The following is a 60,948-nucleotide window of genomic DNA, read 5'->3' on the forward strand; positions in this document are numbered from 1 at the left end:
AAGCTATTAGGAGGTTTGCAACAACTTGACATTTAATTGCACTAGGTTGGGTGTATTCTATATTGTACTCACTCAACTACATCATCCACTTCATTAATCTCCTAGAAAGGGGTGGGTGATCTATGAAGTACTTAATGGGGTTGTTTTGGTAATAAGAACCATCTTTTGTTCAAGGATGAATTACCTGAACTTCTGAACTATGAAAAGTTGTGCTAGACACAATTGCTGCATGTGGGTGCAATTCTTTTTGGCATGCTTGAGTGTTCTACTAGCATAGTAAATTGGGCACTCATGTCCTTCCTTATTTTCCTATGCGATAAGGCACCCTACTACTTCCTAGTTAGTCGCGATGTGCAGCTTAAACTCCTTGCCACTTTGGGGAGGGGACATAGTTGATGATTTGGCTAGAGCTTGTTTTATTTGTTCAAATGTTCTATTCTGTTCCTTAGTCCACTGAAATGTGTTGGCCTTTTTGGTTAAGTAGAGGTAAGGCTATCGGTGCGAGTCTCGAGCTGGGATTTGTTTTGTGGGGGTGGTAATTCTAGGACAACCTTGACTTTGGCATAATTTGGATGTATTCCACATTGGTCAAATTTGTAGCATAGGAATTTTCCTAACTCAACTCCAAAGGCACACTTCAAGGGGTTTAGGTGTAGGTTGTTTTGTCTACATCTCATAAATGTTTTTATCAGAACCTTTGTGTTGTCATCTTTCCTCTTAGCCTTGACTACAATGTTATCAACATAACTTTCTATCTCCTTGTGCATCAAATCATGGAATATGCATGTCATCGCTCTTTAATATGTGGCCCCAATATTTTTTAGCCCGAATGTTATCACCTAATAATAAAAATTGCCTATGGGTGTCATGAAGGCAGTGTGTGGGGCATGTGTAGGGTCCATGTAGATTTGAGCATCCAGGAAAGAGGAGTTCGTGGACTATCGTGGCATCAATAAGTATCTCCATATTAGGTAATAGGAACTCATCCTTTGAGTAGGTTTTGTTGAGGTCTTTGAAATAGACACAATACTTGAGACAATGATGGGTTTTGGAGGTTAGTTTTGCTATGTTATGGGATGATAGGGTGGGGGGATGCCTATATGATGAAGGATGATTTGACCCAGCCTATGAAACGGTGACACGTAGACGCCGACTTAGCATGAGCGACAGCCTAGCGTTGAAGCCCGGAGCGACCAAGTAACGGGCCCACGAAGCAATCCGCTACGTTACAGCTCACGAGGGGAGAAGTCTTCCGCGAGGCGAACTCCGGGTTCCCCGTGCTATCTTTGAAGAGATACTCTGAGGCAACTGTAGCTCGCGAGCTAAAGTTATTAGCTCGCCCGAGCTCCCTAGGGACAAGTCATTCCGATGACCAATTTCACTAAGGGTAATCCTGGAGTGTTCCAAGCTCACCATGAGATAGTTCGCAAACGAGCCGTACTAGCACCCTCCAAGAAGCTTCCGACTGACAGACCATACTGGTCAGACTGCGCCATATCCTCTATTGACGGCGCAATCCTAGTCCTTTCGACAGTCTGCGTCCACGTCTCTCGACAGGCAAAGGTGTGCCTGCCACTTTGGAAACGTGTCACTCACCCGGGCGAAGCGTGCACCACAACGGCCACCTGCGCAGCCCTGACAAGTAACGGCTGTGGCAGGAGCCCAGTGGCGGTTATGCCCGACCTAACGTGAGTGTCTCTATAAAAGCCCCCAAGGCAGAAGGGAAACAGTTTCTTCTTGAATCTCTGACCTCTCGAACATAGTGGTAACGCGCTATCCTCACTCTTAGCCTTCGTTTCCTTTTGCTTCTTGCACACAATACTAACTTAAGCATCGGAGCGTTCCCACTAGGAAACCCCTTGGGAGTTCTTCCTCTTTCCTCTCATCTCAGGTACCTCTCAGGAGCCATGTGAGCGCCAGCTAGGAGTGACCGGATTGCGCTACATCATTTGGCGTCGTTTGTGGGAAACGCTTCAAAAGGCCTTTCTCTCCAAACTCTCTCAGTTCTTATCTTCCTCAAAACAATCCAACGCTCATGGCTTCCTCTAGCAACGTCGGGCGAAGCACAGAAATGGATAACTCCAGGGAACAACCCCAGCTTCCTACTGTCTGTATTGGACAGTTCACTGTCCCCCTCTCAGCAGACGGAATCCTCAATTTGAATGTGCATCATACAATGGCACCTGTCATCGCCCCACTCCCTGCTACAGTCAGAGCGACGTTCACCGAACCTTCGGTCGTGCCCCCAACAGCCAGCTCAAACCAACTGGAGGATTTAATGCAGTGCATGCGGGCCATGCAGGCCCAAATGCAACAGTTCCAGCAACTTCAGCTTTATCAACAACACGTACTGCACCAGGTCTCCCAGTATCAGTATCAGCAGCAGTTCCCCCAGCTACTTCAACCTCAACTTCAGCAGCAGTCGCAGGTTGCACTTCAGCAGCAGCTCGGACTTCGGCTCGTGAAGCCACCCGGGAGGAGCAGAACCCCCCAAAGCGGTCAAGGACATAAGAGCCAATTTTCTTCACAGAAGATGATGCGCGAGGAGTCCACTACCCCCCCGACGACGCGCTCGTAATAAAGCTAAGAATCAACGACTTTGAGGTCAGGCGTGTACTCGTCGACTCAGGCAGCTCAGCCGACATCCTCTTCAAAGCTGCGTTTGACCAGCTCCAGTTGTAGAGAGGCGACCTGAAGCCCGTAGACACTCCTTTGGTAGGCTTCAGCGGAGAAAAAGTCCGGCCCCTTGGGAAAATAATAGTACCTGTGGAAGTCGGCACGTGGCCTTGTGTGGTCAGATTCAAGCACGACTTCTTGGTGGTCACGACCCCCTCCCCCTACAATGCCATAGTAGGTCGACCGATCACCCATGTCCTACGGGCGGTGGTCTCCACTTACCATTTGGCAATGAAGTTCCCAACTGACTTTGGTGTGGGAGTAGTGCGGGGCGACCAGCTTGAGTCCCGTAAGTGCTACGTCGCCGCCCTGAAGGAAAAAACCAAGGTTGCCGATGACCTCGAGCTGGAGCGGCCTATGGAGCAAGGCGAAGAACGAGCCATGCCAATAGAAGAAACAGTCGCAGTTCCGACCTCAGTAGTGGACCCAACTCGAATGCTTCAGATCGGCGCTTCCGTTCAGGAACCTTTACGATCAGAACTAGTAAGTTTCTTACTTCAAAATCTAGATATTTTTGCATGGTCTGCGGCAGAGATAACCGGTATAGACCCCAAACTCATAACTCACAAGCTGAACACTGATCCTGTAGTTAGGCCCGTTAGACAGAAGAAACACAACCTAGCCCCGGAGCGGTGGAAAACAGTCAATGAGGAGGTCGAAAAGCTCCTCGCAGCTGACTTCATAAGAGAAGTCCACTACCCGAGTTGGGTAGCCAACCCCGTCTTGGTAAAGAAGGCCAACGGCAAGTGGCGCATGTGCATCGACTACACCGACCTGAACCAGGCTTGCCCAAAAGACTGTTTCCTGCTCCCCATAATTGACCAATTAGTGGACGCGACCTTGGGGCACGAGTTGCTAAGTTTCTTGGACACCTATTCGGGCTATAACCAGATCAAGATGGACCCAGCGGACGAAGAAAAGACTGCCTTCATCACGGAATTCGGCCTATACTATTACAAGGTTATGCCCTTCGGGTTGAAAAACGTAGGGGCAACCTTTCAAAGGCTTGTAAATAAGTTGTTTGCGCCGTTAATCGGCAGAAAAGTAGAATGCTATGTAGACGACATGGTCGTCAAAACTCAATTCTCACATGAATTAATACAAGATTTGCATTCTGTTTTTGAAATTCTGCGTAAGTTTAATATGAGACTGAACCCAAACAAGTGTCGGTGTGACTTCGGGCAAGTTCCTAGGATACATCGTTAACCGACGCGGCATCGAAGCCAACCCGGATAAAATTAAGGCCATTTTAGATATGAGACCACCCCGGAAGTAGAAGGAGGTTCAGAGGTTGAATGGCCGCATAGCCGCCCTGAGCCGCTTCATGTCTAAATCGGCAGACTGCTGTCTACCGTTCTTTAAGGCAATTAAGAGCAAAGGGTTCGAGTGGACCCAAGACTACCAGCTCGCGTTCGACGAGCTCAAGAAATACCTCGCTAGTGTGCCGACCTTAACCCGGCCCGAGGAGGGCGATGTTTCAGAATTGTACCTCTCGATGAGCGACGAAGTGGTCAATTCGGTACTAATAAAGGAAGTAGATTGGGTTCAACGACCCATCTATTACGTTAGTAAAGTATTGCAGGGAGCAGAAACGAGATACCCGGAGATGGAAAAGCTAGCATACGCCCTGATAATCGCAGCTCGGAAACTCCTCCCGTACTTTCAAGCTCATACCGTTGTCGTCCTCACCGACAAACCTCTGAGGCAAGTATTGCTTAAGCCCGAGGTCTCTGGTCGGTTGATGAAGTGGGCCATTGAGCTCAACGAGTACGACCTCCAGTACAAGCCATGAACTGCCATTAAGGCCCAAGCCTTAGCAGATTTCATAGCCGAATGCACATTCAGCTCCGAAGTTCCCAAGCCGGTTGAGCACAAGGCTCCTAGCTCGGGTGAGCCCGAAGCTCCCGGGTCGGTGGAGTCCGAACCCCGTGAGGTAGCAGCCCGTGTGGCACCTCTCCTAGCTCGGCCAACCGCGAGCTGGGATGAGGAGCCCTGGATCCTTCACGTAGATGGCTCCTTGATCCAACAGGGTAACGGCGTTGGAATAGTTCTACACGGCCCAAGCGGTACGAAACTGGAATACGCGCTACGCTTCGAGTTCGCGGCATCTAACAATGAAGCAGAGTACGAAGCGTTGATAGCTGGACTAGCCATAGCCAGAGAAGTAAAAGCAAAGCACATTGTTATCTGCAGCGACTCCCAGCTCGTGGTAAACCAGGTCATCGGCAAGTACGAAGCCCGCGAGCCAACCATGATTGCCTACTTGACCAAGGTTAGGGAGGCCCTGCTCGACTTCCAATCACACTTCATCAGATAGATCCCTAGGTCGGAGAACGCTGAGGCCAACGCCCTGTCCAAGTTAGCCAACACTAGCGACATCACCATGAGAATCGTGCACATAGAGGACCTGTCTCGACCTAGCATTCTCAGGGGGGCAGAGGAGGTCGTTCTCGTCGTTCAAGCAGAGCCGAGCTGGATTGACCCGCTCGCGAGCTTCTTGCTACACAGGACCCTCCCTGCAGGTCGCAATGTAACCAGAAGGGTGCAGCGCCAGGCAGTCAAATACGTAATCATAGATGAGCGGTTGTACAGGAGATCCTACACGCTCCCCTATCTGCGTTGCTTGCGGCCTACCGAAGCCGAACTCGTACTCCGCGACACTCATGAGGGGTTGTGCGGCGGGCACTTGGGGGGCAGAGCCCTTGCCCAAAAAGCGTTTCGACAAGGGTATTATTGATCAACAATGAAGGCATATGCCATTGAACTCGTTAGAAAATGTGACAAATGCCAAAGACATGCCAATATTCACCACCAACCCGCTGCTGACCTCAAGTATCTCACCAGTCCGTGGCTCTTTGCACAATGGGGGATCAATCTACTCGGTCCATTCCCGCCAACAACGGGTGGAAGGAAGTTCTTAGTGGTAGCAGTGGACTATTTTACCAAGTGGGTAGAAATCGAACCCCTCGTAACAATCACGGCCCGAAATGTTAAAAACTTCTTTTGGAAAAACATTGTATGCCGCTTCGGATTACCTCAGGTATTGATTTCCGACAACGACAAATAGTTCGAAGACATCAAATTCTAAGACTGGTGCCAAGACATGGGAATCCGACAAAACTTTACTTCAGTCGCACACCCTCAGGCAAACGGTCAAGCAGAAGTAACGAACAGAGCCATCCTCCGTAGATTAAAGGCACGGTTGGACCGAGCTAAAGGATTGTGGACAGATGAACTACCCAGTGTTCTGTGAGCGTACCGGACCACAGAGAAGACCGCCACGGGAGAAACACCCTTCAATCTCACATACGGCACTGAAGTAGTAATCCCTGCAGAGATCGAAGTGCCCACGCTACGACTAGAAGCATACAGTGATCAGACGAACAAAGATGAGCTACGTACCAACCTCGATCTACTCGACGAAGTAAGGGACCTTGCGTACATCAGAACCGCAACCTACCAGCAGAGAGTAGCTCGGTACTATAACGCCAGGGTCAAGAGGCAGAACCTCCGCGTTGGCGACCTAATCCTTCGCAAAGTTATGGTACCTGAGCCCGGCGCTAGAAAGCTCGGGTCCAACTGGGAAGGTCCCTACCAAGTGAAGCGAGTGCTCGGGGAAGGAACGTACGAGCTCGAGACCCTTGAAGGGAAACAAGTACCTCGGGCATGGAATATCATCAACTTGAGACAATACTACCTGTAACAACCGAGTAGGCCACGGGCCGCTCCCAGAGCCTAAGGGCCAAAATCCCGAGCTAACACAACCTCGAGCTATAAGACCCAGTCGCCTCTATGGCATGGGCAAATTTCAAGGGCTGACTATAAGTCACCCCCTCAGCCTAAGGACCAAAACACCGAGCTAACAAAGACCTTGGCATCAAGAAAGACAGCCACTTTAGTGGCAAAGGCAAAGTATGAAATATCAAAGGCGTAAGCAGCTCGGGTTTAAACCTTATGAAGCATAGCTCATCTCAATACGTTGGTTGAACTAAGGAATAACCAACCAATGCATAGTTCGAACATACATGGTAATCACTTCACGGTATACCATAGAGATGCCTTAAACGTTAAAGGACAGATCGGGATAACGACTACCGAAAAGTCCTACTTCGGGCATTTAGCTCTAAAAGCTCAAACAATGAGATCGCCTTAGCAAAAACAAAGGGAGTTCATCATACTCAGAAGAAGGAAAGAAATTTCATTGTCACTTCAAAAAAAAAAGAAGAAAAATAACAAGTGCGGTAATCGAGCTTAATTACTCGGGAAAAGTTTGACTATCATATGGCACAACCGCCCAACCAAAGACTTGTGAAAGACCGGGTTTACGGCACTCGGAAGCCACCAGAAGCCCAGAGAAACAGCGCCTCAAGGATCCGCCTCCTCATCCTCTGGGGAGTCAGGCTCCTCTTCCTTCGCTTGGTCCGCCGTCTCAGGAGACAGACCCTTCATGGTAATGCCGTCGAGGTTGAGTTCGGAGAACTTCTTCCGAACTAGCCACCAGCAAAGCTTAAACCCCGAGCAGTACGAACCCGAACCATACTCCGCCTAGAGGTCTTGAAATTCCTGGGAGTCTTTAAAATCCCAGACCGCTTTCTCTCGCTCAATCTCCACCATCTGATCAAAGTTTCGAGTCCGATTTAGAAGAGTGGACTCCAAGTCCCGCACCTGCTGCCTGAGGAGCTCCCTCTCCGCCGCCATCCTCGACGATTCCTCCCTGTAATGTGTGCTCTCTTCAGAAAGCCGGGCGATTTGAGACTCTTGGTCATGGACGAGCAGCTCCTGAGACTCACTCCCCTTGCGGGTGTGATGGAGCTCGCCCCAGATCCGGTTGAGCTCGCCCTGAAGCTTCTGGTTGGCAGCCCGTTGGTCGAGAGCGTCGGCGCGATGGATGCACGTCTGGAGAACCATGGCATGGATGGCGGAACTCACCTGCCGACGGAAAAGAAGATCAGAGGATAGCGGAAAAGGGCAAAACAAGAGAGAAAAAGGGAAAAAGGTCACATACCACCATGCTATGGGTAGAGGCAAACGCGGAGAGGTCCCCGGGCTCCATGTTTCCCCACTGAGCGATCTCGTCATTAGTGATCACCTTCCGGCTCCTCCGGTGAGCCACCAGATAATCATTTACCCCTTCCCAGTTTCCCACTAAGAACCGAGGGTAAGGACGGGGCTGAAGGGGATTACAGGGAGCCTACCCCAACTTAGGGAGCTCGTTTCCCCCAGGGTTAATCCCACTAGCCCCCTCAGGTGGGGGCATCGGAACCTCGGGCGGAGGAGAGGGTAGAACCGGCTCGGCAGACCCGAACTCAGTACTTCCCAAAGGGGGGGTCCGGTCAGGGCGCATCCTTTTCGTATGGCGCCTCTGGCTGCTCGAGAGAAGGCGGCGCGAATCGGCATTGGACAAGATGGCTGCCAAAAGACCACAAGATATTAGTCCGACAAGAAACAAAACACATGTGTACACAATATTGTCACAAGGCACTTTGCGACCTAAAAGGCCGACCTACCCGGGCTCAAGCCTGCCTGCACGAGCTTCTCCTCAGTCAAGTAGTCCGAGCAAAGGAAGCCTACTGACGCCCAAGACAGCATCGTTTTCCGAATTTCAGGGCCCAGCTCGGCCCCGGGGTCCTGGATGGCGCCCCTCCAAGCAATGGGGAAGGGCCACCCCTCGGGGTTATGGACCACAAAGTAATCCCGCTTCCAGGCGGGAATCTTATTTGGCAACTCATACAAGAGCTTATAGCCGCGACGGGGAGAGAAGTAATAAAAGCGCCTCTCTGGAGGAACCCCAGGAGCAGCGTTCTTTATACAAAGGATAGAGACAAAAATATCAAGTTCCAAAGGAAGGCAGTACTCGTAACACAGGGATATAGTCCCAACCATGTTTCGAATGGCATTGGGATGAAGTTGGTCAATGGTGACATTGAAGTGATTTAACACCTCCACTATCAAGGGGTGCAGGGGGAGACGCAAGCTGGCCTCGAGTTGTTCCTAAAAGACTACTATGTCATTGGGACCATGCTCCCAAGGGAAGTTGCCAGTAGGGAGGCTGTAAACTAGGTCCCCAGGGAGGCGAAAGTAGCGGATCAGAGACCTAAGTCTCTCTGCTGTCATTAAGGAAGGGCCAAAGGTATCAGGCTCCCTCCCCCTAGAAGTAGACGCCATGTCGCTAGAGGCCTCCGGGATCTACTCCCAGGCTCCCCCCGAGCTCGAGGGAGCATCATCATCCTGGCTATCGACCTTGTGATAGGTATGGTATAGGTACCCAGACATGGCTGACAACGATTAGGACTCACCAGAGCAGACTGGGGAACTAGGGTAGACTAGGTGAAGCGCGCGACCTCAGAATCCAAAGACAGCAAGATGGCGTGGGAGAGAATAGGGCCCGAGGGGGGCCCCTACTTATAGTCTCCACCCTTTCAAATTGACGGCCCGGATCGAAGCAGATCTAACGGTCCGCGGGCGCCCTGGCCGCACGACTTCTGAAAACCGAAGGCGATTGGTGGCACATCTTCCGTAATTAAGGAAGTAGCAGCTGCACGACGTTCGGAGTTAAAGGCCACCTCAGCACGTCTTCGGAATCCGAAAAGTCAGGAAAATCAGAAAATCTCTCGATTCCCGCAAATGCATTTAAAGAGGGCAGTCAATCAAGTTTGAATTTCGGTCAAATCAGTCCATCGCACTTCATAAACTCCCTGCGTTAAGGTGGTACTCTTAGCTCGAGGAGTGGGGGGCAATTGATGAAGGATGATTTGACCCAACCTATGAAACGGTGACACGTAGACGCTAACTTAGCATGAGCGACAGCCTAGCGTTGAAGCCTGGAGCGACCAAGTGATGGGCCCACGAAGCAGCCTGCTACGTTACAGCTCACGAGGGGAGAAGTCTGTCGCGAGGCGAACTCCGGGTTCCCCATGCTATCTTTGAAGAGATACTCAGAGGCAACTGTAGCTCGCGAGCTAAAGTTATTAGCTCGCCCGAGCTCCCTAGCAGACAAGTCATTCCGAGGACCAATTTCACTAAGGGTAATCCTGGAGTGTTCCAAGCTCACCACGAGATAGTTCGCAAACGAGCCGTACTAGCGCCCTCCAGGAAGCTTCCGACTGACAGACCGTACCGGTCAGACTGCGCCATATCCTCTACTAACGGCGCAGTCCCATTCCTTTCGACAGTCTGTGTCCACGTCTCTCGATAGGCAAAGGCGTGCCTGCCACTTTGGAAACGTGTCACTCACTCGGGCGAAGCGTGCACCACAACGGCCACCTGCGCAGCCCTGGCAGGTAACGGCTGTGGCAGGAGCCCAGTGGCGGTTATGCCCGACCTAACGTGAGTGTCCCTATAAAAGCCCCCAGGGCAGAAGGGAAACGGTTTCTTCTTGAATCTCTGACCTCTCGAACATAGTGGTAACGCGCTATCCTCACTCTTAGCCTTCGTCTCCTTTTGCTTCTTGCACATAATACTAACTTAAGCATTAGAGCGTTCCCGCTGGGAAACCACTTGGGAGTTCTTCCTCTTTCCTCTCGTCTCAGGTACCTCTCAGGAGCCACGTGAGCGCCAGGTAGGAGTGACCGGATTGCACTACATCACAATAGTTTAAGAACTAACCTGATCTAGTCATTCTTTTTTCTTGATAGGAACGATGTTAGCCAACCACTTAGGGTGTGATATAGGCTTGATGAAAGCCACTTTGAAAATCCTCACTACTTTTTCTTTAATGTTTAAAATTATATCAGGCTTAAAGACACATTGGAGCTGCTTCACTGGTTTGTAGGTGGCAAGGTTTTAAAAACCAACTCAAAAACAAAACCGCTTTGACTGCCAGTTTCTGGGTCAGTGGTTCAACCATTTGGGTCAAACGGTTCAAAAGTTTTAATAGCATATTTCATCCTACCCTTTGGATTGGAATATTAGGGTAAGATGGTAGATGAATATAAATGATGTTATGAGAAGGAAGATGGGAATGAGAGTGAGGAGAGAGCTTTGTCGGTTTAGAGAAGAAGGTTGTGAGAAAGAAAAGAAGAAGAAGAAGAAGAAGAAGAAGAAGACATGTAGTGGCGTCGATGATGGTAACCTACAATGGCAACACCAATGGTGACTTGCACCCATAACGGATCTCTCTCTCTCACAGATCTATCATCTCGTCTCTGAGACCTCTCTCATAGATCTCATCTCTAAGGTCTCTCTCTCTCTCTCTCTCTAATGTCACATATGAGATCGATCTATTTCCCTCTAGTTTTTCTCTTTTTTGTTATTTTATTTTTTTTTAATTTTAAACAAGGTACATAGACTAAAACTGTTGTTTGAGTCAAATGGTTTTGCATTCAAACCATCTGAGTCAACGGTTCGTTGACTGTTAGAAAATAATTTTTAAAAAAATTAAAAAATAAAAGGATGAAAATCAATTAAATAAATTTAAAAAATTGAAAATAAAAAATAGATAAAAATGTAGAAAAAATAAAAACAAAAAATTAGGTAAATAAAAATATATTTTTTCTTTTGTATTGTTTTGTTCTTAGGTTTGCTTTCTTTGCTATCATTTTCCTTGATTTATCTTGTATTTGTGCTTATTTGGGATATCATATGGTCCCCACCTATTGGACCCGGGAGAGGGGTGCCTAATCCCTTCCCTCCCATTCGAGTCTTACCCAGATTAGTATAGTTAGTGCTTGGGCTTTGGAGTCACCATAAAGCAATAAATGATTTTGATGCCATTCTCGGAGGTCCCGTCAACTCCATTTCCATAACTAATGGCTGGTGACTCCAAATTTAGCCCAAGTGAGACATTTCCGAATGCTCGCATAGACCAATTCAACGTTTTTAATAAAACAGCAGTTCAACACTAAAATGGTGTAGTTAGTGCTTGACCATCTGGGTTAGCGGTGGTTTTAAAGCCATGGTAGGTGGAATGGATATAGAGGAAGTGCTTGATTAAGTTGTGATCTAGACTGAGCATCTGGTCCTATGACCATGCGGAGACATCCTAGAATTCTGTGATTTTTGGTAGAAGTAAGATTGTGGAAGAGGTATGAATCTTAAAGGGAGTCAAAGGTCATGTACCTTTTAGCAACAAAAGGAGACTTGTTTTGTGATTTTCCTGTAACTTAGCTAAGACAAATAGAGGTCTCTTTTGTGCTTGTCCTTGTGCGATATCAATTTCTTCTAAGGGTTCCATGACATCGCTATTAAAGTCTTGTAGGTGTTTAGGGGGAGGTTAAGTCTCATTGTAGTACTTTATCACATCGATTCTGTCAACCTAGTGTGTATTAACATCTTTTAGTTAGAGTTGTGAATTGTGATGTCCAAAATGTGTGTGAGTTTTTATTCAACTACTTGATTGATGCTAACAGGCACTCTGAATTGCGATGTTATTACTATCCATGCTTTGAAGAATGTTACTTGTGGTGAGAGGTGTGTTGGAAAAAGGAAAGATAGGAAAACTATAATTCAGTGTCATTACCATGTGAACACATAAAGTGATTTATTAAACTGTAGAGATTGTTGATTGGACTATGTAAACATTTTTATCATAAGCACATATTTGTAGAAGAAATAAAATATTCATTGGATGAAGCATGCTTTGTTGAATTACAGTATCATACCTCGCTGAGTCGCTGGTCATTTTTGTCTTTTTGGAAGCAGGTGGCATGGTATCATCATCCTCCTCCTCCTCTATTAGCATATAGTATATGCATATGTGGTCGTCTGGGTTTGTTGCCTTGATGTATCGATACCTTTTCTTTTGCTCCTATGGTGCGATGGTAACCTGTAGGTGTGCTTTTGATTTCTTGAACGGAACCTTTGTTGCTATGCTGTGGTTCTTATTACCCATCCATTAGGCCTCGCACGACTAGGGTGTCATGACTCACGATCCACGGTGTTGTAATTGACCTTACTTTCAGGGTTCACTATAGTAAGCATTGCAGCGCTATAAATTCCCTGTTGTCATTGCAATGTCTCCTCTTTTGGACATGCACTCAAGGTGGCATCACAAGTAGCATCAGAGAATTTCCGGGGTTTGGGAGACGTGGGTCTGCAATTCTGGTTCCTGGCTATGCATTCGCATTTGCTCTAGTGGTGGACATAACCTTCACTCTAGGTTCTACGATAGTTACCTTTATGTTATTGTGACCTTCATCGCAGGTTGTGCGATGGTTTCCTACATATACTTATAGGGTGCAAATTGGGCGAGCCCAACTAGCATTGTTGTAAAAAGCTTAAGCCTTGAGGCGTGAGGCATATATCTTGAGGCAAGGTGCATAGATTCTGCCTCAAGGCTTTTGTCAGAATGAGGTGCAAGGCTCAAGCTTCAAGGCATGAGGCATAGTCCGAGACGTAAAGAGGTGTAAGTCTCAAATATAAGTGATTACTTGGTGATTTAATGCAAAAAAATATACATACATTTTTATAATTTAAAACAAATAGAAAAACACTTAAATAATTATAGGCCAAATAAAAAGTAAAAACAGAAAAACCAATAAGGCAAATCAAATTATATTAGTTTTTCTTAGTGTTTTAAGAGAGTTCAATCCAAAAAGAACTAAATCAAGTTCTTAGTTTCTTTTGATTAAATCAAGTTAGATTTTTGTTATTATTTTAAATGTAATGTCACAAGTTTTAAAATGTCTAAAACTCACCATGTTAACGAGTTTTTATTTTCCAAAATCACCTTCCGTTAAAGCATAGTTAATATTCACTAACATAAGTTGTCCATGTCAATATAAATGCAATTCTCATAACCAAATTACCCTTGACTGACGAATTAGAGAAAAAAAGGTTCATTTAGGGCCTCTCTCTCTCTCTCTCTCTTTGCTTAGGTCTCTGAGATGCCGCACCACCCTTACTTAGATCCATAGTAGGTGAGTGCGCTGTCTCTCGCCCTCTCTTTGCTCAAATCTAGAGTAGGTGGGCACTGCACTACCCTCTCTCCGCTCAAATCTCCTAGACGTTGCACCACCCTCTATCGCTCAAATCTACAGTAGGTGGGACCGCTACACGGGCACCACACCACCACCACCACCACTCTCTCTCATATCTATTGTTTGAATGCCGCCTCGCACCACCACTCAGATTTCTAGTTTGAAGATGTAGAAGAACGAATACAATGATAAAAAATTTCAGAGATTTCTAGTGTTTTGAAATATTTGTATTGTATTGTAAATTTTTGCAACTTGAATTTAAAAAGTAAATCTCCATCGAGGGCTTCATAAATGTATGCAAAAATATTTTCGTACATTTTTATCTGTCTGAAATATTTTCATAAATTTTTGTCTTTCAATTTTCAATTTTCTTTTTTTTATTTTGTGTTTTGTTATAATTTACAATGTTTTTTTATATTTTTATATTTTCTATAATCTATAAATTTTCTTGTATTTTTTGTCATTTATTTGCAGTTTGTGTTTTTCTATAATTTTTGGTGTTTTTTCTACAATTTTTATTTTCTGATTTTGTTTTTTAATTTCTATAGTTTCTATTATTTAAAAATGTCTTGCTTTTTTTCATGTCATTTTAGTTAAAATATTAATATATATGTATATATTTTATATTTTTCTATGAAGGGTAAAATGATAATATATTAACCATTAGTCTGTTTAATGTCAAGTTAATGACATGGTGAGTTTAAGATATTTTGAAAAGTTATGGTGAATTTAAGAAATGCTGAAAAGTCATGATGAATTTTAGACAATTTCCCCTTTTTTTTCCTTAGCTGAGGACAACACTGGCACTATTATTAATGCCTTCGGTCACCGGTCAATGATATTCATTTTCTCATAAAATAAAGAAAAACCTTTGAATAAGTTAAAGATACATCTAATCTAACTTGAGGACAAACCACTGATTATGATTTAACTCACAGTCAATCCTAAATTTACAATGAAATCAAAATGGCGTTATATTAAACATTGATAAGCAGTAATTAAGGGTGATCTCTGGGTTCCAGGGCAGTGGGTTCCAGAGCAGCAATTTCTCTTACCACTTGAGCTTTGTCAGCTTCGAATTGTTCATCCTCTGTAATGGAGACAAATTTAGGAAAGAATTTTTAACAATCTAAGCTGCACTAAGAACTAGAAAAATGTTTTTTTTTTACCTTTATCTATCTTGAAGTCACCAAAGAACCGGAGAAGTTTGTTTCTATTTGCTAAAAGTATGCTAACGATTTCAGGAGGCTTATTTTGATTTGCAGCAAAAAGCTGCAAATAAACAAAAAATGAAAACCATAAATAAATAAACGAATGCATCAAGGATCTAAAAAGGGCTAAAAGGATGCTAGGAATACAATGTTTTTCTTGTACCCCTTACAAATGCACATACACCACATCTGAAATAACGTGTCATTTTAACTGGATCACCCATCTACCAAGATGGGTCTTATACCATTCCAATGAGAGTGGTATAAAAGATGCATTCGTATGGGGGTATCATAAAAAAGATTTGCATCCTCGGCATTTTTCTTAACATAAAAATGGCTTCCCTGTATGAAAAGATGATACCTTGAAAACATGAAATGCCTCTAACTGAATGTTCTTGCTTGATTCCTGAAAATTGGGGATGTAACAAAAATATAACTTATGGTTAAAAAAAAATTTATAGACATACAAAGCAAATTGTACACAAAGGAATCTGCAATTGATACATAATAAAATATTGGATGGGAGAGAGAGAGAGAGAGAGAGAGAGAGATTACCCTCAGAAGATTCATTAGGATCATCAAATTGTCCTTTGATCTCACATACCGCATCATAATGGCAGAATTTGCACGATCAAGTAAAATGTCTCCAAGCAGCTGAAACAAATCATAGAGGCTATCAGCTTGAGCAATAACAACCACAACCAAGATCATAGTATTTTATATAGAGCAATGGATTGGTTCGAGAAATGTGAAATTATGAACCTATTTGGAATCTTCATTGAAGGAAAAGAAATGTTCAAAAAAAAAAGTTTTTTGAGAAATCAAAATTCCTCCTAGTATTAGAGAGAGAATTCCCCTTGTTTTCTTGATATCACAGAGTGTAATATTGTTGTGTTTTTGGGGTTTCTTTGAGTTTTTAGAATACTATATGCATGGGGACGGTTTGTTTTAAGCCCTAGGAAAGTCCTATTTCTGTGTAATCTTTTGATGGGTCATTTCTTATCACTCTTACTAGCTGTGAGGCATGTGCAGTGGCTGTCCCTAGTCCATTGGGCATTGGGTATAAGTACAACCGCATTTTATTGACTTGTTAGCTTGCAATTAAGGTATAGAATCACTTTCTCCTTTTTGGGATATCTTAGATGCGTTCTTAAACATGAAGCGAGCTAGTTTCTGCAAACTTGTGAAGTCTATGCAGGGAGAGACATGCAAGAATACTCAAGAACAAAGAACAAAATATATACTCCTTGGTTTGCTGAATCCTTGGTTAACTTCAGCATGTTAAGAATTTAAGGGAGTCACAGATTCTCGATAAATTACCAATTGAGGGGTTGGCAAGATACAACAGGTTATTCCATTAGAAAATAGCATATAAATGTGGAATGGCAGGTGACAGAAACGGGTAGAAGTCAAACTTTGATGGTTGCAACCTAAGCAACCAATTGAATCAGGAATAAGAGGAGTTTTCTCAGGGCTAGTGGGTTGTGGCAACTCCTTAAAAGAAGAGCTGCTAACTCATTCAAGTTGAGAGTGGCAACTTTGTGCTATAAAGGCCAAAGATTAGGTCCATATCCACGACCCTCCCAATACCCCAGATTGTTGAGACCAATACAGGGTAATAGCCCAAAGGATAATTGAATAGGTTCACAAGTCACAACATGGGTTCATTGAGAAAAAAAAGGAAAAAAGAAACAGATAGTTTATTGCACCAACATTACATCAAATCCTAACTACCTTGACAGCTTGCCTTCGGGTAATGTAATTTGAAGATTCCAGAAGCTTGGAATTATATTCTGCAAAGAACTGCACCAAAAAGGAAAAAAAAAAAAGGTTAGAGAAATATCATAACTAAGAATAGCCAAGCAAAAAGATGAATAAATAAAAATAGCAATTAAAAATGAGTTAAAAGGATGCATATCTTTTAATCCTTTGGTACAAAAAGAGCATGAAAGGGCTAAGAATTAACATTTAACACTAGTTTGATTTGAAATCAAATTGTAAACAAAATCAGTTAAGTTCTAATAAACAATGAACAGATAGTTAGCTCAGAAAGCATAGAAAAGTCTTGTAAATGACCAAAGAAAAAATTAGCATCTACCCATTCATAATTTTTAGTAAGAAATTCAGCTACAGTAGATTTGTGCCTCGTCAAGAGTTCCTGCAATAATATTTCATTGTAACATCAGGATTTTTGCCATTGGGCTTAAAAATATAGCACAATAACATAAATGATCTGAAGTAATAACTGGTTTCCAGAAAGAGTCACAATCTGTTTAACATAATATACAAGCTCCTTTTGAACCCTGGTATAACTTTACTAGTAACATATATTGCACATTTGACAGTATAATGAGGAAACGCTAAAAAGCAATGCACAAGAACAGTGCACATCATAATCCAACAAAGAGACAAATTAGATCATGTAGTAACCATTTTTCTCCATTTTATTCAAGTGTTAAATGGTTACTATGAGCATTCATCATAATGTCAAGTATTTTTCCCCTTCAATTGCCTACTTTAATATTAGTTATGCCAAATATTCCAACCTTGAAAGTTGCTGAAGCATCTGATGCAATGTCAAAATTTGGGAGCTGTATATAATCAAAGAACTTCTTCATGTTCTCTGACTCCAAGACATATCTGTGAAACAAAACCAAACAAACAAATTTAAAGTTTGATATAATTTGAATGTATTGAATAAGAGGATAAACCCAATCCCAAGGGAATGAAACTTGTTTAGTCACAAAATTTAAGTCATGTTCATTTTGCCTACCTTGCAATGCTCTGATGGCGTATGCACTCTCTCAACATTGCACCATAGAGTAAAGCAATGTCTGAGTTTTCATACCTACACATAATAATTGCTATATTAATATGCATAATATATAAAGTTTAAACATACCATAGAAATAAAGCCTCAAGAGATTTACAACAAAAAAGAAGGTATTATAATGAAAAGGATCTAATATGAAATGCATGACACCCCAAACAAAGGACAAAAAATATTTCTTAGAAGAAATTTGAAGTGCTTTCCGTGTTCAAAAATGAAATAATTGAAGTTTTCAAATCTCTTCTACTATATGTCAAAAGTTTTTGAGAATCATGAGAGTTTTATACATTCTTTTCTTTTCTTTTCCTTTCTTTCTTTTTTATCTTTCTTTTATTGACTTCAAATAACTAAAGAAAGTTAGAGATTTCAAACAAAATAAAAATCAGAGTGGATAATTCATAACCAGAAGGTACACATGTGTACACACAACTAAAAAGATACATTTACAATAATATATGTCTTATGTATAACTAGAACAGAAAGACCTTTTTCAAATTTATTAGTTCAATTATTTCCAAATCTCTACAAATAGTAACTCACCCTGATATTAAAAGATCCAAAAGATCTTTGTTTGCTTCCAAGTAATCAGAGGCAATTAACCGTGACTGAACTTGTTGCCTTTGCAAATTTGCAACCACTTGAGTGGCATCTTTACGAGCCTGCAAAGGATGATCCTCATAAATGACAGATAACATTCAAACAGGATTCAAAATATAGTACATGAATTTTCAGCATTCATCCTAAACTATATATGATTGTGTCAAAATTGCTGAGGTACCAACTAATCATAAAATTAGAAGTTAAAAATTATGAACCAAAAGAAGAATTATGGACAAAGAGGAATGACCTAACAACAAATTTAAGCCTAGCATTTATTTATGCTTACTTCCAAGTTCAATTTTGAAAGACAAGTAATTATAAGGCGCAATGTGTTGTCTCTAAAGAACTCCTGAGTCAATTGTGCACAAGCTTCAGCAACTGGTTCTGATTCACTATTGCCATAAAGAATTGACTTCAGCTCCCGCATGAGTTTAGTTAATTCCAACATCTGAAGAAAAATCAAAATGTTACAAGAAATAATCTAGAAAAAAATACCAATACATTGACAGATATGTACAGAAAGTACAAATTTGGGAAAGAAGAAAGACTTGCAGCATGTAAAAGTGGCAATATCCACCAAAACTGCAAATTATGAACTTTAGATGAAAAGAGACAAAGAATTCATAGATATTGAAAAACAACAATTCATGCCAATGGTTTGTGCCTCCTCTATTCTCATGTAATTAGATATTGCTATGGGAGCAATCCAAGGCAAAACCATGTTACTTTCACCCAACCATTTAAATATATACTTTGCAAAGAATGCAAACTAATGATGGTATCTCTTTTACAACCAAGATTTCCTTGAATTTGGCTTCTAGCAAAAACATGAGGAAAACATGAAAATACAACTTCTCACCTTGATTACCCAATACAGATATCTTGATGTCCAATACAGATACATATATAGAGTATGAGTTACTAAGCATAGTGGCAAGTTCACCTCTAAATCCTTTTACAAAACTTCAGGTTCACCCTAAGTACCCTCACTTTCCACATGTTCATGGATTTCATTCGGGTTCCCAATTTTCCAAAAAAAAAAAATCAGAATTCAAACTCAAAAGATTCTTACAATGAAATGCCCCACTCTTTCACTCATCAAATGAGGGAATGTTCCCACATTACATCAAATGTGTCATTTGTAATTTGGACAATCCATTAGGCAGGGGGGGGGGGGGGGGGGGGGGGGGGGGGGGTGGCAAGATCATTACCCTTAATATACATTAAATTTGCAAAACTAGCTGAATGAATCCACAATTTATTACTTGATTATCCTTTTGTATCCCATTTTTGAGTAACTTTGTTGGTGCATTTATATGAACTACGTGCTATCATGTAATTACAACAGATATCACCCACATGACTTTTACTAATGATAACATTATCATCTGGCTCCGGCCCTCCACATGACTCACCTAAATAAAATTTTCTTGAGTGGAGCAGCCAACTCTCTACTCCCCAGTTGCCGGTCATATGCATATGGAGATATAGAAGAAACGACATTGGAACTTGGAATAACATATTTATTTACCAAAATTATATATCAATTCTCATCTTAGAAACATCTTATAAATATCCAATCACATGTAAAAGAAGAATTAAAAAAGGAAAAAAGAAGAAAGAAAAAGAAACAGAAGCAGGGTTCCCAATTGTCAAGCATCAATACTGGGGGAAAAATGATTTTCTACCAATCTCAAACATGCATTATTAGCAAGTTGGACTTTTCAAATGAAATCACAGTCATCACAGATTTATGTCTCTTTAATTAAGAAAGGAGGAAAACAACGATTTGGTCTTTTGTCATTTCTATGGCTTGATTTGTTTTGTTAGACTCCAAAATTCAGACAATTAAAGCTCGCGAAGTCCACTGATATCGGTATCGGTGATTTCAAATGGATGAGGCACCATAATCACATCCCATTTCCAACCCAACAAAAGGAAAAGAACAAGGAAGAACAGAACTAAGCGTGATATAAGACACCACTGATCCCGTTCCAGCAAGGGGGACGTAGGTGAAAAAATCTCAAATCAACGATTTATAATGTGATCAACGGCCCATCAATTTAATGAAACCATAAAAGGGAAGAAAGAAGAAAAAAGGAATACAAAAAGAAGGGAGAAAACTGGATGAACCTTCTCCTCGTCTCGCTTGTTGGTTTCGTGGATATTATAATGAAGGTCAGCAAAGATTAGAAGCTCGCGCGTCTGGCGGACGAGCTCCACCGGCGTTCGAGGCTTGGACTTGAAGAGACCCTTCATCCTCTCAGAAGTACCCGGAGGGAGAACCCCTTGCAGGAGCGAACAGTGTCTTGTACGAACCGGAAGTAGGGTTCCTCTTTGTGGTCAAGAGAGAAGAGATATACGTATCTCCCTCTAAATCTCTCCCCTTCTGCGTGTCAAATTCTCCCTTTTTACTTATAAGTTATCTCTGTTAATGAATAAAGAATCGTAGGTAGTATCAGGGTTTCAGGCGAAGAGAGAAACAGCGAGAGGTAGAAAGAATCCATGCATCCAGCGGAGAACGTTTAGATCTAATGGTTCCGTTTCGGTGGGTTTTCTTTCCGTTTTGTTTTTTCCACAGATATTGCGCAACCCCGGAAATTTTTTTTTTTCTTTCCTTTTTTTTATTTATACATTTTCCGTCCATAATAAAGGCAGAGCTAATCCTAATAATTATATTTTCTCAAAAAAAATTGCTTTTTTTCATGAAACATAAAACGGTTGGTTGTTAGAAGTTTTCGTTTTCAAGGGAACGAAAATACGAATGAGAATGAGCACCGGAACTGGAAGTTAGAAAACAACCGTTGGATTGGCACTTTTTGGATTAGACGATGAGATGGAAGAGTGCGGAGTGTGGAGGCAACCATAAATCCAGTCTGCAAGTGTCTAATCCCACAACACCCGATGATCGGTCGATAATCCGATCCTACTTCCTACTCCCGCCGCGAATATAACTATAACCGTAAAGACATGAAATAATCTCACCGTTACTTGTACACGTGTTCATAATCATATGAGGTGGAAAAATAATGGAACCATCTCATGCCAAAAGACGCAAGTATCCTTGACGTTACGTTGTGGGTGAAACGATGAACAGTTATCAACCGAATCGGCGGTGTGGTGTGGTTGAGGAACATGTTGACCACCCGCCTATAGACACTGCAACTCTATTCCTACTTGTAATTTACATTTCTACTGAAATTCATTGGAAATTGAGATTTTATGATGGCTCAGTTGGCACGTTAAAGTTAGTTGAATAGTTCCAGCACAAATGTGGATTCGAGTCATTGTCCATATTGTAATTTATCTGATACTTGTAGAAAAGCCCCTATCATCAAAAATCCAAGACGTCACGCCTTTTCCTTTAAATATAGCACTGATATTAGAAAATAACAAATAAAATGGCTCCAGAAAAATCCCATGCATCCCTTTGCCACTCATTTTACTTTCCCATTTCTTGTCTTTTAAAGTGTGAAAGACGTCATGGATTTGGAGGGAGTTGAATTAATATCAACCACATGTCTCACCTTTAATATTAAGGTCGTGGTTTGGTTCATTGGGAAAGGAATTGTTTACTGTTTGGATCCATATTATGCATGGTTTTTAAAACCGGACCGGAAAAACCACGAACCGGTCGGATGGAACGGTTGGATCCATATTAAGGTGATCAGTTCCGTTTTTTCCCAAATTTTGAATTTTGTCAAAAAACGTTGATTTGGTCAGCAAACTGCTGACCCAGGGTTGAATCGTTCAAATTATTCAAACCGTTTAACGATTTTGACTGTTTTTATTTTTAAAAAAAATTATTATTTTTTTGTCAGAACAGACCATCCATTTGATTTGAACGGTCGGACTGTTCGACTCGGGAACCGGACCCCTGACCAGTTCGTTGTCCGGTTCGGTTTTAAAAACCTTGATATTATGGGTCTCCCCTTGCTTCTTGCTATAGATGCAACCAAGGTTTTTAAAACCGGATCAGACAGGGAACCATTCTGGGTTCGGTTCCAGGTTGAATGGTCTGACTGTTCAGTCTGAATAGATGGCTCGCTCTGACAAAAAAAATAAAAAAATTAAAATTAAAAAAAAAAACAATACCCAAAAAATAGACAAAAACCATTCTTGAGTCAAATGGCTTGACTGCCCGAATCAACAGTTTATTGACCACATCAATGATTTTGGGGTAAAACGAAATCAATCAAATGACAAATTCCTTATTTTTCGGTCAAATCATTCAGTCCAGTCCGATTTTGAAAACATTGGATGAACCACCCCGCCTACCCTACACTAAGACCAAATTGATAAATTTTCCCATAACCCCCCAACCCTATATATTAAGTTGAGGGTGGAATTTGAGGTGGCCGCCTAGACATGAGTATGGTAATTGCTAAGTTTTAAATTAATGAATATAAATATATCTTCCTCTTTCCATCAATCCCATTCTTTAATCTTCTTCTCATCACACTCCCTTGCACACCACTATATTTCTAAATCTCTAAACACATGTGTCTATGTCTTTTCTTTCCCCTCCATGTGGTTATCAAACCACCCACACAATGTTTGAGATGATTGCCTACTAGCACAGTGGCTCTTTTACTTGTTTAGGGGTGTTTGCGTGTAACCCTGAAATAAAATGAGTGCTAGTTTAGCTTTTAACTTTTAATATACTAGTAATTAAGCACATGCGTTGCACGTGAAAATTTTTTCTTCGTATTAATTACTTGAATTTTAGATATATTATAGTTAAGATAGAAATTGAAAATTAACAAAAGTAACAATATGTTTAAAAATAAACTTAAATATTTATTCTTCAATTATGACATCATGAATTTCTTTGAAAAGTTTGATCATTAACCCACCATCTAGATAAGAAAATAGCTATGCTTTTGGATTAGTTTTAAATTAGGGAAAATTATAGTAAGAACCGGCTGTATATTTAAAATTAGGCGATAAGTTGGTCCAATTCTCTTTCTCTCTCTCTCTCTCTCTCTCAATTTCCCTCACACTCTCTCACTTACAGTCATCTTTTATAAGCTCAACGATTATGTGATTTGAAAATAAATGAAAATGGTTTTTTTTGTTTTTGTATTTACGTTCTCTATATCAATTTCTCTCATTCTCTCTCCATACAGATCGAAGTTGAGAGAGTGAGACAGAGGGAGGGGGGGAGAAATTGAAAACCTATTTTCGGTATAGGTTTTTTGATGTGTCCAACTAAGAGTCCCATGTTGGCAATAGCCACATAAGCCTCTAATGACATGGTGGGGGTCTTTATAATTTGAAATGTAGAGTCGGTTGTCAGAGTTTTGTTGGTTTATGTACCAACCTACAACCTAATTTTAAATGTACAACCGACTTTGACTATAATTTTTCCTTTAAATTATATACTTCATTTACATTATATAAAATACTTTTTTACTTATCACACTTAATTTTTGTTTGTTTATGGTACCATTTGACTCAAACCACTAACCCACCATCTAAAAATAAAAATGGTTTGATTTCTAGGTTGACATTAAATTTTGTATTATATTTCCATAATTGATAAAATTATTTCTTATGTATAAAACTTAATTTTGTTCAATATAATGAATGTACAATATTAGAAATGCACCCAATATTTTATTTTTTTATAAATATATAATATTAGATATGTGCCCAAAATTTTCTCTTTTTTTTATTTTTGTGATTCTTTGTATTTTCTATTATTAAAAATTTTATTATGTGACTATGAAATCATTTCATTTCTAGGTAGATTTTAAATTTGGAATTCCATTTTCATCATTAATAAAAATAATTCTTACATTTCATAATTATTTTTTTTATTTTTTTATTATTTAATTATGTCATTATTTACTAATCCATTTGACACCAAATGGTCGAATTGCTTACCCACCATCGTGAGGGAAGAAAATGGTTTTGTTTTCAAATTACTTTTCAAAATATTTATTTTTATACTAATAAAATTAATATTGTGGATTTAATTACAAGAATTTAATGATGAGAAAAATATATCTTAAATATAGGATTTAATGAGAGAGAATAGGAAAATATTTTTATTTCCAATTGGTTTTAAATTTTACATTCCATTTCCATAATTAATTAAAACATTTCTTATTTATCATACTTATTTTTATTTAATATGTATGTTAAAAATGTTCCCAATTTTTTAATTTTTATTTTTTCATTTTATCTATTTTTTAATTTATTATTTAATCATGACAACATGAATTAACCCATTTGACCCAAAATGATTTAATTTCTTACCACCACCTAGATGAAAATGCTATTTTTTCTAGGTAGATTTTAAAAGTATAAGCTTTTATGTTATTGGAATTATTAAATTATTACGTATAGATTTAATTAATAGAACTTAATGATGAGAAGAAACAAAAGTGACTTAAATATATGTTCAATGAACATGAATGCAAGTTAATAACTTAAATGTTGGATTTAATGAAAGAGAGTTGAGTGCATTAAATATCATTAAATTACCTTTTTTCAACTCGTTTAATATTAAGAATCGATTACCCTATTTGCCCTCATTTTTTATCAATAAATTTAAATATAGAGGGGTGAATTTTGTCACTAGAAAATTCCAAAAATATTCTTGAGACCATTCGTGCTTTTTAAAGTAGTATAGATTGGTACCAAAAGTGTAGCAACCTTTGTTCATTTTCGTTTCTTTGTTTCCTTTTTCAACATACTTTACCTACTTCCTTCTCCAAGTTAGCCCAATCCACACAGTGTAGTTTTGTTGAACATATATATCATCATATACATCAGCACTTGCCACTTGAATGATCGCCTAGCCATTTCCTTTGTATATCATCATATATCATCATATACATCAGCATTTGTTTTGCAGTGTAAATATTTGTCGATATAAAAACATATTGATGAACTTCAACACCGATTGGTTTAAATGTGAACCATTGTAAAGTGAAAAGACATGATAATTGATATAAATATTTACATCAATTTTATCATTATTATCTTTATATCGATCGTCAATATAAAACTCTATCATAAATGGGATTTATATCGATTTTCGATATAAAACTACATCCAAACAAAGAACCGATAAATACAAACTGAGAATGGAGTTTTATATTAAAACGTATTTACACAAAAACAAATGCAGTAGACAACTTGGCAGACCACCAAAATGAATAGACAAGTCTTCTTCTTCTTTTTCTCCTTGTATTAAAGTGCCTGTGTTATGCCACACTGTCAAAAGAACCAAACAAATAAAACAAAATAGATGAAATTACAGCATGGTGTGGCAACTTTATTTATTAATTCTAGGAATATGCATGTCATCTCTCCAAAAGGATGCTTCAGCATCCGTCCTACACTTGAATTTGAAGTTTGAAGAGCTAGGTTCTGATTCCCTCTCTCATTCTAAAAAAAAAAAAAAAATTCTCTTTCATTGGAACCCACTTTTTTCAAAGTCCTCATTAAAACGATGGCGAGTTTCAGAGACACTTCACTTTTGGCCTTCTTTTTAAACCCTTCTACTTTTTTACAATCTAAAAATATCCCTACCCTCAACTCCTCAACCCTTTCCACTCTCCAACTTAATATCATAGCAATTACATATTGAGTAACGCTTTTGTAACTGATAGAGATTTAAATTTAATATGCAAACAATGTAGGTGAATGCACCATATTTGGAATCCTCATCTTATCATCTCAACCCACTTAAATTAAAAGTTTTCAAGCTACTTTTTTCAATGTTATTTTTCGCATGTGTTAAATTGGCACCAAAAGGACAGGCAGGATGAGATTTGAGTCGGTCTCAGGCTAGAGCTTACTCATCATGACCTCATCCAAAGCCCAATGGCCCAATCAAATTTGCCAAGGCCCATGTTATCCTTTTTATTATTATTATTATTTTTTTTTTTTTTTGGCAAAAAGCATTTCATTCAACATGTTATCCTGAAGCTAGAAATCCATCCTTCCTTTTTCACGTTGGATGACGTTACTTCAACATGCACTATGAAAAAAGTGATTGTACATAGATTCAGCTAAAGAGCCAAACCATCGCAATGTTTTCAAAACCCGATTGGATCGGACGGTCAGACTGGAAAAATTGAGAGATTGGTTCTGTTTTACCCCATGACCTTCTTTTGGCCAAAAATCATTGATTTGGTGAGCAAACTCTTGATCTAAATGGTGGAATCATTCGAACCATTCAATAGTTTTTGGTCTTCTTTTTTTTTTTTTACAGAAGGGGTCGTTTGTTCAATTTGAATGGTCGGACCATTTGACCCGGGAACCGGACCCCTTAATAGTTCATGTCCGGTTTGATTTCAAAAACCTTGACTCTTCGTCGCACTCTCGTCATCACTTGTGGAATACATAGCCCATGACAGAACTTTATCTTCTTAATGGCTAATAGTCACTTACAAGTTATCCCGTAGATGAATTTTATTGAGTTGAAGGTTTTTATTTTTTATCCTTATTTTTTTACCGAGATGAATATTGATCACATTGTAAAATCCAATCTACTAACATCCAGATGTTGATATTTAAAGTTGATGATGTTCACGCTGGGATGGACGAGGAGTAGATAACTATCCTGCTAAGTGAGACAAATTGGATGTGCCATAGTGGATGAGTTGTGCTGAATGATATGAACAAGACAGATGATAAGAGCTTGACGACCTACGGGAGAACAAATCAATGGCCCCAAGGTGGTTTTCCGGGGAAAGGCACTCCGATGCTTGAGTTAGTAAAGGTAGTGAAGAGGTTGGTTAGGTAGAATTGTTTAGTATGAGTTGGTCTTTGTTGAACATGGCTGAAGAGCAAGAGGAAGTAAGGAAGCAAGAGAGTTGAGGAGCTGAAGAGTGTGTAAGAAGAGAGTCGTACCTCGAGGAGAGTGTCTTTAAATACAGGGGAGTTGTGGAGAACTCATTGTTCCATCACGTATCCCTCTTCGTTTAGGGTTCTCAATCCGTCCCCTACAATCAACATTAGGGTGATCCTCCCTTTTGGTGTTAGTGCATCACCAAAAAATCCAACCAAGGGGTGTCGATTGACTGTAGTCTAGTCACACCCAATCTTTATCTTTTGGAAGGCTTCCTCAAAGATGATATTGACCGAACTACCAATGTTGATAAGCACCTAGCGCACCACATAGTTAGCAATGTTCATTGATATCATGAGGGCATCGTCATGAGGCATCCTGACTCCCTTGAGATCGTCCTTGGCAAATGTAATTGGTGTATCCACCTTGGTCTTCTTCATAGCTTGGTCCTCCACTTCGTTCAACTGATCATTGACCTCAAGCTGAAGAGCTTTCCCCTCCTGGTGCCATTCCTCCGAAGATAACGACAATGACATGAACAAGAGGGGGGGTCTCAGTCGTCGGGTACATCAGCATGGCCTAGGTGGTTCTTTCAAGGAGCTCAGTGGTAAGCAACAAATCCATTGAGGTAGCCTCGTTAGATGGGGCTCTCTAGGTGGTTGTGGTGGTCCCTGCAATCTTCCATATCATGGTCATGGTCTTTGTGAAAGTTGTAGTATTTGTCTTGAGTCCTCTTGTTGCCCTCGAACTTCAGTCTCTCCAACTACTTGACGAAGTGGCAGTTGTGGATTTGCATCAGGACCTCGGTCTACGTCGTGTTGAGGGTAGTGAAGTTTCTAGAGGTTGGAGGTGGGCTCCTTGACCTATGGTCTTTGTAGCGACCTGACCTCTTTTTGTTGCAATCGAACCAGTAGTTGTCACGGTCCTTTCGCTTTAGGTTGTGGTCAAATCGGTAGTTTTCATGATCTTTTCATTTTAGATTGGGTTGTCCTTCGACCTCTTCAGTATTGATGTACTTCTACACCCAAGAGAGAAGCTCGATCTATCTCAAGGTGTCATCTTTTCCAAGGAAAAGCTAAAACAAGAGGCCCGTAGCCCATGTATCAAGGCGGCCACAACCACTGACTAATATAGGTTTTGGACATGGATAGACTCAGCGTTGCATCTCACCAAGAACTCTATGAGGGACTCATCATCCCATGATCTAAGTTGCATGAGGTTGGCAACTATTTTTCAATGTCATCGACTGTTGATGAACTATGCTGAAAAGAAGTCTCAAATCAGTCTTAGGTGGCAATTGATTGAGGTGACAATGCAGAGTACCATTGCCAAGTTGCCCCCTACAAGGGTGGAGACAAACGCTTTTAGGTGGTCCATAGCCCCATGTAGGAGCATGGTAGCCTTAAACCCTTTTAGGTGGTCCATAGGGTCGGTGGCGCCATTATACTTCTCAAACTATAGTGGCTTAAATCTATGAGGGGGGAGCTCGTCCATGATTTCTTGTGTGAAGACGAGCTCTTTGGTGGGTCGAGCTCCCAAAACGAGCACATGATGGTCAAGGCAACTTTTCTCAAGCTCATTTAAGTGCTCTCACATGTCATGTATCTTGCTACCGATGTCGACCCACTTTAATGGCTTCGGGGGGTGTGTTGGTCTTTCATCTAGCTTGACTCTATAAGCAATTTTGCTATGGGTATTGCTAGCATCCTTGGGGCCCTAAGCACTCCATGACTGGGACACGGGTTCTGAAGAACATTAAAGTCAGAGCTCCAAGGCGAAGGGCATCGCTCACTTTCTCCCTTTTGTCCCATAGGGTCTTTGTTGTACCATTTGGGGTCCTCAATAGGAGAATAGCCTAAGGGCACATGCCATCCTAGATGGGGAGATTGGTCGTGGAAGTGTTGTCCTAGTGCATGCATCATAGCAACAAGGCTCTCGACCTATTCCCGTAGGGAGTTGAACTCTTCTTGGGTTACTAGTTATAACTATTGAGCTTTGTGAGGCAAAGAAGGGCCTCTAGAGTAAGATCCCCTAGAAGGGGAGTGAGTGCCAGAATGGTCAGAGACGTTCTTCGGAGGCATGATCATCGATGCACGAAAGGGAGAGAAGAAGATGATGCCAATTTGCTACTCATCCACCTCAGCATGAACAACATTAATAGTCGTTCTATCACAACCTTAAAAATAATTCCTCCTTTTCAGAAGATGAACGCAGATAGATGTAGTGGATCATATTCATACTGTATAAAGAAGTGAATATCGTCATGGTTCAACTAATTTCATAAGATTCTTGTTTTACCACTGATTTGTTTGATTACTACTATTACTTATGTGACTTTGTAGACATGTATGATCGATAAGTCATAAATGTCACGGAATATCAATTAACTCTCCTGACTTAAATTTAGACTAAGGTGGCATTTGATAAATCTGAAATGCTAAAAAGATATTAAAAGTGTCTACAATCTGAAAAGAAACACAATTGCTTTTCGACTTTTTAGAGGCTCTAAATAAAGAAGGTTGTTTGTGTTGGATCAAACCTTCAACATCTGAAATTCATTGATTTTACTATTTTACTCCTAAAATAGACTATTTGGTAATTTTGAGTTCAATTTGCATTATTTCATAAAAGTAATTTATTAAATTCAAAATAATATTGAAAAATATGAGTAAATTATAAAACATACAAAAATAATTTATTAAAATAAGAATAAAATTGAAAAATACATATGAATTTATAAATTACAAATAACTTATTAAGAATTAAAATAATAATGAAAATAGTAATGAAGACCATGAAGATAGGAGAGAGAGAGAGAGAGAGAGAGATCAAAGAACCACCGTTGTTGTGAGTTTCAGTGGTGGTGGCGGGAAGATAGGAGAGAGAGAGATAGAGAGAAGAAGAAGAAGAAGAAGAGAGCAGAGCTTCCCAGCAGCAAATCTCATTTCTCAAACTAGGGGAGGAGTCAAATGACCTAGATTTGTGGCTTATATGAAGGGCATTATGGGTCATTTCAAATTTCTATGAGGGCTCTTTTGTCTTTCGCCCATGTCTGAAATGCCTCTTAGCATGTTAAGCACTTAGGGAGGCTTTTTTCTATTTAGATCTAAAATTGGGTTTCAAATCTAAAAGTCAAACCCAACCCAAACGTAGGTAGCATCTGAAAAGCAACATTTCCAAACTTCAGAGGTCTGAAAAGTGCCATCAAATGCCACCTAAATTTAGGAGTACTTATTTGAAAAATAAGTGCTTGTTGAATAAGTGTTTAAAAATAAGTTTTTATTCTAATAAGTGCTTATGAGCATTGGGTGAAAAAAAAAACATTTATTTTAAACAGTAGTATATGTGTTTCCAAAATGAGGTGGTCGGATAAGATAGGCCAAAAAGAAATAAGCACTTAAAAATAACCTCAAATTTTGGTCTTCTCAAATAAGTACTTATATTGAGACTAATCACTTAATTGGAGCTTATTTTTCAAATGCAAATAAATACTTATTAGTGTAATTTGGGCCTAAAATAAGTTTTTATTCGATTAAAAACTTATTTTTAAGCACTCCCAAACTTGGCCTTGGTCTATATATGTTACATACCCATCAAATACACAATTAGACGACATTTACGCCCATCCAATATACAATCTGACAACCCTATTAAAGTTATTTCACATTTTAGAACCCATCAAATACACAATTTGATGACATTTATGCCCATCCAATATACAATCAGACAACCCTATTAAAGTTATTTCACACTTTAGAATTTAGATCCATCCAAATTCTGAAACAATTCTTCAACAATTTATAGGAAGCAGCAATGGCCAGATTGTTGATGCAAAAGTGCAAGTGTTTCAAAAACCTATAGGCTGCGTTTGGAAACGATGCAAATGGAGTGTAAATCCCAGTTCATGGTAAATTTGCTCTCTGATTCACTTTTGCCTATGTTTGGAAACATTACATTTTTGCATTTACAACTGGCAAACCAATGCATATTTACATTGATAATAAGATGTAAAAGTACATCAATAAAAAAGAAGTAAATTTGCATTCCAGTGGGCTTTTAAAAAAAAAAAACATATGCTTTATTGGAATTCGTGCTTGCATCCATTACAGCTAAAAGTCTATTTGGTAAGAAGGTAAATTTGTCAATGCAAAACTAACCAACTTTGCAATTTATATGAACCGTTTTACACTATACATATTTGCATCATTTCCAATGGAGGGTAAAAACCCTATCAATTGGGTGGATGATTACATTGTTAAAATGGGTTATAAGAAGTATGACTCAATATCAAATGAGTAATGTTCCAATTCCCAAAAACGTCCATCAAAGAAATTTATAGACTCCAAAAAATATACGAAGAAGTATGGATTTGCCCAATGCAAATTTCTGATTTCCACTGCAGAGCTATAAACATTCAAAAGGTCAACAACCCACACTCTATGCAGTACGCACCAATGCTTGTCCGTGAATTGGCATCAATTCCAAGTTGGCACCTACCCCGACAATACTTTGAGCCCACAAGTTCTGACCCTAGGCTGAACCGTCATTCTGCCAAAAAAATATGGGGAAATAAGAAAGACAAAAAAAAAAAAACCTTTTTGCCTAAAGAAGTGGGATAATGTATATGTTTGGTACCGTTTATGTTTATTGAATAAACGTTTGTACTTTATTTATTGGTAAAACCGAGAAATGCAATAATTGCAACCATTTATGACAATTGGGTGCCACTAAGCGCCACTTCAGCGTAATAGTGAATAAATGATTGGCCTTTGTGGAAGCTTCAAAAAATAACTTCTACAAATGGCTGGTATGCACATAAACCAAAGTTTACTTTTTAGATTTTCAATGTATGAAAAAGAACAAGAGAGAGAAAATGCTGAAATGACACCTATGTAGCACCATCAATAAATATTTACTGAATAAACATAAACGGTATCAAACATCACCAATGTCTATATGAAAAAAGCAAATTGTGAGCTAGGAATAAGAAAAATGGAATTAAGCCAATATTCTAACACTAGATAGGATGGAAAATCCTAAAGGTGAAAGATAACTTGTGGACTAAAACAGTAAAAAGCTAAATATGTAAGAGGAAGAGATTTCCTTGGAATAAAGAAAGAAAAATACCTCGTGAAAAGGAATGCGACCAGAGAAATAACTTGAAAAAATGCATAAGATGGAAAATAGGTAATGGTAAATCCTGTAATTTGTGGGTGGATAATTGGGTCACTAAAACCCCACTAAAAATTTGCACCCAAATCAAAATTAAGGACACTGACACCAGAAAAGTTGAGAAAATTATCAATACCCAATTCAAACAAATGGATGATAAAAAAGTTGCAAGTCTGTTCGGGCATGAAATAGAACAGAAAATTAAGGCAATAATTCTCCCTGATGGGATTGTTTCAGTTAAATCCCACCTACGATGCTCTTAAAAATGAAAGGGAGCAACAGCATTAGGCTGCATTTGGATGCGGTGTAAAAGCTGGTTCGGTGGGTGTATTTTTACACTCCAATTCAATTTTGTGGCCATTCAGGATGGAGTGTAAAAGTACATCGAATATTGGTGTAAAATTTCATATTAGAAATTTTTTTATTTTGATAATCGGTGTAATACATCAACTTTTTTAATGTAAAACTCGATCAAAGCAATAGCTCTGTCTTCCCCTCTCTCTCTCCTGACTCCGTTGTCATTTCCGATGCCGTCGTCATTTACGACTCCATGCGACCCCTCTCCCTATCTCTCTCCATTCTCTCTTTCAGCTCTACCGTCCTTTCTGACTTCGAGAGACCCCATTCTATTCTCTCATGATTCACACTGATCTTTCAAACAAACAACTCTTTTCAGTTGATATGTCTGGTCGTTTTCCCTTTAATAGGGTGAAATGAAACCCCTAGACCCAAGAGGAATCAAAATCAATTTTGGTGCCTCGAGAAAAGATAATAAAGATTGTGCATATGGATGTATTGCAAAGAATTCCACTGGAGAAACTCTTAAAATTGTGGCAGGACCGAAAGGTAAGAGTTTGATATTAGTGATAGACATGAGGATCTGTATAGAAGTCCATCGCATGACAAAAGAACTAGGCTATTTAGACATCACAATTGAAGGACACTACAAGCTAACGGTTTAATTGAATGCCTATAAATGTATTTAGGCACAATCCCTCCCCCTAAATACAATAGTTGGAAAAAAATTCAAAATTTCAATAATCTCTTCTCCCTCCCTTATTTTCTTTTTGGGAAAGAAATTGAATTAGAGTATATCTATAGATTTGCAGACACTATTGAGATTCACATGTATGTGAGGGGATTGGGGTGCTTTTCACACGCATGAATCGGGCTAGGTGCGGGAAAGGACACTTCTTTGTGTTTATTCGAACAAGTGCACAAATTAGAATCTTTGCCCTTAAATTAGAAATTCTGACTTCTGGGGAAAATTGAACTCAAATTACCTAAAGAAAAAAAAAATGCCTGGAGTTGGGGCGCTCAACAAGTCATCATCAAGACGGATGCAAAGGAAACGATTTAAGTCTCTGCACATTGGAAACTGGGAAGGACCTCCCTTCGCCTTCCTTTCTCTACCTTTTTTCACAGGGCAGGCAGCGGGCAGCGAAACCAATGATCATTTCTATACCAGTCAGTCATACCCACAGTAAATGGTTGTAGGCCCATTGTATTCAATGACCGATGTGGGCCTTATCATTGGTTCTACAGCATGCTGAACAATTATGAGTTCAGCTAACCTTATCTTGCTAATTCATTGGTAAACAATCTGGTCTACGATGCCATAGCCCCTCCCTCGTAATGCTTCGATGGCTGAGGCCCATTTCTCGCTGCGGATTGGGCCGTTTGCATAATCATTTACGCAAAATTTGGATTCCACTATGATGCCATCGTTTTCTCCTTAAATCTTCCTTCCCCTTCTCCTTTCCAAAAACAATTAACGTATATCTTTCCCATTCAAAATTTAGATTAAGGGGTGCTACTGAGTTATCACAGGGGCTTTAGGTCGAACAACAGATCGGCGATTTGGCGCTATTACAAAGCTACAGAAGACCCGTTTGGCATTACCAAGTAGCAAAAAAACATATTAAGACAATATAAATATCTAATAACAAAATATCATAAAACCCAAACTAGATCTGAGAAATCGTCCAATTTCTGCAATGCGGATATTGTACAACAACACAACATAGACACTTAGCCGCTTATTAAGTCTACCCTACTCACCAAGAACATGGTAGGATCTCAGACACGTTTGAAAGATGTGAGGTTCCTAAAACTCTCCCAAGGCTTCTCCCACACGACGGCTTCGTACTTGCTGCTAGCACGCCCATCCTTTGCCGCCAGTATAAGGCGATAATTGGTGCCGGCCACAACTTGGGACTCCCCCCGGATCACCTTCTGGAACTTGAGATTAGTCTTCGCCTCCTTGTTGTGCTCGGTGACGGCGAACTGGGCGATCTCTTTCACATGTGCGTCCCGCACATCTTTTATAGGTTGCCAACCCCCCGGGATAAGCGACCTCCTACCAACAGCGTTGCCAGACGTTCCATTGAAGAAGAAAAGGAAGGCAACCATGAGAAGAAGAGGAAGAAGAAGCGAGTCGGTTTTCATCTTTGCTACTCGTCTCTCTCTCTATCTCTGCCTATACAGAAAACTGAAAACCGAGGGAGGTCAGAGACCGCATTTATAGGAAGAAAGCACACGCTACGCTACGCCACGCCACACGGATTTAGATCGAGCCAACCGTAAAAGAAGGAGCCTAGCATGAAATATCTAAATTACCCCTATTCTGTTTCCTACCCTTTTTTTTTCCTTTCAAACCAAACACAGCCTATCGTAAATGCCCTCGCCAGTCGCCAGCAGTTACGCAAATTTACCATACCACACTTTTGAATTTTGAGTAATTAGACAAGCGGGAGCGGTCTCGCCGAGTGAACGGCGTGGACCCCAACGTGTTCCTCGTTCTGTCGTTCATAGGCCAAAAGTAGGGGAATGGAATTTTTGGACCAATTGAGTAATGGATCAAAATCATCACCCTTATAGTTGGGCTGGGCCTACATGATAAAAATCTTGAAGACTCGCGGGTTTGAGTGAACATGTCTTTATTAATTACTACGTTACCGACAAATGAATCGCCCTTATCCAGAGGAGTGAGTGTCATCTCCATTTGTCCCTTATATTTTCCTTTCCACGATATCCTCATTTTTCTCGCACATGCCAACTGCCAATTGTTATCCTTTATCCCTGTTTGGTGCAAAATTATAGGCTGCGTTTGGAAACGATACAAATATGTGTGAATGCAATTATATATAATGTAAAATAGTTTATATAAATTATAAAGTTGGATTAGTTTTGTATTAATAAATTTATCTTTTTATCAAACAGATTTTTAATTGTAATAGATCTAAATACCAATTCTAATAAAGTATATATATATATATATATATTTTTTTTTGTCAAAAGCCCACTTGAATGCAAATTTACTTCTCTTTTTATTGATGTACTTTTATATCTTATTATCAATGTAAATGTGTATTGGTCAGTCATTTATCAATGTAAAAATGTAATGTTGTCAAACACAAGCAAAAGTGAATCAAAGTGTAAATTTACCCTGAACCGGGATTTACACTCCATTTGCATCTTTTCCGAACGCAGCCATAACAAATGACTCAAGTGTAAATTCTGACCCATCTTTGTTTCAAATTTTAACTTATTTTGTTTGATTGCAGTTCAAATGAACTAAATTAAGACATGATGCAAAATAAAGTAACCCAAAACAAAATTAAACTAGAATATGCATTTTCTTTATAACCACTCTCATGCATTTATATTAGTGCGAATAAAATTGCACAGAAACCAAACACAGCCTTAGGCTCCATTAAAAAAAGTACAATTATAAATACATAGAAAATAGTACAAAATACAGGGTTTTGCACTCTACATATTTATATTTGTATTCATTCTAAATTGATCCAAGTTCAATTTGGAAATAATACAAATGCAAATATGTACAATATAAATACATAAAAAATAATACAAAATATAAAGTTTTGTACTCTATATATTTATATTTATACTCTTTTCAAACTGAGTTGTGTATAGTACAAATATAAACAAAATAATATAAAATATAAGGCTTTTCACTCTACAAATTTGTATTTATACACCTTTCAAACTAAGCCTTAGGCTAAGTTTGGAAGGAGTACAAATAGAAATATATACATTACAAATACATACAATATAATACAAAATTCATAGCTTTGCACTTTACATATTTGTATTTGTTCTCCTTCCAAACTCAGCCTTATGGAAAATTGCATATTAGTATCCTATATTTTGAGCCTAGTTTTACTTTGGTTCTCAAATATATCACTTGACATTCTGTACAATTTAAAACTTTTGAAGATGTTAAAACTATCTTTCAAAATAAAATACTATTCATCATTTTCTTCCTCTAAATGATGAACATTTAAATGAAAAAGGCAGAGATAATTAGATAACACCCAAAAGGCATTTATGTCTTTTCACATGCCATTTAACAGCTTATTAAATAGTAAGTACCGAGTTGATATGTTTTGAAAATTTAGGTAGTGGATTGACAAGTTTTCATACTCGTTGACATGCTTTAAAAGTTTAAGTACCGCATTAACAAGTTTTAAAATTCAAAAACCAAAGTGAAACTAGAATTAAAGTATAAGATACTAGAATTACTTTTGGGGCTTTGCCATGGCCTATGGCCTTTTAATGAATGCAACTTTAAATTTCGGACTAATCGCTAGTAAACCCATTTATCACCGACCTAAGAATTGGGATCTGCTTCTCACATAAAACACCTAAGACCATGTATTAAAACATCTCCCATAAATAATAACACAAGTATAAAAAAATACTTGTGTGATATGTGAGGTGCAGATCCGGTCTCCCAACAGGTTGACATTTGCCGTCAGCATGAGGACCAGAAGAACCCAAGCGGAAATCGTGGCAAGTTAAGCGGTGAAAAAGCTATGGTTTTGGGGACATACATGATAAACCATTCTTTGAACGGTCTGCCACCTAATTTGTCAACGAGGTTTGGGACCCACGCTTCAGTAGATTACGTTTCATAGAAACTCAGACACCGTAGACCATTGGAAATAATGCAAGAAAGTAGAAACTGGATGATTGGATGACAAACTGTAACTCTCTAATAAGTCATGTGATTATTTCAGCGGCATAACTCCACAATTCCAAAGCTATTTGCTTTCATTCTTCAACAATAAAGTGGGTATCCAATTGATGAAACGCTGAATTATATTACAGACTTGTAAATTTAGAATCTTTTCGGTATTTCACTTTTCAATTCCTATCTCAACAAATATCTATGGGGCCTATAAACCTATTTATCAGTTGGCTGTGAAGTTATGATGACCACTTACTGGTTTCTTGTAAGAAGGGATTTGGATTGAAAATTAGGCCAAAGATTTGGCCTAGTTTCTTGTTCTTGATACGGACTAAAACCCAAAGCTAAGGGAATTGGGTTTGCTCTTGGGGCTTCAACAACTAATTCTCCTCATCAATTTGTCTTACATGTTCACCCTCTACATGCTACATTTATCCCTCTTTTGCCTTTATAAATTCTAAAACCTAACTGTTTTTTTTTTTCACATTTTTATATATATTTTTTAAAAAGCCCGTAGGCACGGGTAGGCATTTCATTCATTAACATCATGCATGAGTACAAATATGAGAAAATCTTTTGGGAATGAGGAAGTTAAGGTCCTGAAGATATTACAAGCAAATTTTGCAATTAGATGAACAGTTTTATTGCCTAATCCTTCAAAAACATGGTTTTCAAAAGTGGACTGGACCAGAAAAACCAGGAATCGGTCTCTTGACCTGTTCCGTTTTCCCCCAAATCCGCTTTTTCCCCTAAAATCGTTGAACCGACTGATTAATCATTCAAAAGATTTTAACTGTTTTCTATTTTTTTATTTTTTTATTAAAACAGACTGACCATTTTGAGTCGAACAGCCAAACCGTTCAAACCAATAACCAGACTCCTAAGCGATTCGGTCACCGGTTCATTTTTAAAAACCATGTTCAAAAGGTCCCTACAATTAGTAACAATGGAAAACAACCGCCAAGGGATAACTAGATGGTTGTCCAACAGGGAATTTACAACTTCGAGCCTCTGTAATATGAGATTCAGCTAGAGGAACATTCAGAGCTCTATCAAATGTTCAAAAAACGTATAGGGCAGGGCCCTACTGCCCTACACATGCATCCACAAGTGGAGAAGGGTTTAAGTAGTTATCATAACTTGTGAAGAAAGTATAGCTTGTGACACATAAATAAATACTTATGCACCCTATCAATCAATCAAAAATAATAATAAAAGAGGCATTGTTGTATTCCAATGCAGCTTTGGCCTCATAGCTAGGGACAAGGTGCTATGCGGCGTAAGCTAAACTTAATTATTGGGTTGGTGAGGTTTAGTGGCGGGGTGAATTCAGGGCCTCTGGTGCTGTCCACCGTTTGAACCCCTGCCAGAGATGTTGTAGCCTTGTAGGAAAGACGTGTAGTGCCTTCCTCTGTAGGTTATGCAAATTATGGCCCATTTGGGAGGGCTTCTGCTTTACTTGAGGGGCTGTGCTTAAGACGTTTCGAAAAAGCTATTAAAATTAGTTTTATCAAAAAGTCAATTTCTTTTGATTGAAGGAAAATATATGTAGACTTTTTAGTTTTTTCTTCTTCACCCAATATTATATCTTCTAGCAAAAGGCTTTTCATTTAGGGTTTACCATGCAAAGATATAAGCTTGTGGGAAAGTCCTCGTAAACAGGCACTAAGCATAGTGGGCTTTCTAAATTGGTCACAACAGGAACAGCTTTTTAGCTATATAATTGGTAAAAAAATCTGAAAAGACCAAATCTGATGTTAACTGGTCATTTTCTATATGTCTGCGTCGGCGTTGGCCTCCTTTTAAATAGCTTATCCAAAGTGTGTCGAACTGATGAAGCAGGATAATGAGGTTTGCATGTTGTGACCATCGTTTTCATTTAATGGTTACCGCTAGCCGCTAATGTGTCCAACTGTATTATTTCTCAAGTGATGGCCCACAACATGTCAACTGCGAACCTCATCAAGTTCCATGGTGACCAAGAATTGGGTCCACAAGTACAAAACAGAAACACCTCAGCTTCAACTCTCTGGATTTGCTGTCAATAAATTTGATGATGCACGATATAAATGCTCCTTGCTATAAGAGAATTAAAGTGTTATGGGACGTTTTATCTGGTGTTGGCACTTCTAATGTTCAAGTTAGCAATAGAGATTAAAAGAGAATTGATAGCACGAGAGTAAGAGAATGCCAGAGCCAAATTACACATATCTTGTGAGGCTTGAGGCGAAGCTTTTATATAGGCAAGCTGTCGTAGGCCTCATGATGCATGTCCAAAATCACCAGTTCATCTAATCTGGAATTAGCTTTGCACCCGAAGATGGACTCCGAATAAGCTAATAAGGCTTATGTAGGTCCGTCCGAATTGATTGGGTGAAGATAAGATCCATTGGCGTATGTCGTGATCTCGAGGAGATCAGATACAAATGGTTTGCTTCTAGAAGGAGGCTATGTGGCACCTTGATAGGCCTTGATCTAACAGGATGACCAGAGATGACTAGGATCGCTGAGGTGTTCAAGATTGTTAAAGTATCATAATATCATTACATCACTCCACATGTCATTATATTATTGAACGGATCAAATTATCCCTCATCAAAACTCTTTACGCACGCTCTTATCAGCTTTTAATTTCAGCCACACATCATCATCTTGTATTGTAATTGTAAGATGTGTAGTTGCAATGCTCTGGGAGTAGAGAGAGTGGAAAGGAAATTTAGGTTCTTTTTTTATATATGCCAGTCAATGCAATTAATCATTAGTTTTTCTTTTACGTTAAACAAAACTGAACCCCTGCCATCAGCTTTTGAAAAACATATTTGTATGATAAATTGCATAATAATACCCTACTTTGGGGTTAGTATCACTTTAATACCCAAATTTCAAAATGTGCTATTGAAATACCTGAACTCTCAAAAACTAGCAGTTTAGTCCCCACACTAACAGACATTACATTGGATAATAAAATTATCAAACTGCCCTTTACTCTAATCGTTTTTAGAGAATTCAAATATAGAACATTTTGAAACTCGGGCATTAAAGTGAAACTACCTGCACATTTTGAAATATAGCACATAAGATACTAATATACAATTTACCCTATTTGTATTTACATTCTTTCTGAATGAATCTGCATGATTCATATAAAATCGGAGCCTAAGTTCACTTTCAAAATAGTTTTCACCAAGCAATATAAAAAATGTACTGAAATTTCATTAATACACTAGTTGAATGACCCCGTACTAAAGTACGGCGCAACTACGCCTATTTATCAATTTGATTTTTACTTTCTTCTGTGCTTTTTTGTAATAATATTATTTTATTTAAGATGCACTATTTATCTATTAATTATATTTAATTAGATTTAACTTATAATATGAAATCCTTTGTAATAACTTTTATTTGAATTAAAAAGATTCATATGGGCCCCCGCATACTTTAGAGTGGAAGCTTTTTTATAGTAGTCATGTGTCTAAATTTGGCACTTTTCTAAAATTGAAGTTAATTATTCTCACTTTTTTGAGAGTGAGCAACTATTGTTGACATGCTTTTTGGGAAGTTATTTGGATAAGTATTTCTTAGGAAACACTTACCTCGGTAAATACATTTTATTCATGTTCTTCTGTTGCCCAAATAAATAAGACAATGGTCATTTTAACCATAAAAATATAGTATTAAAATGATCAATTTTATTCCATTCAAGGCACAAATAATTAGCATGTAAACCTTTATGACCAGCAATCAATGGCACAAGATCTGTAAATTCACTTGTATGCTTCAAGAATTCTTGTAAACATGGACATTCAAACATTCTGACATGATTGGCCTTTGGTTAAATCAGCCTATATATGACACTAGGATAATTACCATTTAAATTTTAACTTGTTTACATAAATTTAACAGAATTCACCATGTGTCACGTTATTTTGATCTTCTCAATGCCAGAAGCATGTCCTAATTATTGATTTTTTTAGACTTGCAAGTGTAGTTCTTAGACCAATAAACTCTGAATTTCTATTATTAAAAAATATAGCATATATGAAGCAAATGTACATTGAACTACCAAAGAAATGTAGTAGATTATAATAAATCAATCATAAGAAATCAATCTTGGTTAAACTAATCGTGTTTTAAAAAAATACTAGTAAGTAAGTACATGCATTGTACATGAGAAAATTTTCTTTATATTAATTATTTGAATTTTAGATATATCATAGTTAAGATAGAAATTGAAAATTAACAAAAGTAACAATATGATTAAAAATAAACTTAAATATTAATTATTCGATTATGACATCATGGGTTTCTTTGAAAAGTTGGATCATTGACCCACCATCTAGATTAAAAAATAGCTTTGCTTTTGGATTAGTTTTAATTTAGGAAAAATTATAGTTGGAGTCGGCTGTACATTTAAAACTAGGTTACAAGTTTGTTTATAAACCAACAAAACTTTGACAATCGGCTCTGCATTTCAAATTATAAAAACCCTCGCCATGTTATCGGAGGTTTGGCTGTTGCCAACATGGGACTCTTTATCCATGTTGGACACAATAAAAAACTTATACTGAAATTTTTCTTTAATGTTGGGTGATTGGAAAATTAAAAAGAAAAGGTTTTTAGTCTCTCTCTCTCTCTCAATCTCCCTCATACTCTCTCACTTACAGTCAATCGCTCAATCTCTCTCATTCTCTTTCTCAGTCAATTGCTCATTCTCCCTTAGTTTCTATTGTTCTCCCTTAGTTTCTCTCCCGCTCCCTTTCTCATTTTTTTTTCTTACACACTTATATGGTATTAATCAGATTGTATAAAAGAATATGAGACCAACTTGGTATGGTTCAAAAATTATTACACCAATTTGATAAAAATTCACAAGAAGCTCTTGGCTATGAAATATACACCAATTGGAGAACAATAGAGATTGAGGGAGAAGAATGAGAAAGATTGAGGGAGAACAATAGAGAGAGAGAGAGATGTTTTGATTTGTCTATAGACCGAAGCTGAGAGTTTGGGAGAGACAGAGGGAGCAAGAGATCGAGAGATGACTATGAGAGTGAGAGAGAATGGAGGGAGATCGAGAGATAGAGGGAGTGGGAGAGAAACTTATTTTTGTATTACATTTCCATCATTGATAAAATTATTTCTTATGTATAAAACTTATTTTTGTTTAATATAATGAATGCACAATATTAGAGATGCACCCAATATTTTATTTTTTATAAGATATAACATTAGATATGTGCCCAAAATTTTCTCTATCTTTTTTTTTTAATTTTTGTGATTCTTTGTATTTTCTATTATTAAAAATTTTATTATTTGATTATGACATCATTTGATTTCTAGGTAGATTTTGAATTTGGTATTCCCTTTTCTTCATTAATAAAAATACTTTTTACATTTCATAGTTATTTATTTTAATATTTTATTATTTACTTATGACATTATTTATTAATCCATTTGACCGCAAATGGTCGAATTGCTTACCCACCACTGGGAGGGAAGAAAGTAATTTTGTTTTCAAAATATTTATTTTTATACTATTAAAATTAATATTGTGGATTTAATTATAAGAATTTAATAATGAGAAAAATATATCTTAAATATAGGATTTAATGAGAGAAAATATGAAAAGATTTTTATTTCCAATTGGTTTTAAATTTTACATTCCATTTCCATCATTAATAAAAATATTTCTTATTTATCATACTTATAATTGTTTAATATGTATGTTAAAAATATTCCCATTTTTTTAATTTCTATTTTTTCATTTTATCTATTTTTTAATTTTATTAATTAATCCTGGCAACATGGATTAACCCATTTGACCCAAAATGATTTAATTTCTTACCACCACCTAGATGAAAACACTACTTTTGCTAGGTATATTTTAAAAGTATAAGCTTTTATGTTATTGGAAGTATTAATTTATTAAGTATGGATTAATTAATAGAACTTAATGATGAGAAGAAACAAAAATGACTTAAATATATGATTCAATGAACATGAATGCAAGTTAATAACTTAAATGTTGGATTTAATGAGAGGGAATTGAATGCATTGAATATCTTTAAATTACCTCTTTTAAACTCATTTAATATTAAGAACCGATTACCTTATTTGCCCTCATTTTTTATCAATAAATTTAAATATAGAAGGGTAAATTTTGTCATTAAAAAATTCCAGAAATATTCTTAAGACCATTTGTGCTTTTTAAAGTAGTATAGATGTAGGTGTGAGTATGGGTAGGTTTGGTTTGATTCCATGGTAGAACCTAGAACCTACCTTGTAGGGGTTGGTTCTAGGTTTTTGGAATTGGAACCTACCTTGTGAAGGTCGATTATGGCTTGCATGGTTTTGGGATCAGTTCTAGGGTCTATACGTGGAACTTATTCTTTCTTTACTCCCCTCTCCCCTTAAAAAATCATATTTTTAAAAACTTGATTTTCAATAAATATATTATAATTTAAAACTTATATTATCTTTATTGATTAAATTGAGTAACTTAATATGTATATTATAATTATATGATTCAAAACTTGTAATTTAAATTTAAATTTTGTAAATATTGCCTTTTGTGTTACTTATTGTACATATTTAAATATTAAAAAGGAAACAAATGATCAAATAACTTAAGTAATTCAATGGTCAAGTGAGCCCATGGCCTTTGTAACCATGAGTGCTTGAGGTTCAAATCTCCACATCCCCAAAAGTATTTTGGGGTTTATTTCAAGACAAGTTTGGTTCCAAGGCAAGTTCCACCAAGGTCGGTTCATTAGATCAGTTTGGGTAGGACCTAGACCCTGGGACCAGCCTAGGTGGGGGTCGGTTCCAAGAATTCGAAACCATACCCTACCCTATAACAATTTGGGTAGGTTTATTCAAGGTCGGTTTCATTCAGTTCTAAGTAGAACCTATTCATTTGCTCACCCCCTAAAATTATGTAGCAAAAAAAAAAAAAATACAAATCATTTTCTTCTTTTTGTAAACGAAGGCCCTGTTTGGCATCAATTCTGAAGATTCTCATTCTCAGAATTCTTTCAGAAAAGAATGGATTCATCTGATTCTTGTTTCTTAGAAACAAAATCATGTTTGGCATCAACCAATTTCTTGGAATCAATTCTCTAATATGGCTGATATATAAAACCATGCCAATCATAAAAGTTCAAATGAAGCTTCATTATACTCTATTACATTTAAATCATTGTTAAATACATATAAAAGAGGAAAAAAATCATGTGTTCGCACATGTTCATTTTGTTTATCTCCTGCAAAACTTCACCTTACAAACATGGTGAGACCAATAAATAGACTAGCTAATAAGACAAATTGCCTTACTAGCTAGTATTCGCCTTTTCTACCACCGTCACCAAGAGATTCACATTGAAAGAACCAAAGACAAAACTAACATCAATCACATCACAGTAGATCCAAATCCAAAAGCGACTCACATTGACACCTATTGGTTCTTTTGATTTCTTTAGGTTTGCTGAAGAGGGACTAAGATTAAATTATAATTAGGTATGTTACTAGGTATAACCATTTCCAATTACATTATAATAACAGGAAAATTAATGGTTGTTTTCTTTTATTTTTATTTTTTAATTTGCATAGCAATGAAAAGGCTTCAAACAAATTGTAGCTCAAAATTATTAAAACCAATTAAAAGTACCAATTCCCAAATCATTAGAACCACCTTACAACTTATCTTCTATCATAAAAAACCTGGTTTGTCAATTACAAGAGCAATATTTAATCCAAAAAACATTAAAATAATCATTTACAAAAAAAAAAAAAGCATTCACTGTTAATGACGCTTAGAGCAAAGCAAACCTAAAATGGGACAATATAAAAATCTACAAATAACAAAGTTGTTGTTTTTTCCCAATAAAAAGCAAAGGAAAACTCAAACAGATTCAATTTTGAATGAATTGGTATAAAACAAAAGGGTTTTCGAATGAGATGAGGGCTTTCCATGGTTCGAACGGCAATCAATCTCATGGTGAGGCTTTTACCAGCAAACAAAAAACATTAAACAATAAAAAAGGGATCAAAATGGTTACATTCTTACTTGAGATTGATTGTGAGAATGGGTAATGTGTGAGTTTCTTTGCGTAGCAGACTCCAAGAGAGGGTTTCAATGGTTAAAAATTAGAGTAGGTAGAAGAGATGGAAGACGGGTTAGGGTTTAATTTTATTTTTGTGTGAAATGACCGACACAACCCTTCTTTCACGTGCGCTCTAGCACACGTGTGTTCGTTAAACTTGAAAAAGACAGCGAGGATTGGTGAGAAGTTGAATTTTTTTGCTTTTGAGAATCACTTCCTAAGAGTGCCTTTTTTCCATTCTGGATAGAATTCAAAGGGAGAGAATTGAGCACCAAACACAATTCTCCACTGCAGAATCGAGAGAATGGCCATAATTGATTCTCGAAGTGATGCCAAACGGGCCCAAAATGAGTGGGTAATAAGAAACATAAATTAAAGGGAGAATGACTGATAATCCCAGGGTCAGAATTTGTAGGCTCAAAGTACATTTGGGGTAGGTGTCAGTTCGGAAGTGATGCCAACTCACGGGTGGGTATGGATGCATAGAATGCGGTTTTTGGACCTTCTGAATGTTTATAGCTTTGCAGTGGGAACAAAAAATTTGCATTAGACCTATTCGTATTTTCTGTAAATTAAAACATATTGAGTTTTGTTTAAATTTATGTAGGCACTCGAAAGCACATGATCAAAGATGCATATTTACCATATAGAAAAGTTCTACATTTATTAAATATATGTTTGGTTCCGTTTACATTTATTGAGTAAACATTTATTGATGGTGTCACATAGCCCATCAGCAAATGCCTCATTAATTGTATTTGTGTGTATCGAAATTTACAAAAGCAAACTTCGGTTTTTGTATGCCTCTCCCATTTCAAAAAGCTTCATTTTGGAGCTATCTGAAACTAATAAGCTTTTATTGGCATTTTGATGTGGTGCATATGTGTCATAAATGCCTTCGTTAAATGTGTTATTCAGTTTTAGAATCACACAAGTACAAAACATTTATTGAATAAATGTAAACCTAACCAAACACCTGAAAAAGAAAAAATCAAATAAATGTGTTTCTCCTTGAAATACCATGGTAATATTTCTTAACCAATACCATCGTGGAAATACAAAGAAAAATCAAATAAAAAAGAAAAAATGGAAGAAAAAACTGAAAAAGAATCCTAAAAAACATGTAGAAAAAAAATCTCTATCAAGGAACCTCAAAGAAACTTGTAATAGAAGCAACAAAACTCTGTTAATAGAAATCTGAAATTCGTAAGTATAGTTGCTATGAAGGGCCATTGGTTTTAGCTTACATTAGTGATATAGTGAAAACAAAATTTAGCACTCTAAAAACAAAATATAGCATGACTCTAAACAATTAACAAAAATAACATAGAGTAGAATGCACTTTTTTACAACCACAATGGAAGGAAAACAACTATTAAAACCAAAACAAAATCAGAACGTTACAAGAGCCCCTTTTAACTAAATAGACAAAAGTTCAAGAAACACCAATCCCAAAACAAAACCTTTTTTTTTTGTATTAATCACTGCCTAACACCCCATAGGGATCGTTACTCTTTTAAATAAACAATGCAACATCATAATAATGGGATTCAAAACCACACCACTATTGGGACAATTCATCCAATGCACCAATGGGCTACCCCTTAGTTGATTAGTCTCAAAATAAATTTAATACTTGAAAACACTACACCTAGAATGAGAATTATACTATACTTGAAAACTCTTTATTACTTGATACTTATAGATATTATCTATATCTATATATTAAAATGGAATGTGCCAAGTTGGCACTTTCCTGCTTTGTGATTTATCTTTAAATTCATTTATATTTTTTCTGGTTTCTTCTCAAAGGTATCTATCTTTTTTCTAGTTTTTTTTTTTGAATTTTCTAATTTTAAAAGTGAACAAAATAACTAAGTGACCAATTACCTTTAAGACTTTTAAAACTCCTCATTAATACACCATTCTCTCTCTCTCTCTCCTCATTAATTATCCCTTTAACTCACTCCTTCAATAAATTATGCCACTAGTTCTCTCTCATCTCCATTACTCTATTAAATTGCATAAAATACGTTAACTTTATCTATATATATCCATTTCATTTTAATTATATATATATATATATATGTATATTAGATATATTTGCATTACATTGTAATTATTAGTAAGATTACTTATATTGAAATTGAGATATTCAATGATATATTATTGCACTAAATAATCTACTTCCATTTAAAATTATAATCCATATATATTCCATTTGAAAATAATAAAAAATAATAACCATATTAAAAATAATTTAGTAATTTACTTAATAATTATTTTTATTAATATAATAAAAAAATTTAATTAATAAAAGGAATAAGATATATTAAAAACTAATACCGATTTAATATTAATTATAAAACTAATACAAAACAATCAAACAATTATTAGTTTTATAATTAAATTTTATTAATTTAAAACCAAATTAAGTTCCATTGAAAAATAAAAATTTATATAGTTAATTAAATTTCATAAGGAATTTAAATTTAATAAAAACTTAATATACTTAAATAAATTCAATTTTTAATAATTTAAAAATTAATAAAAATATTAATCTTAAATATAGTTTAATTGTTTTAAAATCTCCTTAATTGTTTTCATTTAAGAAAAAGGAAAATTACAAAAACCTCATAGGGTTTTCTAATAATTCTATCAAACTCTCCAATGTTTTGACCTTAATAAAACCTTCCCTATAGTTTTGAAAAAGATGCAAATACCTTCCTTTCATCAACATTCTGAATAAAAGATGTTGATATAATGCATTAATTTTACTTCACTTCAGCCTTTTTACCTTACTTTGTCCAAGATGACTAAGGGCAATTATTCTTTGAAAGTTGTTTGGAAAAATATATTAGTGAAGGATAAAGTTGAAACTTTAAATTATGTATGTTAATACATTAACAATGATAAGGATATTTTGCTAACTTTAATGTTTTCGTTACCAAAAAGCCAAGGGAAAGGAGGTATTTAAACTTTTTTTTTCTCAAAACTATAGAAGAGGCTTTTGTTAGGGTCAAAACACAAAGGTGGTTTATAAAATTGTTACAAGAGGGTTCTTTTTTTTTATAATTTTACCTAAAAATAAACAAAAAATAATAATAAACTAATAACAAATTAATAAAAATTAGCATTAAGATACAAGAAAAACAATACAAATTTATCTAGGGAATAGGAAATTGGTCACTCTCATTAAAGAATAGCTTAGATTGTGATTGAATAAACTAGATAGAACCCCTAAAAATAATACTTGAATTGAATTTAGATGGACACCATTTAATTATAAATGTCATAAAATTCCATCTTCAATTTTGCTTATAAATAAACTCAGGTCCTGACTAGTAGATATAAAAATTGCCTTAGAGCTATTTAGACAACCATCTTCCCCAGCCAATGCCGCTTTCTCGGTTATCACCCCTTTTTTGCCTCCTCTGTTCCACTTGAGACCAAGGTTTTAAAAGAATAAAGGCGGAGACGAGGCGGTTGGGTGCTAAAGAGGCGAGGCGTAAGCCTTGAGATGGCTTAAGGCGTAAGCCCCAAATTAAAATCCGCTTTTCGATTTCCCTCCTCTAAGGGTCTGTTTGATTGCAAAGAAAGGAATGAGAAAAGGGAATATTCCCGAATTATTCTTCCTTTCTTGTGTTTGTTTATTGGTAAACAGTGTTTTGGGATGAGAAACAAGAGGGACACGGGATCCCAAAATTAAGTGAGCGGGGTCGCACCAAAACAGTGTGACCCCGGTGAGAAAAGAAAACACTAAGAAAATGCAAGCTGAGCAATCTAATACAAGGTGGGATGCGGTGTAAAATAGATTCCAATCGGACGAAGAAAAAAGGCATTCCCTCACGAAGGTGGCGCCCTTCGCCTTCAGGCGGCCGAGAAACACCAAAAGAGGAGGAAAAGGGGCAAAATCCGAGATCGAAAGTCGAGAGTCCAAATTCCGAATAAAAGGAAGCGACAGGAAACAGAACAGAAGGGCGGTCGTCGTCGTTTTTGATCAATCGATATTCGAGTAACAAGATGGTGGCAATCTCACTGTACAGAGGTAACCTGCACAGGGTGCCCGACGTCCCTCGGCGATGGCTCATGCCAATCCCTCGCATTTCCCTCAAAGATTTCAGGATTCTCCTCTGCAAATGGGAGAAAGCTCAGTCTCGCATCTCCAGCACCACCGCCCCCACTAGCTCAAATCCCAACCCTAACCTTGATTTCAAACAAGAGGAAGGCGTTGGAGATAGCGGTTGTTCCAAACAAAATGGGAGAAAGCTCTATCTCGTTTCTGAGCCCCAATCCCAGCCAACCATTGCCAGGAATTCTAAAGATGCGCCATCCCAGCATGGAACAGTTGAACACGCCAAAGATCATAATGAAGCAGACTGCGATCCTTGTGGCGAGCAATCCAGAGAACTCGGTGGCTCTATTGGCGTTGAAAAACCATTTTGGGGGATACCTGACGCTGATGCCGACGACGAATCCGACGATCTCTACCTCACGATGGTTAATTTCGTGTCTCAATGGTTGTTGGCTATCTCAGGACAGTTGAAATCTCTAGCAATTTCGGATTTCTGGATCCAATCTTGTTGGCGACGATCCGAAGTTCTATCTCTGATTGCTGGCGACAACTAGCTCAAAAAAATTTTCTTATAAAACCAATACTAGAAAGTGGATTTTCTCACAAAAATTTTCTCAGCAAACAAATACATTATGATTAACTGAGAAAATAAACCAAATTTCTCAGCAATCAAACAGACGCTAAAGGTCTTTTAGTCTTTGTTTCGAATTAGAGACGAAGCTCCGCCGACAAATTGGGGCCTATGCACAGAGTAAGAATAACAAAAGAATCTCCACAGCTTCCTTAGCAGTTGCAATCGATTGATCGAAGACTGCAATTGTAGCTGAAGAGAAACTTCCGAAAAGAAATCCCCAGGAGGGCAAAGTCGTTCTTCCTTTTTTTGGGTAAGCAACATATTCATAAGAGAAAGTCACTCTTCCTACTGACGGTTCATCATAGAAATTGTTGAGAATCCGAAACACGGCTATTTGTTAGTCATACTGCTGATCCCCTTTGTCTTTCTTGTGCACAAAATACGACTCAGATAGCTTGTTCTTATTACTTATAACTATTTCTTAGAGTTTTTGGTAGCTCAAAACGAAACGCATATTACAATGAACTTGATCAACTCAACATGCTGCGCAAAAATTTCATCTTTGAGCATTGACATTTTGAATCTTCATTCAAGCTACATCATAAATTTTAGTATGGAAAACTATAATGCCATGTCGGTCTTTTCGAAATTGGAATGCATCTTTTGACTAAAACATTTTCTTTCGGCATCGTTTGTTTTATATTATTATGTTTTGATAGGAGAAATTTGCGTTAAGTTGCTGTGTGCACATCTAATAGCCATGGCTGTTTAGAAACTCTTCCCAGTCGCTTAAGTGACCATTAGACCGTGGATAGAGAATGGGTTCTGTTATGACTTCGATATAGAACCATTAACGGACAAGGATTTTAAAATAGATGATCAGAAAAAGAAAAAAAAAAACACAATATTTGACTTGATTTGATTCTTTTATTTATTTTTTAGGCGTTCTGAGTTTTTTTTTTAAATGTGGTAGAAGGTCGTGCATGGCTTGGAAAACATTCATTAGTTTGTAGTTTCAGTGTACTGAATTAATTTCGTAAATCATCTGTAGGATCGGATCATTAGCTGAAATTAACCGCTAAGAAGAAATCTCCAGAGATGAAGCTAAGAAAAGAACAATGGCCATTGATGAGCCTTACAACATGGAGATTTTGGAAAGTGACGATGTGCAATCTGGCAGCTCCCTGCTGGAGGGCAACTCGGATGCAGAGCTGGCGAGTTTTCTGATGCTTAAGTTAGCCAGATTTTGGAGAGAGCTAGAGTGTTTGAGAGCTGAATCGTGCATACCTTCTCTGAGGGAGGGGACACTTTTATATAGGCATAAGAAACCAGGAGTTTCCTGTAACGTGCTCGAGATTCCCGGGAAACCGTGTCCACCATGTTCACAGGAGATTTCTCAGCCGGATATGTGATCCATACAGAGGGATAAGGTCCATCCGATCAACTCCAATGCGGACGATGCGGAAAGACGGGTCTAATGGTTGAGCGTCGTGATCCCGGAGAAGTCGGAGACGATAGCTCACTCGAGGAGGAGGTTACCTGGCAGGTCACTAGCTGAACTTAGGTCAAGTCAGCAGACGCGGGTCACCTCTCATGCTGACCTGACGTCTTGACGGGACCCGGGCAGTCTATTGGAAGCAGGTCACATCATACACCGACCTGAGATCCCATCTAGCTATTCACAGTTCGGTCTACCGGGGAGGCCCCGAGGTCATTGGTGCAGTTATAAAGTGTCTGAGGTGATCTGCTTACGTGGTGCGGAAGTGTCATCCAGCTGTTCCGAGATGCCACGTGTCATGAACTCATTATATCATTGGAGGACCAAATTACCCTCATCATAAAGCATCAAGGAAGATGAAATCACCATATATCATTGGTCAGTCTTCTTGACTTCGTTGAACTTTATTTCTTATTCTTTTTCTTTTTTCCCTTTCCTAAATTCTTACTGCTTTATAGCTTATATGCAATGTTCTAGTCTCCATTGAAGCATCGAAATAACTTTTAGATAGAGGTCATATACATCTTATGACTTGATCAACACAATCAACTTAACAGTGAAAACAAATTAATGTAGGAAATTTCAAAGCATTGGTATCATCAATTTTTGACTGTACATATTGAAGATTAGCTTTGACAGAGTATGACGTCTCTTTCTGAAATCATATAACCAGCTTGAAGCAACTTGGTGAACTTGCTGCCTATTTGTATGGGTTTCATTTGATGTCAACATCTATTTTTTATCAACATTTAAGCGAGAGGCTTCCTGCTATATTTTTTTGGTCAATAGGAAAACCCCCTAGACAGAAAGTTGAATTTATATTTTAATGTCTCCAGAGAGATGGAAAAGATGGAGGACTTTGTTTCCCTTTTCTGTTGCAAAATGGTTCTGAAGGTGGGCATGCTTCATGTTTTTACATACTCATTGCTGACATTGGAGACAAGATTTGGCTTAGAAACTTAACAGAGAAGCTTCTTTAGATGCAAATCCTGTTGCCATTGGCATGCTTTTTCTATGAAAAAATATTATCTAGTTTATCTAAAGGTTCTTCCTGCATATTTTGTTTTGTTTTGTTTGTTTGTTTTTTTTTTTTTCAGTTCATCTGAGAAAAGATGTCCTTTTTAAGGGTGGTGTGGCAGTGTTTAGTTCTAAAGGATATTATTTATACAAGTATTTGTTCTCAAGCTTTCAATCAATATGCTTCCTAATGTATTTGTGGGCTTTTCTCACTATGTTTTGTCCAGGAAATGAATGTAGGATCTCTGTGCTGAATCCCATGTTCATTCTATAGGCAATAAAAACAAGAAAGCCGTTGAACTTGAATCTGCTGCTGTGGTTTACTGGAGAGGGGATGAATAAAGCCTGTGCTGCAGAGGATCTATGGTACAGCAAGGGAGTTTGAAGACCAGTTGAAAGCATAACTTCAAAGGAGAGGTAAAATGCTGGGGTCATAGATGCCAGGTAAAAATTATACTTTATTTATCTGAACCTGTTTTTCATGCTTGTGTAAGTTATTCCAAATATGGTATTGCAAGCGAACTCATGGAGGTAAAATGTGATCATTGTGGATAATCTTTATTACTCTTGCTCTTTGTCATAATTATATCGTGTCATATTGTAACAACATACATCTCAGATAGTTCTATGATGTCTTCTTTATTTTCTTCTTTCTCCTGGGGGTTTTATCAACTCTCAAGAACTGAGAGAGAGAGGTATGGGAAAACATAGAAAATGTAGCTTAAAGAAACATGGAAAGTACAAACCTCGGTTATTAGTTAGACTATAATCATCAAACTGGTGGAACTTTTCCAGATTGTTCCTAGAGAATAAATATGTTTGTATTTTATTCTTATCTTTTATTCTTCTGGAAATTTGTCTTTGTAATGTCATTCTGTCTTCAAGTATGCCTGCATTCTTGATAGTTGGGCAGTGTGGCTCCTACTTCAGTCCTTTGTACGCTTGTACTGAATTTACTGATATACATGTAAAGAGGCTTCATATATGGGATGCCATTTAGTTTGAAGACTAGGAAAGAAGAAATTACATTTTCTAAGGAGCTCAGCTCTTGCAGGATTAAGCAGGGGGAGGGTTGGTTTTCTGGAATCAAAAGATGCCATAAACATGTCATAGAAGATTTATGGAAGAGAATACGTGTACAACATGGTTGTGAGCTTCTATACACTCTATGTGAGGCAAGGGCAGATTCGGCAGGATCAGCAGTCATCTGGAATTTTACAGAGAAAATATGTATGATCAATGAATATGGAGGATGAACTCTATCAACTCCGGCCTATGAATTGCCCTTACCATATTCTGGTCTGCAAATGGAAGGTGCACTTATATAGGGATTTTCCAATCAGGGTTGTTGAACTGGGAACTGTTTACTGATATGAGCTATCAGGAATACTCTCTTAAGTGGCAGTTCTCAACTGTACAGGCAAGTTCCTAATACACACTAAACTAGATATAAAATCATTGAATTGGGGTTTTGAATCCATTTAATTGATTTGCAGCTTGGATGAGTTGAATCAACTTGCAGCAGCAATATTGGGTTGGGTCAGGTTGACAGGAATCCAAGTCTAACATGGAGGGATGAAACAAAAACTTTTCCTAAGCACAACTCACACATAAAAGAAAGAGTTGCACCTAAACCTAAAACCATTTGGATCTAGGTTGAACCAAGCTGAGTATTCTCTTAATATGTTAATAAACATAGAATAGGTTGGTTTGGATTGGGTTCCACAAAGCTTCAAATGAGTCCATCCTAACATCAAATAGACTGATGTTTTTCAACCCCAATTCAACCTGATACATGAAGCACAAGTCCAACCCAGCCAAAAATTGTGTTTGGTGGACTATTTTAGTTTGACAGTTACCCCAATCACATGCTTTCTTGCCATTGTTTACTTCTCTTTGACATTTTTGTATAGAGAAATGTTGTTTGATTCTACTTCGTCAGCCAGGCTGCTTGTCGACAGTTACCCCAATCATAGTTTTCAAGGTGCCAAGGTGAGGCTAGGCGACAAGGGGGCACCTTGTTGCCTAGTCGCCTAGACGCCCGCCTAGGTGATGGATTTTTTTAAGTAAAAATCACATATCCTAGGGTAGTTCCCTAGGTTCCATAACCAACTTTATTAATAACTATCCATAATTTTCATAATTTTATAAACTTCATGTTTAAGTCTAGAAAATCAACATATTTATGAGAAGAAAAAGAAGAAAGGAAAGAAAATTCAAAAAATATAGGGGCTGAACCCCTATTTTTGTTATAGGAAAAGAAGAAAAGAAAAGAAAAGGTGGAAGAAGAAGAAGAAGAAGAAGAAGAAGAAATGTGTTGATTAGACAAAATTTTAAGTTCTTCCCTTACTTATTGGTTCAGATTTTGAAGTCATTGAGGGTTCAATATACAGCAGTTAGCAATGTTTGTGTTGATTAAATCCTAACAAATAAGAAAATAATAAAAAGAAATTAATTTATATACACAAAAAATGAATATTTTTCTTTAATAATGTCTATTTTATAATTATAATCTAAAAAAATAACAATATAAAAGTATTTTATTACACAGTATGCAAAACTGATTGGTGACTGAGCGAGGAGAGCCTCCAAGGTGCCCACCTAGGCGTCGTCTTGACAACTATGCACAAAAGACAACTGTAGAAAAACAAGGCAATTCATATAGGACAATTCAACAGGTGAGATATTTGGGAAACAACTGATTGAGAGCTGGTCCATGAATTAGTTTTTAGTCTTATCGATTGGAACTTTCCACAAAATAGGAGACTGTAGCGAAGGCCTTGTTAGTATGGTAGTTGTGAGAAAGGGAATTCCATCTGGCATCTTGGGGAAGAGGGGGAGGTTGGACTGTTGAAAGCCGTCCTCTTTTCTTGCTTTTTACTGAAGGAGAACAGCCAGGATTGCTACAAAATCCTGGGCCGTTGATCATGATGTCAACCACCTTTTATAGACATCATGGCTCCTTTAACGTAGTATTGGGTTGTCATTGCATGTATCATGATGGTGGTCAATCATGGTCGTCCTCTTGCTTTCATTATCTCATTGTTTCCAATGGAGGGATATTGCAGCTTGAATACTGTCATGAGGTGACTAATCAACTAAAAGTGGTAGTATCCGAGCAGAAGTCTGCTAGGGTGAGCACCTGGCAATTGTGGGATCCAAAGAAGTTGAAGCACTCAGAGTTAGATCTACGGAGGGGAGATTGGAATCATTACCATTGATGCATTTATCAGCAGAATCAAGTCTGCCACAGGGAACACTTCGTCATTTTAGAGCTTACAGAGTATGTTTGCTCTTTCACCCAAACAGTCCCACACAAGGGGTGCCAATAAAGAAATATGTAGCAAAACAAGCATTGATCAATTACTATATCAAGTTTTTTTTTTTTTTGGTAGAATGAAGCAAGATTTTTACACCCATAACTTTCCCCTTTTTTCCCCAAAGTCCTGGTTGCGGGACTTGATTCTGCGTCAATGCTGGAACACCCAGCTAACACAGCAACGAGCCAGCCCTCTGTTGGTTTCAAGTTTGGGATACTATACAAATGTCATTCTATTATTCGATCAACTCTATTTATAATCTTACATGGTTTAAACAGCACTGATAATTTTTTCTTTCTTTTGTATAAAAAATGTTATATCAAAACATGGGTGGAACTGAATTCTGTCGAATTCGATTCGATAATCATCCGGTCAATGCTCTGTGATCCTTCAGCGAGGAAGCAATACTTCTTTCATGAAAAATTCTCGGACAAAGGGCTGGCTCATCCTTTGGACACAGCAAGCAATTCTTCGTGGCTTGTTCAACAAATGCTACATTTCCACCAACCTGATAGCTGTTGTACTTGCCCATTTGTCCCAAATACATATGCTCCTACAAACACCAGGATAATATAAAATGCCTCGTAGAATCCTTGAACGATAGACTTGGAAATGAAAATTGTAACACAACAAGAATTTGATAATTGACCAAAATTCTTCTGTTATAGAAAATGGTCATATGCTGGGCATGAATCTATTCAATTAGAGAGAGAAGAGCAAAGGCAAAAGAAAATGAAGAAGAATCCTTACCTAATGTAGGCATTAGAAGGGAGATTGCACCGATTCCGGCGATTTTAAGAGGCAATCCTGTCTTGATCATGTCTGTGATATCGATGTGCCCAGTAGTGAATCCTACAATGTTTGAAGGGGTGCTGGTCGGGAGCAAGAAGGCGAATTGGGCACCGATAGCTCCTGGAACCATGAGGAGGAGGGGGTGTACACGCATGGTGTCTGCCAACTGTATGAGCAGTGGGACGAGGAGAGTGGTGGTTGCATTGTTGGATGTGAATTCGGTGATGATCCCGCTAATGAGACAGACGACCGGAGTAATGGCGAGGTATGGGGCATTCTCCAAGAACTCCAAGTTTGCAGACAACACGTCTGCCAGGCCGCTTGTCCGGACACCATTGGCTATGGCAAAACCAGCCCCTAGTAGCAATATGATGTTCCATGGGAGCTTCTTGCATTTGTTCCAGTCCATCAACTTCTCTCCTTTCTGCTTTTTATTTGGAATTATGAACAATAGCGTTGCCACCATCACCTACACAAAATCAAAATTAAAAATGCTTAAAGCCTTAAAACTACATGAACTAGTAACTAATTGCCAGTTGGGGGTCATGGGTGTTTGATAGAATTCCTGTGTCTATCCCAAGATCAGACTGGACGGTCCCAAATTCCAATCACCCAGTTGGGTAGCCTTGGATGAAGCCGTGCAGCTGGGTTTCTAGGGGAGAAGAGAACCCATCAGGCATCAGCGGGTGCCATCGATTTCGTGATTTGCCCAAGTGACTTAACAGCTTTACTTACACTAACTGTTCCATCACCCGCCCGACCCTGAAAGAGGGCACCCCATCCAGGAATGTCATCTGTTATGCTTCTTGTCATCCACAAAGCTATGAGCATCTGGGTGCATACACACATATACATTATTAGTTCAGTAGGATAACTTCAAATACTTAAACCAACCTCTTCCAGTGAATGTTACTATCCATACCGAGAATACTGCCAGGACCATCTTCTCGGCAAATGCCATTGGGCCTGCGCGTGAAAAAAAAAACAAACAGTAACAAAACGACTTACTTCTCCGGCCAAACTACTCTTATCATATGCTAAAAGAATGTTCGGTCGCCCTGAAAAAGCGACTTACCAAGCAATTCAAGCTCCCTTCTCAAATGGGCTTTGTCCAAGTAAGCGGAAAGAGCGTTTCCAGAACCCTTTGAACAATAAAGCAAGCAGAGTATCCCCCACAAAGCGAAGAAGATCAACAAAGCCAAAGGGAATGCAAAGAAGAACCAGGTGTTGAAACTAATGGGATTTGCCTCTGGGAAGTAGCTCTTCCACATCCCCACCAGTATAAGATTGACACCTGTACCCGTCAGCGTACTCATCCCTCCGATGGCTGCCGAATAGATCACCCCCAAAACCACCGCTCTGCAGAATCGGGCGGTGGCGTCCGATTTGTCGACTCCCACAGGGAAACGCTGCAGGATCCCGCTGGCCACCGGCATCATAATCAGCGCTGCTGCCACGTTGTGCATCCACATACTGACGAATGCGGTCGTGGCACAGATCCCGAGGAGCAGCAGAGGTGGATTCAATGGGTCTCCGCAGAACAACAAGGTTATCTGTACCGTCGCACAACAATGTATGGCTCAAATATTAATTCACCAAATGCTTATTCGGATGTATGTGTAAGAGATTTCACTTATTGACAGATGCATACATGGACGCGATCAAGAGTAGAAGAGTAGGAAAAGTTTCCAGATCATTGGACTGAAACTTGTTTTTTGGTCAAATTATTATCATATCAGCAAACGGCAGGGTAGAATACGTCAAATGTATAATCAAGAATTAATTAAACAGTTTATTGCAACTCAGATAATTAATTCCTTAACTCCCCATATTGATATTGAAGTTTGAAACTCACATTCAGGGCCAATCTCCTATGTATGTTATAGTGCTCGACGGCAAGAGCAAGTATGAAGCTGCCTAGGACGAGGGCGATAACATCGTCCATGTAGAATTGAGCGACAGCATCGGCAGAAGAAATCCCGAAGAGAGGAAACAGAAAGAGAGGAGTCATGGAGGTGATGGGCATGGGCACGGCCTCGGTGAGCCACCATATGAACACCCAGGCCAGAATGGCTAACATGTTCCGGCTTGTCTTGGGAGCATTGAGGTCGACAAAAATGCAGATAAGGGCGCATGATAAGGGTCCTAACAGTATGAAGCAGTTGTTGGCAGTGAAAATTGATCGGAGACATGAGTAGAAGCTTGGGGGCGACTTTTGAATGGGGTTCTGGACTGGTAAGAGCGGTGTTTTGGGGTCTTCATCAGGGGGAGAATGACCTACTGCTACTGGGTGATGGTGATCACCACCATTCATTTGGCCGCCGGAGAGGGAGAGGTTAACGTTCGACGGGAAGACGGAGGATAATTAAGGAGAAATAGTGTGAGAGATCGTTTGCGTGCGTTTGTACATTAAATAGTGGAGGGAAAGTGGAAGGCCGTAGCCACACCCCCTGATTCCACATATTCTTTGAATCTTTGTTTTAGGTGGCACGTTTGGCTGTAAGCTCATAAATGTTAGAATTTTAAAACACATGAAGTATTAATTTTATAGGAACGACACAAACAAACCTTAAGCCCTTAACTAGTATTTCTTGAATTATTGTGGTTGGGTAAGAACGAAACATGTGACGAGGAGCGAAAACGTGAAAGAGAAAGAGTAATGATCATCAATTCAATTAATAATAGATTAGTAGGTGGCAATTGGACCCGTGACAACTGGTGGAATGGGATTATGGGATATAAAGGAGACCATATACAATCAATGAGTGAGAGGGGTGTGGCCCACTCGAAAGTATAAAGACAGGTTGACACATCCATTATGAGTCATGTGACAAGTGGAGTTATTGTGATTGAGGATGAGACGATAAACTTGCCAGATGTATGGCTGTCAATACGTGGGAGAGGTTTTATTATTATATGTAAATGTTATATATTTGTGGTTGAACAAGAACAAGGGGGAAGAGGTGGGTTTATACAATAATCCAAGGATCAATTGTTCATCATAGAGGTATAATTGATTAATTAGAGGGTGGGTATTATCTGAGTGTTATTTATGGGGTTTGAACTTGAAAGCTATCGTGATGTATCGGCCCGTATTGGCCGGTATGTATCATTCTGAGACTCTTCTGATATGCCTCTATAATAGGTGTATCGGAGGTCTGACCGATTCAAGGGAAGAAGGAGTCGTAAATCAGTTTTCTTGAACCAGTTTTAAAAAAAATAAAAAAACAAGTATTAAAATGGCCGATATGCCTTGAACCTTGCTTTGAAGTCTAATTTGTATTGTCTTCATCTATATAGAGAAGGGAAGAAGAAAGAGGCGTGTGAAGCAACAACATGATGGGGACGGAATGGAGAAACACAACACAAGGAAGAGGAGTTAGTAGGAGTGTGTAGGACCATGTTGTCCATACGTGAGATATGGCCCCTTGTTTATTTTCGAGGAATCTTCTCCCATGTTCTGTGGATCATCAAGGACAAAGGGAGATTTAGACTGAGAGTCAGGAGAGAGATGAGAGATGAGGTAGGTCCCAAAATCGTGAATTTTCATGATATGACGTAAGTGGTGACATTTTGGCTCATACTTTGTACAAATAGATTAAAAAGGGTGATTTAGAGGAGGAAGAAAACAATAGTCATCCCCTACGTTCCTAGGGGTCTGATGAATCAATCAGTTAGAAAATTAAAAGCAGTAGTTCATGGAAGATACTTTAATTTCCTTTATTTTTGTCATCAGTTTAAATTCATGTTTAGAATGTTTAATGCGGGGTTCATCTCCTCCACTAGTTTCTAATAAACTAAGGTTCAGTTTGGAAAGAGTATAAATATAAATTTATACAATGTAAAACCTTATATTTTGTATTATTTTTTATGTATTTATATTTGTACTCCTTTCAAACTGAGTCTAAACAACGACACTTTTCCTTTGTGCCAATGCTGAGCCTAACCTGAACCTCTGTCTTGTGGCTTGTCTGTCGGTTTTGATTGGCATTTGGCGAAGGACATGATCACTATGTGCCAACCAGCTGGTTGGTAAGGTCTTCTGCTGGATGGTGAGTTGGGATTGAATCCCACCTGCACTTGGGTTGGGGATGGTTTATCCCCCATTGTGTAGCCCTTTAAAAAAAAAAACATTATATACTAAACAGATTGGCAGCTTAAGACAGGTTTGGTTTCCATTTTTGTTTTAAAGGTTATAGGGTCTATCCTTGGAATATGTTTTTTCTCCACTTCCCATAAAAAAAAGCAATAATATTGTTCTTTAAAAACTTGATTTTCAATAATAATAATAATAATAATAATATATAGTTCAAAATTTACATTAGCTTTACTGATTAAATTGAGGAATTTAATGTGTAAG

At 38.2% G+C, this 60,948-nt stretch overlaps 3 protein-coding genes and 1 long non-coding RNA gene across 8 annotated transcripts; 1 reads left to right on the forward strand and 3 right to left on the reverse strand.

The window, feature by feature from the left end:
* Positions 1-14,399: 14,399 nt before the first annotated feature.
* LOC104594189 (putative MO25-like protein At5g47540) lies at positions 14,400-20,838 on the reverse strand. Of its 2 annotated transcripts, XM_010254372.3 has the most exons (11): positions 20,367-20,838; positions 18,520-18,681; positions 18,174-18,292; positions 17,577-17,651; positions 17,350-17,443; positions 16,902-16,961; positions 16,538-16,606; positions 15,359-15,457; positions 15,165-15,209; positions 14,762-14,864; positions 14,400-14,682 (listed from the first exon to the last, which is right to left on the reverse strand). In XM_010254372.3, exons 1-11 carry the CDS (start codon positions 20,490-20,492, stop codon positions 14,591-14,593), a joined length of 1,044 nt encoding a protein of 347 aa, XP_010252674.1. In that variant the 5' UTR covers positions 20,493-20,838; the 3' UTR covers positions 14,400-14,590. The 2 variants fall into 2 exon arrangements, with proteins under 2 accessions (XP_010252674.1, XP_010252675.1); XM_010254373.3 differs by lacking the exon at positions 16,902-16,961 and having other exon boundaries at positions 20,367-20,829.
* A 13,254-nt stretch (positions 20,839-34,092) lies between these two features.
* LOC109114486 (cysteine proteinase inhibitor 1-like) lies at positions 34,093-34,712 on the reverse strand. Its single transcript, XM_019197176.2, has one exon. It carries the CDS (start codon positions 34,660-34,662, stop codon positions 34,294-34,296), a length of 369 nt encoding a protein of 122 aa, XP_019052721.1. The 5' UTR covers positions 34,663-34,712; the 3' UTR covers positions 34,093-34,293.
* A 15,363-nt stretch (positions 34,713-50,075) lies between these two features.
* LOC104594188 (uncharacterized) lies at positions 50,076-54,196 on the forward strand. Of its 4 annotated transcripts, none has more exons than XR_016083666.1 (3): positions 50,076-50,271; positions 51,013-53,896; positions 53,973-54,196. It is a non-coding gene; the product is annotated as an uncharacterized LOC104594188 (long non-coding RNA). The 4 variants fall into 4 exon arrangements; XR_016083667.1 differs by lacking the exon at positions 53,973-54,196 and having other exon boundaries at positions 51,013-52,920; positions 53,531-53,910; XR_734699.3 differs by lacking the exon at positions 53,973-54,196 and having other exon boundaries at positions 50,078-50,271; positions 51,013-51,837; positions 52,704-53,910.
* Positions 54,197-55,817: 1,621 nt separating this feature from the next.
* On the reverse strand, positions 55,818-59,051 carry LOC104594186 (tonoplast dicarboxylate transporter-like). The gene is made up of 6 exons (XM_010254371.3): positions 58,444-59,051; positions 57,664-58,141; positions 57,511-57,554; positions 57,324-57,419; positions 56,547-57,057; positions 55,818-56,349 (listed from the first exon to the last, which is right to left on the reverse strand). Exons 1-6 carry the CDS (start codon positions 58,900-58,902, stop codon positions 56,279-56,281), a joined length of 1,659 nt encoding a protein of 552 aa, XP_010252673.1. The 5' UTR covers positions 58,903-59,051; the 3' UTR covers positions 55,818-56,278.
* Positions 59,052-60,948: the final 1,897 nt, after the last annotated feature.

This window comes from Nelumbo nucifera, chromosome 1 (genome assembly GCF_055504915.1).
Source record: "Nelumbo nucifera cultivar China Antique chromosome 1, China Antique-T2T, whole genome shotgun sequence".
NCBI classification, from domain to species: domain Eukaryota; kingdom Viridiplantae; phylum Streptophyta; class Magnoliopsida; order Proteales; family Nelumbonaceae; genus Nelumbo; species Nelumbo nucifera.

Coding starts and splice junctions, on each gene's coding strand:
- LOC109114486 (XM_019197176.2), bottom strand. CDS start 34,662: ATGAAAACCGACTCGCTTCTTCTTCCTCTTCTTCTCATGGTTGCCTTC.
- LOC104594186 (XM_010254371.3), bottom strand. CDS start 58,902: ATGAATGGTGGTGATCACCATCACCCAGTAGCAGTAGGTCATTCTCCC. Junction 58,142..58,443: donor ATAGGAGATTGGCCCTGAAT/GTGAGTTTCAAA, acceptor GCGACGGTACAG/ATAACCTTGTTGTTCTGCGG. Junction 57,420..57,510: donor TGGTCCTGGCAGTATTCTCG/GTATGGATAGTA, acceptor GTATGCACCCAG/ATGCTCATAGCTTTGTGGAT.
- LOC104594189 (XM_010254372.3), bottom strand. CDS start 20,492: ATGAAGGGTCTCTTCAAGTCCAAGCCTCGAACGCCGGTGGAGCTCGTC. Junction 16,607..16,901: donor TTACTAAAAATTATGAATGG/GTAGATGCTAAT, acceptor TTTTTGGTGCAG/TTCTTTGCAGAATATAATTC. Junction 14,683..14,761: donor TGACTTCAAGATAGATAAAG/GTAAAAAAAAAA, acceptor TCTCCATTACAG/AGGATGAACAATTCGAAGCT.